Source organism: Buteo buteo, chromosome 18, assembly GCF_964188355.1.
Source record: "Buteo buteo chromosome 18, bButBut1.hap1.1, whole genome shotgun sequence".
Taxonomy (NCBI): Eukaryota; Metazoa; Chordata; class Aves; order Accipitriformes; family Accipitridae; genus Buteo; species Buteo buteo.
Window position 1 is genome coordinate 17143855 of NC_134188.1, and position 72089 is coordinate 17215943.

The following is a 72089-nucleotide window of genomic DNA, read 5'->3' on the forward strand; positions in this document are numbered from 1 at the left end:
TCTACTTCTTACTAACCTTTCCAGTTTGTCAAATTTGGTATCCTAAGGTCAAACTTTTACCACATGAAAAGTTCAGGGGATCAACGGTTGCATTCTCATATCTGCCATGGTCATTGGGTAGCACAGTGGGTTAATGATATCACAGTTTACTGCTGGAAAGATATTTTCCTTCTTTTCATAACATGATGTGAAATCTTTTTTGTAGTTAATGACTTGCATAATATCACTGTATGGCTCTGTGTATGATACAGATGGGAATTATTGTCATGACATCTCAACTGCAGCTAAAGATCTTCAGTTTAAGAGAAAAAAAAGAGTAGCGTGATGCTGTGGGGTTTATCCAGAGCAATAAGAGGACTACTGACTCTCTTAAAATGCAGGAAAAATGTTGGTCTGCAGCTGCCAGAGAATTCTCTAGCTGAACTTGGCATTAGGCAGCACTCGCTCCTGCTCAAGCTCCTGGCTGTTGGCAGGAAGCACTCTCTACTCCATGGGTTCCTTAAAGATGTTTTGGGGTATTTATTCCCTCAAAGGTGTGTGCACCACTATAATATTTATACTTACTTTACCGGGGAGACTGTCTACTTTAATATCTCAGTTCCATCCTCAGTTCACCTCCTCCTCTCAAGATTAGGCAGTCTTCAAAATGAAAAGTAGATTTATTAAGCATCACCTAAAGTCAGGGCTCCGCACAAAAGTCTGTAAAGAGTGGGTAACCTGCAAATCAATACATAAGACTATCTTGGCCTCATTGAATAACTCGATACTCCTCTAGCTGTATAGCCTAGAAACAAGCCCCATTTTTTTGTGTAAGCAGCAGCATAGTTCTGCAGGCAGCCCTAAGACCTAAAACCTAAACTAGCCTAGAGTCCCACAGCATTTTTCTGCAAGCTCTCCTTTAGCAGTTTCCCCAGATTTCTGCCTGGTTTTTGTAATTTAAAGATCTCACCCTCTGGGGATAGTCTATCTTTTCAGTGTGGTCATTTTAGTTCTTTTTTTCCTCTATTTTTTCTCAGGTTTGCCTTCTGTTTTCAAAACAGGCACGGCTTTGCTGATTCATCTCCCTCCACTTCCCCTGTCTTTCAAAGCTGATTTTAAGAGATCTGTGCAGTTATCCTTACTGGCCTTCCCTCAGGCTGAATGCCTTGGGTACTTACAGGTTATTATATTTGGGTCACTCCTACTCAGCCCAATAGTCAGCTACCTTTGTCAAACATGGACTGTTTAATTAATTCCCTAATCCCAGCTGGAACCTCACTACCTTATACTGAATACTAAATAAGCTGAGACTGACTTGGTGTCTAGTATACTACCAGCTCTTTGAAGAGACCATACATGATTCATTTTCTGTAAAAATGAGAGCTGTCGTAGAAAAGCACTTCAGATACATTTATGAGACTGCATATCCCTCCCTTGTCATCCTGCTAACTTTCTATTTACCAGCATTCCTTTATCACAGTTACATATAATATACATTAAGCAGAAATTACCTGCTGAAAAGAATAGCTAAAAGTTATGAAAATGCCTGAGAGGAAGTGGGCAGAAGCATATATAGCAGTAGGTAATAAGTAAATCAAGGTGATTGTCAATACAGCAGTAAAAAACTCTGATCCTGCCACAGGGAGAAAAGAAGGGAACAATCTTAAGAAATGAACACAAAAGAAATTTGAATGCTATTGGAATGTAAATATTAGAAGGAGATTTCAAGGGCTAGGAGCTAAAAACGCAACAAACTCCCTCTACTACTCCAGATTTGAAACGCTGAGAGTAAACTGGGCATATTCCTAAAGTGTTCTCTTTAAAATGGTCTACACAATGAAAAAGTCTTGCCTGATAATTTTTACAGTCAGAATGAGCAGTGATGGCATAATTTTTAATGAACACCCTGGGAGTAAAACAGTGAAAAAACACAGCTTCTAACCAATACAGGTTGTGCGATGAATAGCAACATATTTCCAGAGAACCTCAAGATTTTATGGGGAAATACAGCCAGAATATATTCAGCTCATGAAACAAAACAACCTTGCATTGTTTGATAAAGTAGCAATAGAAATACAAATTGTATCCAAGGAAAAGGAGTCTAATTTCTTCAGTGGCAGCCTTATCAACACAATCTCACCAACCTACCCTTCCCACTGAAGGTAATTCCAATCATATCTTTGGGTATGGTTAGTACCATTTTCAATCCTGTAATAAGTGCAGTGTGCACGCAGTAATTATAGGTGCAACATATAGCTTTATACTATCTGAGATGGTATGTAGCATATAGCTTTTTACTGTCTGAGACGGTATGTAAGTTAAAATTTCTTATTTACAAAGGTATTTTCCCTTTGTGCCTTTTGAACCCAAGAGAAGGGATTGCTAATTTTTAATTTTTTTCTCATTTTATTAGCAATCACTATTTTATTTTTCTTATTTATTTTTTGCTCATTTATTTTATTACTAAACACTGTTCCAAAGCAACCCAAAGCGAGGTGATTGGAATATGTCATATTTAACTTTGTCTGCTGTGTAATTACATCTTGTTGTCCCCTGTTGGACCCCTACTGGAGGTCCAAATTAAAGCTTTGGAAGCACTGGAAGAATTTCTTTTACTGCCAGTGTTTTTTCTGGCTCAAGCATGCAGTGTTTTGACGACATTTTCTAGCACTAAAAGTGTAGCCAGAGGTTTTCTCTATCAGAAAGGATCATTTAAATGTTTTAGAGAGGGAGAGAACATCAGTTACTAATAAAAGTATTCATTTTCCCCTGTTTTTTGGTCTGCCCATACCTCTGAGCAGTAAATTAAAAGGAACAGATGTATAATTTGGGAAGTTTTCCAGATTCTGGTTTTTTTCTCCTAAGTGAAACATTAAACAATGACTGCTGTATACAATGTTCTTCTGTCTATATCAGTTTCACTAAGAATCCTAATTCTGTGTTGCATGCACTGTGAATATACCAAAAAGAAGGGAGATTTTTTGAGTATATTTTATTTCTGGACACTTGGGCATCTGATTTTTAATCAGAAATTTGTAACTATTTACAATGTAGACACCTATATCTGAGCTTGTCATTGAGTTTCACTTTACAGTTTGTGGTGAGAAACAGATAGTTTAATGTGTGATTCACTTCAGGCTAAAGTAAGCATTTGGAATATGTTAGATCAGGTCTTAAAACATCTATTTCTCTCGTAACAACAACAAGTAAATGGTTTTACTAGTCTCTCATTTCAAACATCACTTTCATACTTAAGGTTCCAATATAATCGTGAACATAATATTCTGAATACAATATAATATAATATCCTGTATATAATATAATATCCTGTATATAGTATAATATAGAATAGAATCATACAATCAGAATGGTTTAGGTTCGAAGGGACCTTAAAGATCATCCAGTTCCACCCCCCCTGCCATGGGCAGGGACACCTTCCACTAGACCAGGTTGCTCACAGCCCCATCCAACCTGGCCTTGAACACTGCCAGGGATGGGGCAGCCACAACTTCTCTGGGCAACCTGTGCCAGTGCCTCACCACCCTCACAGTGAAGAACTTCCTCCTTACATCTAATCTAAATCTACCCTCTTTCAGTTTAAAGCCATTACCCCTGGTCCTATCACTATATGCCCTTGTAAAAAGTCCCTCTCCAGCTTTCTTGTAGGCCCCCTTTGGGTACTGGAAGGCTGCTGCAAGGTCTCCCTGGAGCCTTCGCCTCTCTAGCCTAAACAACCCCAACTCTCTCAGCATGTCCTCATACGAGAGTTGCTCCAGCTCCCTCATCCTGTTATAATGTAATGTCTGTGGTATTTTTATAATAACGATAGTATTATCAGGATGTTCAGTAAAATGGGGCTAGATCCAAAGTTCTGTTACACTGACAAGACTCTTTTCTCTTTACTCTTGAGGGATGTGTCTCAATCTCTGATTTTAGCTACTGTTAGGTGCCTAAGGGATCTAAGTCCAAGGGATCTAAGTCCCTAAGTGCCAAAGCACCCTAGTTCAGATTCTGTTCTTCTTAATCTCCCTTAGTTAGGAAAATTAAGCTATTCATTCAAATGGTGGAGAACTTTTAGAAAACTACAATAAAACTGAACTAGAATTGAAGTGATCTGGAACTTGGTTTTGATGCAAATGGTCCCAAAAGACTAGACACTCTCTCTACACATGACCAGAAATCCCCTAAAATCTGATCATGTCAGCACTTGCCTCAAAAAGAAACACAAGTGAGGTCCAGAAACTATGTCAGAAGGACAACGTAAAATACTTGAGATAAAGTTAACAGAGTGCAACTAACAGAGGAGTGTCTGAAGGGCTGGAAAAGTTAGGCTCTTCCAACAGAGAAGTTGTGCAGGCTTGTAATCATAGCCAAGCAATTTCCCCTTCCTGGCAGTACAAGGTATGTCACAAAATCAGCTTCAAAGGTCATCCTCCTTCTGAATACAGTCAAAATATTTTATTTGCCTAAGCAAAGAATTAAGCTAAGGTGTGTTTGGACAAACAACAGAATCACACAATCACAGGACTGACTAGTTCATTCCCCTTGTTCAAAGCAGGGTCACCTAGAACAGGTTGCTCAGGACACTGTCCTGTTTTTATTTTAGTATCTCCAAGGGTGGAGACTCCATAGTCTCTCTAGATAACCTGTTCCAGTGTTTTTCTGCACTTCATTTTGTGCCCATTGCCTCCTGTCCCATTCACTGGGCACCGCTAAGGAGAGTCTGGCTTCATATTTTTTACTATATATCTATCAGGTTTTACACACACTAGTGGGATCCCCCTGAGCCTTCTCTTCTCCAGGCTGAACAATAGCAGCTCTCAGCCTCTATTCATAGGAGAGATGATCCAAGCTTTTCATCATTTTTGTGCTTCAGCCCTGGGCACACCACTCCAGATGTGTCTCACCAGGGCTGAGGAGAGGGCAAGGATCACATCCCTTGGCCCACTTCCAACACCTTTCTTAAAGGAGTCCAAGAGGCTTCTTTGCCATTAGAACACATTGCTGGTTCACGGTCAGTTTGATGTCCACCAGGACCGCCGGGTCCTTTTCTGTAGAGCTGCTTCCCCCAGCCCTTCCTGGTGCATGGACCTTATTCCTCCCTAGGTGCAAAACTTGACATTTTCCTTTTGTTGAACTTCAGGAGATTCTGCTCTGTGAAATTTTCCATCTTGTTGAAGTCCCACTGAATGGCAACACAAGCAGCTGGTGATTCAGACACTCCTCCTAGTTTTGTGCTGTCTGCAAACAACTGCTCACATAGGTGCAGATACCAGTCCAATTCTTTATGCTTTTTGACATTTTTATTTAAATTGTTGGTACCATGAGGTTCTGGAGTAGCTATGGAGGATGAGCACCTCCAAGTGATACCTCATGCATGCAGAAGGGATTTTTGTGTTAACTTCATGACAACACAGTAAGCTAGGATTTCAAACTATGATTGTAATTAACTTATTTATGAAAGTAAAATAATGAAAACAATAAATGCTTTTATTTCTAAGGCAAGATGGGAACAGAAAGAAGCTCACTGAAGTCTAAAAACTTTCAAATTGCTGAAGCACATCATGGCAACTGCAGAGAAAAGCTCCTAGGAGAATGCAAGGGTCTTAAATACTACAGTGATCAGCACTTGATGGTAATTAAATTAAAGATCACAGTTGCAGTGCAGAAAATCATTATTACTGTAGTATAAGAAATGTAATATCAGGAACTCAGATGGAAATCTGGAAATATAAGTATTAAAATTATATAATTGGAACTTCTTTTTTATTTATTTTCCATGAAAAACATTTCCAATTTCAAAGCCAAGTGCATTCGCAATTCAGAGTATTAGAGTTTAAGGACTTTTTTTTGAAAACTCCAAGGACTTAGAGCTGAAGAGAAATATTCAAGATAACAGTTGCTACAAATGCAATAAAACTAATGAAAGAGCTTAACTGGAATGGATCCTGACTGTAGCTCATGTTACATTTCAAAGACTGCATTTATATTTCCTCTGTAACATTAGAAACAATTGCAAGTAATACTCCAGTAAATCCCAAAGGGAGTTGCTATTTGTGGCAGTTATCTGCGGATAGAAGAATGAAAGCAGGAAGAGAGAGTTTGGAGAATCGTCATAATGTGATAAAATGTTGTATGCAGGAGAAAATCATAAACATTGTGATTAATAGTGTGATTCATTCTTGAGTCAATGATGATGATAGGATGGGATGATGATGATGAAGGGAATACGGAGCAAAAGAAGTTAGGAGTTAGAAAGCAAGCCTTGTTTCCAGGATACCACTTGATGTAGTATAAAATATCTTTCCTGCCTGGTTTTCAGACATGCTTTTCTGCCTATCACCCCTGCTTCCTGGCAGAGATTGCATCTCTTCTCCTGTACAGTTTCAGATATTGGTGTGGTCACTGCCTGTTCTCAATCTAAGAAGTAACTGGATCTTTGTGGACACAGCAGCCATTTCTTGTATCAGATTAGTTACAGAGGATCTGTCATTTAACCCACAATACATGGCTGACAGAGAAATGAATAATTAAAAAAAAGAGTCCTCTTTGAACTGAAATATTTGAGAAACTCTTTAAAAAAAATCATTTCATGTCAGATTAAATAGTCTATTTTTTTCTCTCACACAAATACATGCAAAATTACCACTCTTACATGTTCCTACAAGAAAGAAAAAGAAAAGGAAAAAAAAGGAAATGAGATCCTACATTTAAAAACAAGAAGCAAGATGGGGAAAATTTTTTATGATTGATCTGTGGAGAGAATAATTACAGTGGCAGTGGAGATGGTGAGATCTTATGCTAGGTTAGGAAAACTGAAAGAGGAAATATGCTCATGAAATCAGGAGAAGAGGACTCTGGATACATTTTTTAAAAGATGTAGTTTCCATCCAAGATACATATGTTGTTAGTACTAGTACTAGTATTATTATAGGCTTAGATTACAGTGGTGAGTACAATGTAACAGTGATAAGCAGTTTGTATCCTTTAGTGAGGACTCAGTGACTGAATATGATTTCCATATTTTTGAATATTGCATAGTTTCCAAAATCTTTCCTGCAGTAATAGAAGAGAGAGATTGTACAAGTGTTGGGGTTTTTTTTCCCCTGTTAGTTTCAGAACAGGGTTTTGCAGGCAGCCTGGAGATGATTGCCTATTTACAACAAAATTGTGTTCACAGGTTAGTGTTAGGATAAGTCTTCTTCTGGTTGTTGGCTTAATCATTGATCAGTGTTTCACCTTATCAAGGTTATAAGCAAGGGAAAAATATTTGTTAGAAAGTTGTTTTTTATTGAGTAATTCGTCTTAGATTAGAAATCAGGTAGTATACTGATGAAAGGTGGGTTTCTTTCACTACAGATATTTTGTTCAGTGAATGTTATTATTCTCAAGGTTGCCACAGGGAAGAGCATGTTGAGGAATGGCTTTTTTTGGCTGATGGAAAACTATTGTAGGCATACACCAGAAATACTCCTGTAATCCCATTTTTACTAGTATGAAATTGGACTACTTTTCTGGCTGAAATGCAGGCCTTCGATAAAGACAAACGATTCCAGCTGTCTGAGCAGTTGTTTGGGTGGGTTGTTCAGTAATGTTCATGAATTTCCTGTGTGCTGTCTCCTGTAAAATTTCTGCTTGCTGTGATCTGTGAATACTTTGCAGTGTATCAGAGGGAGCCTACACATTTATGTCAGGGCCATAGATTTCAAACGAGAAAGGCTAAAAAGAGAGCCTTATGAGATTCAGTGAAGTGCTTCGGTCCTTCCTTGGATTTAGCTCCATACCTAAAAGAACAGAAAGCACCATTGGCCTCTACTTTACTTCATTTACCACTGTGACAGGCGAGGATTTATTACAGTACACCTTACCAGTTATTCTACCTGATTTGAACACTGGACATTGTTTGTAATGGAAGAGATGTCAAAGGCTGCCATCATCCCTCTTTCTGCACATAAGTTTGGACCAAGTTGTTCCTGCTCGTAGAAAGCTGGCTCTAATCTAGCCTTTCAAAAGCAAGATTCTCATTGCAGAATTTTAATTCATTTAATATGACCCTCTGCTAAATGGTATGATTCTGTGCATTTCTTCTTTGATGATTGCTTTTATATTTACTGCTTACACTGAATACTGTGGTTTTAACAGCTACAGTGTTTTGAAGTTGATTATCACACCAGTGAGTGGTACACAATAACATCATGTGGTGATGTGCTATCTAGAATAAAAGGAAACAAATGTTCAATTGCCTGTAAAGAAACAGATTCACTCAGCATGGTGACCAGAGTCACCAAGGTAAAGAAGTGGTACTCTGCAAATGCAAGAGAAGGCATATATGCAAAATGTGATTTTTCTGTTAATATACATGGTGTACCCTGGAAAATATTTTCTGTTGAGCTGCTTATGAAATATATTACCGATGCTAACACCCTTTCACACATACACACAATCTTCTTTCAAAAACTGACACTAAATTATATGTTCTGACTCAGAGAGAACTCTGGTAGCCTTTAGTAGCCTTTCACTATTTCTCACAGAAAAAAAAAAAAAAGCAAACTAAGTCTAAATGACATCACTAGTTGAGATAGTTGTAGGTGCATTTTAGATCTGTTGGGACACTGTGTGCATGCAGTGCTCTGTAGGCTAACAAAACAAGGCAAAGTGATGCAGTAAGAAGTCTCTTCTTCTGTATTTCTGGGAACCAAATTCTTAAGACAGGTGTGTATTTCTGGTCCCAAGTAATCAGCTAACCAACCAGAAACATCTTGTTCATCAGTATCCCCTGGGGTTCTTTGGGGAGGCTTTGGGGGGTTTTGGTGTTTTTTTTTCTTTTCTTTCCAGCTGTATTTCCAGATTGAAATCTGTCTCCCCATCACTCTGTTACTGTCACATCATTTTCTTCCCTTTTTTACTTCTGAGTGTTAGAAGGGTTGTTAAAATAGCACTCTATTGGCAATTTTGTTTTCTCTTTACCACACCAGGAGCCATCTGCTATGCTTGTTTCCCCAAGGACTGCTCAGAATTGAAACTCTCAGACATCCTCCACTCTGCATAATATTAAGATCTTTAGGATAAATGGCATAACCCACCCACCATAAAAATTGAAACATTTGAGGTCCTCTAGTTGTAACTGATCATTATCATCTAAAAGAAAAGCAGTCTTAAATAAATTCATAACATACCTTGATTTGCAACATGTTGCCTCAATACTCCATGTCCTAGACAGGCACACAGTGACCACTGGTTGTAGACTTCTATGGTTTTTAGCAAGAGGAGGTGCTGGGTGTAGATAGTACTAAAAGTTGGAGCTACACATTGGAATAAGTGGTGAAAATATCATCTCAGAGCTCCAGCACTGCTTGCAACCTTTCAGAGGGTAATAAACTATCATTTTTGCCTGACGATTAGCAGATAGGACTCTGTCTGTGGTTCTGGATATAATCCTCATTACGATAGCATTTAGGCACCTGTGTGACTATCCTAGACTATTTCTACCTGGAAGCTTCCCTGGATATCTGTCACCTGCTAAGTAATACTGCTTTTGCATTACGTTGATAATGAGAGCTTTAATAAACAGAATTAGATAAAATTAGAACAGACGTACAAAATTCAAAGCATAAGAACAGACTTGAAGTGTTTCAAACAGTAAAAGAAGTCTTATCACTCAACAGAAATTATTTGTACACATGTAAATGTGTATGTCTGCTTATATATTTATATGCAGATATAAATGCTATCTATATCAGTATGCAGATTTTTATCCATTGAGCATTTTTTTCTAATACATGCTGCAAACATCAGTTTGCTAAGAAGTCTTAAAGGAATTCTTTTATCAATCTTTTGGTCTTGCTGACAAACCTAACCCTCTTCCACCCTGTTGACTTTGATAAATGTCTGGCTTGCAATTTGGGCCAGTGCCAACAAGGAATGAAATTCCTTCTGGAGTGTGAGTTGATGGTCTGATCTAAAATAATCAGGAGTTATTTAGGCTGTAAGGAACCCCTTGAGTTCAACTAATCCAACCTCTGCTCAAGCAGGGTTGGACAGAACAGGTTGCCCAGGACCCTCTTCAGTGAAGTCTTGATTATCTCCAATGACGGAGATTTCATAACCTCTCTGGCCAACTTGTGCCAGTGTTTTACAATCCTCACAGTAAAAAAGGGTTTTCTTGTGTTCAAATGGAATTTCATGTGTTTCAATTTGCGCCCATTACATCTATTCCATTCATTGGTCACCACAGAGGAGACTCTGGCTCCCTCTTCTTCATTCCCTCCCGTCAGATAGTTATACAGATTAATGAGATTCCCCAGAGCTTTTTCTTCTGTAGGCTAAACAGTCCCAGCTCTCTCAGCCTTACCTTGCATGATAGATGTTCCAGTTCTTTAAGCATCTTCATGGCCCTACACTGCACTTAGTCCACTAAGTTGGTATCTTTCTTGTGTTGGGTAGACCAACTCTGGACAGAGCACTCCAGATGTGTCTCACCAGTGCTGAGCAGAGGGGAAGGGTCACCTCCTTCGACCTGCTGACAACACTCTTACTAATGTGACCCAGGAAGCTGTTGGCCTTCTTTGTTGCAAGGCAGCATTGCTGGCTCATTGTCAGTTTGATGTCCATCAGGGCCCCTAGGTCCTTCTCTGCAGAATTGCTTTCCAGCGGGAAGGCCCCCAGCATATACTGGTGCATAGGGCTATTCCTCCCCAGGGGAAGAACATGGCATTTCCCCTTGTTGAACTTAGGGGTTCCTCTCTGCCCAATTTTCCAGTCTGTTGAGGTCCCTCTGAATGGCAGCATATCCAGCATGTGAAACAGCCACTCCTCCCAGTGTTGTGCCAGCTGCACACGTATGGAGGGTACATTCTGCCCTGTCATCCAGGTGACTGATGAAGGTGTTAAATAGTATTGGCCCCAGTGTCATGCCCTGGGGCACACCACTAGTGACGGGCCTCCAGGTGGACTTTGTGCTGGTGATCCCAAGGCCTGGCAATTCAGTTTTCAATCCACCTCACTGCCCACTTACCTAACCTTTGTCAGCTTGTCTGTGAGGATATTAACTATTGCCACAGCACACCATAAATTAATGGTGAAAAGGAAAGTGCAGGTTAATAATGTAATGTAAAGTCAATATGAAAACTTCCAATGCAAATTAGAAGCTGTTTGTCTATCTGGCTGTACTGAAAAATGAAACCAGATAGGAAATTCAAATACAGTCATCATAAGTGAGGTTTGCTTTCAGGAAGCTGGAAGCAACCTTCAGAGTTTATAATGGAATAGACAAGCTGCTAGCTAATAAAATTTATACATATGTCGTGGTTTAACCCCAGCCAGCAACTAAGCACCACACAGCCGCTCACTCACTCCCCCCCCATCCAGTGGGATGGGGGAGAAAAACAGGAAAAGAAGTGAAACTCCTGGGTTGAGATAAGAACGGTTTAATAGAACAGAAAAGAAGAAACTAATAATGATAATGATAACACTAATAAAATAACAGCAGTAGTAATAAAAGGATTGAAATGTACAAATGATGCGCAGGGCAATTGCTCACCACCTGCAGACCGACACCCAGCCAGTCCCCGAGCGGCGATTCCCCGCCCCCTCTTCCCAGTTCCTAAACTAGATGGGACGTCCCATGGTATGGAATACACCGTTGGCCAGTTTGGGTCAGGTGTCCTGGCTGGGCACGAGAAGCTGAAAAATCCTTGACTATAGTCTAAACACTACTGAGCAACAACTGAAAACATCAGTGTTATCAGCATTCTTCACATACTGAACTCAAAACATAGCACTGTACCAGCTACTAGGAAGACAGTTAACTCTATCCCAGCTGAAACCAGGACAATATATTTAAAAAAAAAAGGGCTCGATGGCTTGATACTTTTTATAATCAATTTGTAGTAGAGAAAAATCTCAGGCATTAAACTATAAAAGGTAGTAGCACAGTTCAATGGGAAAATGTTAACGAATATCCAGAACTAGCATACAAACTGATAACGCATAACACAACATTCTTATCTTAAGTAGATTCATGGCAGTCTGCAATGAAGTTGGAAAACAATGCAAGACATACTGTATAAGGCTTTGCCTTTATATAGGATCAGGCTGATGATCTGTGGTTGTTGTTTAAAACCTGCCTATAGATGGTTTCCAATTCCATTTGATTGATAGTGAAGAAATTTTATCACCTCTCACTGTAGACTGTGTTTGGATAATTGAATTATCATAGGACACTGATTTAATGTGTATTTCCATAAGTTTTGTTCTACATGTCCTGGGATATCAATTGCTACTACAATAAAACTAAGCATCTGTGTATTTTTGGACCATTTGCTACTGCAAAGCTGTAGAGTAATAGGGTCCATTTTTAGCACATTATTAAACTGGTTTTGTTCAAACTCTCCTAAAGTATAAATTCCTGTGAAGATTGTCTTATTTTGTCTTGCTTCATCTCTTCTTGTCTCGCCTCACCTCTATTGGTGATATGTTCTCTCAGAACTTTATTTGGACTCTTCTACATGTTTAGAATTGCAGTCAACAGCTCAATGTCCAAGTGGAGATCAGTGACGAGTGGTGTTCCTCAGGGGTCGGTATTGGGACCAGCATTGTTTAACATCTGTGTCGGCAACATGGACAGTGGGACTGAGTGCACCTCGGCAAGTTTGCCGATGACACCAAACTGTGTTGAGTGGTTGAAGGCTCTGGGAAGACCTTACAGCAGCCTTCCAGTACTTAAGGGGGCCTACAAGAAAGCTGGAGAGGGACTTTTTACAAGGGCATGTAGTGATAGGACAGGGGTAATGGCTTTAAACTGAAAGAGGGTAGATTTAGATTAGGTGTGAGGAAGAAGTTCTTCACTGTGAGAGTGGTGAGGCACTGGAACAGGTTGCCCAGTGAAGCTGTGGCTGCCCCATCCCTGGCAGTGTTCAAGGCCAGGTTGGATGGGGCTTGGAGCAACCTGGTCTAGTGGAAGGTGTCCCTGCCCATGGCAGGGGGTTGGAACTGGATGATCTTTAAGGTCCTTTCCATGCCAAACCATTCTATGATTCTATGATCAGGCAACTGACTTGTGAATTCATATCCTAGTTTATTTACAGAGTTATTAATCTCATTGCTTTGCTCCCCCTGCCCCACTACCAGACACACACACCCTTTTAAACAGGAATATTAACATCTTGTGATTCAGAAGTATACCATGAGACTAAATGCATTGTGCATTTTTCAGATACTAAGTAAACAGGCACCATGTAAGTAGTCTGGATACAAATTTTGCATAATGGTTGCATGTCACAACAAACCTGGATGTTATAAACACAGGGAGTTCAAACAATCCCATTTCCTATCAAAAGTGTATTTTTTAAAGAATGGGAAATCTAGGACTGGTTTTCCCTTCATATTCACCTACGGATAATTGTTATTTTCGTATTGACATAGATCTTAGACATAATATTTTTCCATCCAGTGACTTATTTCCCATATTATACCATCTTTAACTTGAAACCTGACATTAGGCTTTCTTTGGTGAAAATTCTCTCTAAAAGTCTTAAGTGGGCAGAACTCCACAGAATAATAAAATATAAAAAAGTACTGACAATTTATATATGCTGTTAATTCTACTGATGGTGTCCAAATTCCAAAAGCAGCCCCTGGGTATTACATTTAAGCATTATCCTCTTTGCAATACTCTGCTTTGAGAAAAGAATATGTCAGGAGTTGCTCAGAATGGTGACTACAAGGTTACAAATAGCTGTCAGCGAGGTCTAAAATTATTATCTTTCCTTGGTGAAACTGGAGACACAGAACAAGTTGGGCAGCAAAGTAAAATGTGGACATAACCAGCTACAGCAGTAAGGAAAGCAAAATGCATGCTGCTACATTTCTACCATGTGAGAGAACACTAGCATAAATGATACTGTTTAAACAAGTGAACAAATTTGAAGCAGAAATCCTACACTGAGAAAACCAGTACACTGGTCTAGGTTTTCAGCTAGCTTAATTCATTTACTTTGGGTAAGGTTAAATTTAGAGTGTGTGAGTGTGTATTAAATATAAATAAAATATGATTCCTTATAACAATACCCATTAGTTCTATATTAAAAATTTTGTTAAACTATGCATGCAACTTGTGGCACATCTCTTGGTATGTACTAGTTCTATTCCTTTTGGCTGGTTATTCACCGCTTATGAATGCCAGTAGACCATTTGGACTACTAGAGGGCAAAGAATGGCAAATTTCATTATCTTCCACATGGTCAGATTTCCATCCTATGAGTATATTGAAGTTTGTAATAGAGATTATGTAGTTTTCTGCAATGAGGGAAAGGAGAGGGGAGGAGAGGAGAGGAGAGGAGAGGAGAGGAGAGGAGAGGAGAGGAGAGGAGAGGAGAGAGGAGAAAGGAGAGAAGGGAAGGATGGTTACAGTAAGGATGGATGAGATGGAGATGGCCAATAGTACTGGAGTGTGAAAATGAGAAGTGAGATCTTGAGGACAGAGGAATCTAGCAAAGAGGGGGGATCACTGAGTGTATGGACAGCAGCCTACAAGGAGAAGGATAATGGAAGAATAACTACGGTAGTTTAAAGTATCTAGAGTTGTGTTAGTTTTGATTCCAAAGAGCAGTTATTGTACAGTTTGACCACAAAGAAAACACAGGCATATGAAAAGCAGGTCATAAATATACTCTTTAAATGAAAACATCAGAAAAGTACATAATGATGACTTCTGTTGATTAAATGGCATACTAAATGATGGAAATTCAGATTTCTTATCATGTTCAATAAGATTGAATTCAGTGTGACTGACTATGACTGAGTAAATATGTGGTTTTCTTTGCAAAACCTACATGATTTCTGCCCTATGGAAGTTGTATTAGTAACTTTACCACTTAAAAACATTCTCTTCCCTTCTTTACCATATAACCAAATAACAGATATGTAATCATCTAGAAAATTTTTAATGAACCTAAATATGAATTCCTATAGCAGACAAATACAGTACCACCAATAACTGATGATTTAGTTAAGGAAAATACAACATCTTTTCAGAATAACATTGCAAAACAGATCACTAAGCAACATATTCAAAAATAATGATTAGGCCTCCAATGAGGACAAATAACTATTCCTCAGCAGATCACCTTTAACCACATGTGTTTATAATCTTAGCTTAATACAAACACAGACACAAAAAATCCCTTAAAATGTAACCTGCAAAAACAGAGGCTAAAATTGATCCAAACTATAATATATTTGCTTTAGGCAAAGAGTTTACACATGAGTAGTTGCTTTAGCTCAACTGTCTTGTAATTTAAGTCATGATAACCTGATGTGTAACCGACCAGTTTCTCCTAAATTTGTTTACCTACTTTTGAAAATTAGTGAAAATTTTATTTAGAACATATAGAAACATAGTTTCTTGTGAAAATTCATGTCTATTAAATAGAGGTGTAAATATGAATTTAGGAAATGAATAATAGTCACCCTGATGTGGTTACTACCACAGACAAAATGGGAACTGTTATTTGACCCTGAGGCTACCTGGCACAGCACAGCCTGTGTCCATAGAGCTAAACTGATTGCCTTCAGACTGTCTGTTGCAGCCCCCAAATCATCTCCAGCCATTTCATCTAAGAGTAGGTCAAAACAACACCAGGGACTGTGCTAATAGTTCAGCTCTCTAGGAGATCCTGACCTGTCTAGCTGTATTGGATTTTTGTGGCAAGGTTTTGGTAGCAGGGGGGCTACAGGGGTGACATCTGTAAGAAGCTGCTAGAAGCCTCCCCTATGTCCAATACAGCCAATGCCAGCCGGCTCTAAGATGGACCTGCCACTGGCCAAAGCCAAACCCATCAGCGACAGTAGTAGTACCTCTGGGAGAACAGATTTAAGAAGGGAAAAAAACCCTGCATAACAGAAACTGCAGCCTGAGAGAGGAGTGAGAAGATGTGAGAGCACCAGCCCTGCAGCCCCCCAGGTCAGTGCAGAAGGAGGGGAGGAGATGCTCCAGGCGCCGGAGCAGAGATTCCCCTGCAGCCCGTGGGGAAGACCATGGTGAGGCAGGCTGTCCCCCTGCAGCCCAGGGAGCTCCACGGGGGAGCAGATCTCCACCTGCAGCCCGGGGAGGACCCCACGCCGGAGCAGGGGGATGCCCGAAGGAGGCTGTGACCCCATAGGAAGCCAGCGCTGGAGCAGGGTCCTGGCAGGACCTGTGGACCCATGGAAAGACGAGCCCACGCTGGAGCAGGTTTTCTGGCAGGACTTGTGACCCCACAGGGGACCCACACTGGAGCAGTCTGTGCCTGAAGGACTGCAGCCCGTGGAAGGGACCCATGTTGGAGCAGCTTGTGAAGGACTGCAGCCCGTTAGAAGGATTCACGTTGGAGAAGTTCATGGAGAACTGTCTCCCATGGGAGGGACCCCACGCTGGAGCAGGGGAAGAGTGTGAGGAGTCCTGGCCCTGAGGAGGAAGGAGCAGCAAAAACAACATGTGAGGAACCGACCCCAACCCCCATTCCCCGTTCCCCCGTGCCCCTGGCAGGGTGTAGGTAGAGAAAATCAGGAGTGAAGTTAAGCCCGGGGAGAAGGGAGGAGTAGGGGGAAGGTGTTTTAAGATTTGAGTTTAGTTCTCATTACCCTACTCTGATTCGACTGCTAATAAATTAAATTAATTTCCTCAAGTCGAGTCTGTTTTGCCTGTGACGGTAATTAGTGAGTGATCTCTCCGTGTCCTTATCTCAAGCCATGAGCCTTTTGTTATATTGTCTCTCCCTTGTTCAATTATGGAGGGGGAGAGATAAGGCAGCTTTGGTGGGCACCTGGTGTCCAGCCAAGGTCAGCCCACCACACTATTTTAGGATAGCATGTTTGTACAGCTTAGAAAATTACTCAGTTCACTAGTATAGATACTGCCACTTTGTCTAAAATCTGGCCCTAGGTATGACACTAAGTCATGAGGAAACCAAATGTTCAGATGATGTTTTATCTGAGAACAGTCTAAGTTTATAGACTCATTTTTCCCTGAGGTTCTACCCTTGTGAATAGAATAGCAAGGCTACTCTAATGAGCCCAGCTGTAACATTAACATGGATTCAGGATAGCTGGATTCTGTTAATCAGCTAGCCTAGCATATGATGCTGTGGTAACCACCTACACTATATCTAAACCATGATAGCTTCCCAAGCCATTCCCTGGTAAATCAAGACCCAATAGTTAGCAATAAGAGGAAATCTGGTAAACAAGCAGGGATGAGCTACAGCCATATTCAGCCATGTCCTCAGCATGCATAATTAGATGGTCAAAAAAACAGAGGACACACCTGCTTAGTGGTGTAGATAACCTGATTTCAGCTTGTGCCAACTTTTCACAGGGTACTTTTCACATAAATACTGATCATGAGTGTAGGGTTTTCCATGAAACACATATTTAATCTGTTGCATTTTTTTTTCATTGAAAAATGAGAAAAAAAGTATTAAATTGGTTTGGTATTCGATTACTTTAGCCACAACCTTAATACCTTATGAATATAGTTTGGTGGTAAGTAATCACAAATTTTAGGATATCTGACGTGTGGTTCATTGGAATTCCAACACAAACTTTAAGGAAGGACTTTTTTTTATGACTATAATTGAAGGAATTAAACAAAACACAACTCACAGTAAAAAAAATGATTTCCCAAACACCTTTCAAATACAATCCCTCCAGAATAGGAAAAGAATATATAAAACGCATCTCATGCTTGTTTATTTTACTTGAATTATTGCATCCTTTACCTAACTGTCCAGCTGACTTGTGCTATATTGTCAACCACTGACAAGTCATCTTCAGGTATTGCCCAAAGATTTGATGTTAAATAATCTCTGGGCATTACTCCAGGCAATTCCTAGTTGAAGTATCACAGAAAGTCAGGATGTTATTAGCCACTTTCTTACCTTTAGTTTTTCTCTGCTGACTGTCTGACTCAGTTTCATGGACAAAAAAATAATTACTTGTTTTATTTTATATGTCATACACATTTCTACTTCCATGTGCATCTTCTAGTTGGTGAAGAATCACCAGTACTGTAAATTAAGGAGCCAGAGTACAGCTTAGATCTTCAATAGGACCATGTGTGGATGAAATGGCCTATCTACTCAGATGAGTAATAGGAACCATTTTGAATTTCAGCTGTTAAAGGAAAAGCAGTGAGCAAGATTGAGCAATATCACTACTTGGATAATAGTAATAATAAATTCTTGTGGACATAAGGGTATTCTTTTAACTATCTGGTATATCTTCAGTTTGAAAATCACAAAACTTTGCTGAAAGGAAAGAAAATTTTCAGTTTTCTTTGATGTATTGGGGAAGGGCTGACACCACCACCACAGTTTTTCTCTGAACTCAGGATTCCATATGAAAGCAAGTCTGGATAAATTGCACTTATGAGTTACAGAATGTGTTTAATCTTAATTCACATTACAGTGAAACTCATGGAGTTTTCATCAAGGTTAAAAGGTTCATAAATCTACCTGTGGGTATATTTTTTGGTGGTATGGTTAGCTGGCTGTCTGCATACCAAAGGAAAACCTTTAGCCAATGAAATTGTCAAAGGCTGTTCTCATTAAACATTTTGTAAAATCTTCATTAGAAGCCTGCATTTTATTTTAAAATATCATTGTATGGCATTATCCTTGCTATACAGGGCATGTTCAGCATTTTTAGGGGAAAAAAAAAAAAAAGTCTTAGGTATATGAAAAAAGTAGAAACTGCATTTAAAATATAAATACAAAATAATAAGTAACATCAATTCAGAATAGCTATTGCTACCTTTTTGTATCATCATGAGGTCAAACTCATTCCTTGTTAGATTGTGTTCTTCAACTTCCATCTTATTATTTTGATTCCCCAGAGGTGGCGGATAAGTAGACAACATAAGACACGCTTGCTTTATTTCCTATAGTCAAGCTTTACCATGTGGTTTGTCAAATTATTATGTATCGAGAACTAATCTTTAGATGCAAAGCTACAAGCCTGCAAGGATTTAAAGTACAAACTGGAAACTACGTGCATTACTGTTACTACTTATCTGGGGTGTGACTACACAAAGATAAATAAAGTTGCATGTCCTTGGATAGGCTCAGACTACTTCTCTCAGTTACTGGGTCCTTTTCAAAATATCTATTTAACTCAGATCAATTAAAGAATAAATGAATAACTTGGTGATCTGTCTGCACAGCTAATTGCTTGTCTGGTGTCTGAAGTTTTATCTTTAATATCTCTTCATTGCAAGAAAGCTAGTATCCCTTTGAGAGGGATGACTAATGCCTATTAGAAATATTTTAATGAATTTCTGAATTGCTGGGGAAGGTGTCATAGTTAATGGTAGATTTTTGCTCACACAGCTGTCTGTGGAACATTTTAGGTGCACTGTTATCTATTAAGCTCACAGTGGGGTAACAGCATAGTGCTAAGTATATTTGCTGGCTTTGCAGGAGATTGAAGCTCAACTTTCCATTCTGTTCGACTCTTATTACAAACTTAAACATTGCTCTTCTAGAAATGACCCATATGTACCAAACTGGTTTGGAATCTGCTCTGTCTTCTGGAAGGTTTCCTTTCAGAATTTGCTACCTGAAAACTCAGAAAGTTTAGCAAAAGGAGAATAATATTTCCCTTATTTTCCATCATACCGACTTTTAACATAAACTAGGACTACAATTAAGATTTGATTCACAAGCCAGTTTATATTTACACTATTTCCTGCACCCAGGTCCAAGCAGAAGTGCCCTGGACTTCAAACCTGCAACATGCATTAAGGTCACAGTTAGATTAGATGACAAGAACAAGTGTGTGCTCTTTACTGAGTCTGAATAACCCAGACTTCAGGTTAATTGCTGTAAAGTTTCCCATCTGAAATTAACTTATTCCTCTTTCTTACAGCATGCTGTTTTTCAAAAGAATTGCTAAGGCAGTGTTACTGAATGCAATGATTTAACAACAAAACACACAGTTAACTGGTTATTTGTCTATAACATGTCAGCAACAGTTGCTTAAAGTTCAGTCTCTTGGGTAACTAGCAGAACTGATATCTGCATGACATGACATCATCAAAATCTAGCGAGATTGCTGTATTATATCAAGAGAGAAGCATTATCTTGTGACATTTGTGTCTTTTCTGTGAAGATTCAGATGGGGATAACAATGGAACCATTGAAAGAAAGAAAAAGGAAAAGTAGGATTATTATGTGATAATGTGTTGTCAGTAACTCAAGGTCAATAATCGTGGTACTATGTTACTTCCTATATTTGATTCCAGAGAAAAGGGATCCTGATCTTGATTAGAGGTGAATGTTATCCTAATATAAAGAATACCTGGACATAAACTGGTTGAGCCTGAGGCTGTGTTAAGTCAGAGCCTGTGCTGGAAAAACAGGATGAGTTAACGCAAACCAGTACTATGTGGAACTGTGATTCTCAGTAAGGATGCACTGCCATAGTGTGTAGAGGAAACTGAAATTCAAGCCATTCGTTCATCTGATTCATCAATATCCTGAAAAGTAAACTGTAACTCAAAAAGCATGTAGATCCAATATCTTAAATGAAAAAGAGAACAACAGAGGAAAAATATTGTATGAATTTTAGAAACTAGTCATTACAGCAGAAATTTGTTAATGTAATTTTTGTGATATAGTCCACAAGAACAACCACTTACAAATATAGCATGGATACCACAAATATAACATAGGTACCACAGAAAGTGAGTAAGACTATAAAGCCTTATTCATTAAATCTTTTCTTCTCCTATTTCAAAGGATCTGAAAGGAAAAAGCTGGTCAGTATTTTTCATTTCTGACTCAAAATTAAAATTCTTCTTTTTCTTCTGCTGTATCCAGTAGTTTATTGCAATGTAGAAATGTTCCAGCCCTGTTTCTCAGATTTCTGCCTTTTCTCAGCTCTATGAAGAGGTTTTAAAAGATGAAGCAAAGACTCTTTAATTGTCTATAAAGGAAAGAGGGTTTTTTTAGAATAAGGGACAACAAGGGTTTCTGATTCAAAGACTGAATGGCATCAACCTGAAGAAAAGTGTGCTTGAAAGAGTATGATAATTAAAGATATAACTTCTTTCAGAAACCAGGAATGGACAGAAAGGAGCAGTAAGTCAAAGCTACATGCTGAGGAAATAATTGTGGGAAGGAACGGGACACACAGGAAGGAATTGAGAAGAATGGAAGTGGTGTTGCTGAATAGCTTTGAATTACTGCAAATACTGTTAAGAATTTGTGCAGGACTTGATGAGGAAGAAGTAGGAGAGAGTGCCCTGGAAGAGACTATTAAAAGCATTTTATCCTTGCAAGAATAGATGTTTAGTTGCAGGTAAACATGGACTGATATCCTATAGAATTTGCCAATCATGAAGTCTTTCTCCATCCACTGTTTAAAACCAGCATGTTCCTTCAATCTTTCTTCTCTACAGCAGTTAGAACAAGGCTAATAAAATGTTCCGAATAATCTCCAGTGCATTAGCACAAGGTGAAAGCCAGACTAGCATAAAGAATCCTCCCACTTCCATTCCACTAAGAAAACTTGTTTTTAAAAGGTTTGCTCTTTCTCTTTCTTTGTATGTGTTTGTTTGTTAGAGTTTTATTTATTTTGGTGAAGTTAATGGCCCCTAGGATCCCTCTGTTCTGCATGAAGCAGACAGCATCAGCAATGGAGACACATGTATTTTCTACCCACGTGAGTTCAGCACTCCTAAATCTAATCACTGGTAATACCAGGAGGCTGGTTTGAAACCACTGAGTAATTTGGAATTGACCTTAAGCACAAGATCTCTGCAGGCTTTTCATTAACACTTCGTAGTACAGGAGGTAGCAAGGCATTGCTCTTTCCACTCTGTGTTATAAGTTTAAGTTCTAGGGATGGAAGATTTGTCACAGGTGTTACTTAAGAGATAGTGCTATATTCCTTTTGGAACAAGTCCAGACATAAATTCTAGCTCCCAGAAGAGAAAATGCTTTCTTTGTCATGGCAATATCAATAACAAAAAGCAGAACATCTCTGCAGTTTACCTACAGTGTGCTGGTGGAGACGTTCTGGAAACCATCTGCCTGGGCTGAGTAAATCAGGGTATCTCAAAATACTTCATTGTAGCTTCATATGCAGTATTTCCTCCATGTTTTGGGTACAAATCTTTTCTTATGTTGCTAAACTTATTCTGGGACAGTTTTTTTTCTGAAACTGTATTTTGGGGAAAATTTCCTTCTCTTATCTTCCTTTTCTGTTTTACCTCTTTCCTCCCCTCTGGTTATGAATTCTTTGGGGGATTTAGTCTCAGCAAGGTAAATAATCCCTTAATGATCTTCATGCTTTTATTCCACGGCCTCAGTTGAGACTTATAACAAGGTTTGTTTTCATTGGGCTGATTTTCTTTATATGGACATTTTTCTGTAGGAAGCTGTGTCAAATAGATTGCTTCAGTTGAACTGCCAAAGAGCCTTCAAATGGTAACAAGTTTGAGGCACTGTTAAACTAGGTTAAAAATCAGTGATCTACAGCTGAAAGCTTAAAAAACTAGAGCTCATTAATCCTTAAAGCTTAAAATGCTTTCTAAGCTTCTACGAACTGTACTTTTAGTTACTTTTTAATACTTATTTTTGCTTTTAGAACTTATAAATTTAATGGAATCAGGCCATGTTATGTTTCAGTTCTGGATATCATGAGAAGATGGATCGTATGCAGGCATAAATTATTGGGAATTAAGTACAAAAATTACTTTAAAAATCTGTACTTATGTGTATACTTAGGTCCTACTGTGACTGAGCTTGTGTTACGGAATCTTTGTAAGTCAGAAGGAAATTCTTATTTCAAATTCTGAAGAATTTCATTGATAAATATGGGAATACAAATCAAGTATAATTTCTTGTTGAAGAATAACAAACAGTTAAATCTTCTGTGTGCATCTATAGCTCTGTTTTGTCTCTGTGGTTACAATCACTAAGGAAAAAAAAAGTAGTTGTATGTTATTTCTTACTCATTCTGTAACATTAATTGTGTTTTCTGTACAGTAACTGCATTAAAACTCCTGCCTTCTGGACAACTTCAGAGAAGAAAAGGAAAGAATATTCCTCAACAATAAAAATATTATAAACATTTTGCTGAAGTATGACAATTTTAGGAAATAGACTTGAGATCCTTATGATGTCACCAAGTATATCACTTTTTATTCTGAGTGGATGTATTATCCATGAAAGATACCAGACTGATGATATTAAAGATGAATTTACTTTATTCATTGACATATATGCTTCAACACTGACCTGCAAAAGCTTTCTCAAGGGGAAGAAAATAGTCAGATATTCACTTTTGGCTAGACACTATCATCTTTGATGAATGATATCTTACTGTAGAAGGACTCCATTGGGACTAAATGCCACTGTAATCCCAAACTGCATTTATTGAGACAGTTATTGTTGCATCAGTCCTTCTCAACTGTATCTGCAATCAGAATAACTGGCAGTAAAATGCTTGTGTATTTACATTAATCCTCCCAAAACCAGTGACTGGATAGGGGCAGCCATTATCAGTTCACTTTCATAAAGGCTTCATCTTTCCGTAGCTCATTTTTAGTAAAAGCTGGTATGATCCTCTTTTTATGCAGAACACCATCCGTATGGCTGATGGGAAAATCAGTGCTGAATGAAGTGAGACTTTTGTGAATGTGAAGAAGAATCTAAGAAAACAGTCATATCAGGGCATTTTGTTTTGAAATAAGAGTCTTAAAAGGGATGACAAAATGGGGTCAGTTTATATCAAGCTGAAATACACTCATTTTTCTGGAGAAAAATACTCTGCTTTTGAAATTATTCTGCCTTTTATTCAAGTTAAAAAAAGGCAAATTTCAAAGCAAAAATGCAGTGGTATGTCTAGTATTTTAAATAATAAAATTTAATCATTACATAGATATTGAAGGTTGCAGGACGACAATGCAAGAAGCAAGGAGATAGATGATTCAAACTTGTCAATAAACTGCAAGGGAAAGGAAATTTATCTCTTGATTTTAGACTGCTGTGTGAATCTGAATTTATTTCACTATTCTCCCCAATAAATATTTCTGCTTTAGTATTTACCTATATTCTAGGCCCATACAGTAGTGAAAACTTCTGGTTAGCTCAAATGTCAGATGCACACAAATCTATTTACTCCCAGTTTTGGCATTTTTTTGCTAGAACCAGGAAAGAGTTCCTTTTTGACTCTCAGATGGGAGACAAAGGTTCTTCACAATGTTCTGTACAAACACTCCTGCAGGTGAAGGTTTGCAGAAGCCTCTCTATAGAAGTCAAATGTATCAGTACATCTCTCTGTATGATAATCTATTTATCTCCTACTGAGCATATATAAGGATTTCACCAAAAAAGGGGAAAAATAGAGTCGACTCTCACATCACACCTATCTACTTCTTTGTAAAATCACTGTTTCCAGAATTATCTAGCCAAAGCAAAAAAAACCACCTCCATAACCAAGTCTGATGGTTTTTGGCAAAAATTTTTGCTTTTCTTGTGAGTGCCAGCATTGATTTTCAGTAATTCTTCACAACTGAACAAAACCCTAAAATGCTTTTTTTCCTGTATTTCAGCCTATTTCTGTCTTACCACACACACTTTCATGTACTGTGCCTGACTATGTCTTCAATTTAGGCAAATTAATATTAGGGTTCTGGGTATGGTCATGTCTTGTTCACAGACCAGTTTTATTATTTCCCTCAGCCTGTCTTATTTATCTGGAGTAGCATAAGGCCAGAAAAGGCTCAAAACATCATACAAGGACAAGCAAAAATGAATTTTGCATCTGAAGAGGAGCAGCTCGCCTGAGGATGTGGAAGCTGCATCCGACAGTAGCAAAAACTGCACAGCAGCAAGGAGCAACCCAGCTGGAGAGAGAGGAGAGTGGCTGCCACATAGCCATACACGATGCTCGATGACACTTGTTTAATTTTTTTTTTTTTTTGTGATAAACTCAGTATAGGTCAGGCACATTCTGCCTTTAGGGCTTGAGGAGGAAAATTGTGGTCAGGGGCCCTGCAGTCACAGGATTTACAACTGGTTTTGGTGTCTGCTTCATTCTGTTTCCAAGTGCTTACGAGTAGGATGAGGCCAAACCGTATGGGGTGATGCAAGAATGAGAAGAATAAGAACTTTATCTAAAAGTCCAGTAAGATCCAGCTAAATCACAACATAAAAAACTGGCCAAGTACAGCTTACTGACCTTCTATAATGACTCTCTCCAGCCACCTTCCTCTTTTCACCATACACCCACCACAACAGACCCAGCTGGCCTCTGGGATCTATAATTATATGTATGTGCATCTTTAATGGTCTGCAGTGTTTAATAATGAACTCTTTCCTGCATGTACTCCACACTATAACTAACTAAAACAGAAAAAATCATAAATGTCTTACTCTTCTACAATGTGGTCTGTCTTATCCTTTTTTCCTAGTATGTTTGTCTCATACCAGCTCTTTGCTATTGAAATATAGCAGTAACATGGTCATATTCATATGATTTCAACTGGCAATTGTATTTTCTTATGAAGGTTCAGCAATCTTGACTCATGTTACTTTTCCTTTCAGCTTCCCTACCATAATGATGAAGGGATGGTGCATTCTTGCAAGACTACGGGTTAAACTTGTAATGTAACAGTCAACAGCCTGTATATATCTCAAACTGTTGACAATTTGTGTAATTGTTTTTCTTTTACATTTAATGAAATATTCAACAAATAACACTGCAGTTTCAAATTTGTCTTGTCCTCTGTGGTTTTGCTGTGTTTTCAGGTATCACTGTGACTGTTTCACGAGTTTCTCATTTTTATTCTGCTTACAACAGCCTGACTAGATGTTAGTTTGTAATTTTCTCTGTCAAATCTCACTGTTCAGAGCAGAGTATCACGTCAAGGAAGCATGTTCATAACAAACTGGAAGTTCTTAAGTTGATGTGTATGACTTTTGAAGCAAGTAGCAGTTTTGACTACTATGTGGAAAAGCACAAGGACTACCAGAAACTTTCTTAACTTAAAAGTTGTTTTATTTCATTATCAAATTATGCTTTTTTAATGATTTTTATGGTTTTTTGTCTCTACTGAATCTCATGCAGAGATATAGGGATTAGCCCATGGATGTGTGGTTGTCTTGCACACTTCAGTTTGGTTTTGCCACATCCTTTTTGAGCACTGAAGGAGTTTTAAGGATTCAACCAGTTTATTTTGCAACTGTAGTCACGTGTTGGAAATTTCAGAGAAAGACAGAAGTTTCCCTATGATTTGCATATAAGAATTTCTTCTATAAATTAATTTCAAAATAAAAGATGTTTCTTTCTAACCTCAGAAAAACTCTGATTGTATATGCAGAAGCATCAGGATTTTGCACATCTAATACACTTAAACTTCCACATGTTCATAATCTTCTGTGTCACCTACTAATTCACTGGGAACAGTAAAAGGAGGTAGCAATGAATTCCACAGGCTAATTAGAGATTTCTTATTTTTGTCAATTGCCTTTGCATATCTTTTGCCTAGCTGTCATCTGATAAGCTAAATAGGAGCAGTTGTATGACCTTCAGTATATCATTATCTAATACAGGTACAGGTAACGCATTGCCTATTATTACTTGTTTCCAAAAACTAAACAGTACACGTACATAAATATTATTGTGTAAAAATCTTTCTGTCCTGCTGACATCTATCTAATTTCTTTCCCTAGATTATTTCTCTTTTCTTTGTATCTTGAACATGGAATGATCAGAAATATAAGCAGCATTTTACATGAGAAAAAATATCTTGTCATTTTCTTTCTTGTTGAATTAAATGTTGTACAGGTGTGGGTAACTTAATATGGAACTTATACATCTTGAACCATCCTACTTGCCATCTACTAAAATGAAGAAATGCACTGTCAATGGGTCCAGGTACACAAATATCTTGCTGCAACAAAAGTTTTTAATCACTTTACATATGTAGAGACTGCCCTCAACAGGAGATAATCACTAAGAAACCCAATTTTAGCATGTAATATTCTAGATCTCAGGGAATGTTAGACATGAAAATTTCAGTTAATGAAACAGTCTGTTCACTTTCTTAGGTGAGTTTTTTTTTAATATATGTACATGCTAATTAGTAAAATACCAACTGTTTTGTACATGATGTTTTTACTTCATCATCCTTTAGTAATGCTAGACTTTCCATGACATAAGGGGTAAATTTACACATTGAAGAGAAAGACATATAACTACTTTTAGACCTCTAAATCTTTCAAATCAACACACAGAAAATAAACGTAACTGTGTTTGGTTTTCCTCTTATCAACACAACACTGTGGAGATAATGCTTAGAAAGGCCAACAGGAGGTCATGGGCAATGATTTTATTGCTCTGTTCATTTCTCTCTTCTATGCCATCCTTCAGAGGATTGGCTGGAAAGAAATGTTATGATAAACTCAACTTCCCTAGCAAATTTTCTCAAGGTATTTATTACTACTTCCTTTTGGTAAATTTTATATTTTTTCACGTCTTTGCTTTCCTGTATGATGTATTTTATGACAAGTTGACAGCCATTTCTGTTTTTCTCTTTCTATAGGGTCCAGCAAAATTATGCTTTTACTGTTGTTGTCAGATGGGAAAGAAATAAAGACAGACATACAACTTTAAGGAATAGTCTGTAATGCACTAGTGCTGAAGAGCCCAAAACACTGACTGGCTCCCTACTATGCAAGATGCTGCACAAACATACAAAAAAGACAACTCTTCCCTAGAAATCTGATGGTCAGATCTGTGTGCTTGGAAGGAAATAGGTAATATTATTCTATGAAAAAGAGTAGGTAAGTGAGTGAGTTGAAATATTACCCCTGTGTTAAGTCCTTGTTTTCTCCTGTTACAAAGCACTTGAGGTTGGCAGTTCAGGGAAAAATGTGGTATTAAAAGGAAATATTTTGGGATTTCTTGATTTCGAGGAAAGAACACAGTTACCTCAACCTTGCCAAGTACTCAAAGAAAATGCATATGCTCTGCATGGGTGCACTGCTGTTCCTGCTCAGCTCACCTGATATGATCAGAGCCCACAGCAATCTCACTGTCTTTCCACACTATCTTGTCATGTTTGATTTTAATACAATATCATGAATACAATTTGTGATAAAGGTTCTCCTTCTGAACACAAATCACATAAGGAAAATATTCTTTTTTTTGCTGCCTAAAGTTAAGGCAGTGCAATGCAACAAATAATACCAGCCTGAAGCAGAGTAATGTGTTTCTCTTCATTGAAGAGATAGAGCAGGCATGCAGTCTTCCCTCAGCTGTAATTAAAAACCACATCTTCTTTGTCCAGAAATCCTGAGCTCTCTTTGGGCTATGTCCCAGAATATTCCTGTTATCAAAGTGATTAAGAGGGCTATTAAATACAAAATACCTGCATTCTTCCAGAAGCAAATACTAAAAGCTGGGAGACCCTTTTCTTTGCTGAGTGACTAAACTAGGTTAAGTTCACACTCCATCATTTTACCTTCTTTTCTTCCATGAAACTTGTATTCTTTGCTTCACAGCAGGGAGTGGTACAGATGGAGTAGGTTTTCTTCCCTACCTAAACCTATGACAGTTTTTAGTTCACCCTTTTGTAAAGTAAAGGTTTGAGTCTGAACCTGCTCAGGTGGAAGAGAAACCTGAAACTGGATTTTCATCTTCATCAGTGGGTTATCTAACACCTATGCCACTATATAAAAGTCAATTAGTTGATTGCTTAGCTGCTTATTAAAGCAAAATTATGTGTGTGTTAGGTGTACTCAAACAGTACCTTCAAGTGACTTGGGAACTCTTCTGTATAGAATATGGATCATCAAAAAAACACAGTCTCCAGATATGTTCTGGATATGTTCTTAAACCAAACTGTTGATGTCTTTATTTGGAAAATTTATATTCAAGTAAGAACACACAATGGAAAATATAGACATCAGCTGACCAGAGTTATTTTGATATTTTGGATTTAGGTATATCAAGACAATTCTTTTTATAGCTGTTAAAGTGCTTCAAAAATGGACTGGAAGTGATTTTTGTGGCATTATTCTGAGCAAAATTTGCAGTCTGAACTCAGGGTTCAAGCCCTGTGGTCTTTCATACAGCACCACTTCTCACTTTGGGATGGTTGATATGCTGTACACCAATCCAAGTTTTTTGTGTTATGTATTTCATTGTCCTTCAGAAATACAACAGAACATATAGACTATTTAGAAAGGGATTTTTTTTTTTCTAGAGCTTTAAATAGCTGAGAAAAGGGGCAGAAGAGCAAAAGTAATGAAGTTATTCTACTGACAGCTAAATTAGCTATTAAGGTATTTTATATTAACAGAAATCTGAGGGAGAAAGTGAAATCTTAAAGTTATTTTTGGAGAAAAAGTGTAGAGGGATTAAGCATAAACTCTTAAGAAGCCTTGATTCTCCTTTAATGCAAATATATTAATAATGAGAACAAAGGAAAGGAAATTGAAATTGCTTTTCTAGGTTGACCACATAATATCAGTTTTATAGCTCTCTGATGTTTCCACGTTTCCCAGCAATGTGGGATGAAGGAGGGTTCTTATTTCCTTTGCCATTTCTGCCAAGGAGAGCTGGTTTGCTTCTGTCTTCTTACAGCTAAGTGGTAGTGGTAGTGTGAATTACTTTTGTATTCCTCTGCTTAAATTCTGGCCTAGGAGACAGAGAGGAGACCGGTGGCACTTTGCTCGGTATCCTACACTCTTGCACCTTTTCCTCTGTCAGCCTAACTACCTGAAGATATATATGCACCTCTGAAAGGAAAATGATCTAATCCCACAGTGCACCATGAAGAAAGCTGGCAGGTAAATAAACAACTGACAGATTTCTAATGTTCTTTTATGTGCTACATTCTTTGCCCTACAATCTTCAAGCTCTGGAATTGGACCATTTTCAACTACTGCTTCATTTCAGAACTCCTTTGTTTAAATTTGTTATGTTTAATCAGACAAAGTGATACGCTATGCTGAGCAAACAATGCTGAGTTATCCACTAGTAATCCATTTTCTCCAACAGAGGAGTGTTTAAAGATCTCTCCTACAGCACTATGTTCATGGAGTTCCTTGGGTTTGAATCAACACAGCTGAAATAAGAGAGAAAAAGATAGAGGTTTCTGGTCAGAAGAACTCTAATACAGGAATATTTTCCTGTATCATTCATTGAGGTTTTGGGAGGGTTATATTATTTTTCCTTTTATGTGTTTTGTGCACTGTATTTCAAATACTTCATAGGTGCAGAAGAACTGAAAAAGTCTAGTGTATTTTTTCCCAAACTGCCATTTTTTTCTGGGCCAATGAGATACTCTAAACTAAAAAAAAACACCTGATTCTTATTGGGGACTAGTTTTTATAGATTTAGACTTTTAAAGCAGAACAGTCCATTTTTAACACATGGTTTGATAGCACAGTTCAGAGACTTTCATGCAGTTAAGCATAGCAGAGTGCCTTTTCACAGTTAAATAATTGTATGACTTGGTAGTAAAAATTTACACCAGTGTAACCTGATTGAAATCTCTAATCAATGGTGAAAAACTACTGACAACCACCTTGCAATCTCTTGGTTCTTGTTCATGGAAAAAGGCTAAGGATAAAAGGCTTTAAGGATAACAATGTCCTGATGTATAGTTTTATAACTGTCCATGCTGAAACACACTACTAGCTGGGCTTTTCTGAGCAATCCATACTGCTTCAGATCAGTGTCCAGTTCTTCTTTGGGGTATTTCCTTTACCTTTTTGATATCAGTAAACTTTCTCAACTGTAGTTTTTTCTCCTATAGATCATTGTTAAAAATACTACTGAACATAGTTAGAAGATATTTCCTTTTTTGTCCCCCCAATATTTCTGAAAAAAACATTCATAGCACATCTTCCATAGTATTGCCATTATGTTTTGCATCTGTAGTCAAATAACATTTAATAACAGCCATAAACTTCAGCTATTTATCTCTTACTTCTCCCCCATTTTCTTTACATACTTTTTTTTTGAAGCCATTAATAGAAATGTTGCTGCATGGTTTGTCTCCTTTCCCATGCTTTTCTGTTTTGGAGCATATTCTATCTAACAAATAAATAAAACAGTAACTATTATCTAGTGTCTTACAGACATCCAATAGTCCACAGGCCACAAGTTGCAAGACACTGCACTAAAGTACTTAAGAAATGTGTCAATCAATTTCTAACCCATTAGTAATTATCTTTAAGAACTCCCACAGGACCAGAGAAGATGGACGAGTGTATGGCTCCTTACAAAGGAAACCTTTGTGAACAGAACAGTATACATATTAATTCTGAAGCGCATAAATATACCAGGGAAAGTACTGAATAATCCGTAAGCACTTAACAAGTAACAAGGTGATAACAGAAAAAACATATTGCCAGACATTTGTATCAAAGCATATTGTCCGACCTAATCACCCTCTATGAGGTGGTAACTGACATGGTAAATCAGGAATTTAGAATCTTTTTAAAACCTTCTCTTATGCATTTTTACACTGATTTGTATGACTTTGATAGGAAATTGTAGTATAGATGACCATATTACAACAAGTGGTTATAGACCAATTGAAAAAACATATTTAAAAAGGTGTAGTACTTATTTACAAATTTCTGAAGGAAGAATCAAGTGTCCTAAGTCCCATACCATTCAATATTTTATTAATAATTAATTTTCATTGTAAGTGGAATCTTGGAATAAATCAATGAATGTGGGAATAGGAGAGGCAGTGCAGTGCTGTTCTCCATCTTGGAAGGGATCAATAAGCAGCACTGAGAGACATCAGAGGTGATTTCTTAGTTCTGCTTCCTCCTGCAGCAGACTTCAGGAAGCAGTGTCAAGTTTTAAGCACAACATGTTACAAAATGTACAGAAGATTGGAGACCAAGAGAGAACAGCAAATAAAACTATGAGCTTTAGAAAAATAGGAGAAAGAAAAAGCTGGTGTCGTTGACAGACAAGTTTTGTTCAGCTGAGGAAAGACATGCTGAGAATTAACCATTTATGGACTCAAATTTTCCATTTATGGACTTATGAAGGTTTCTTGTTCTACATGTCTTTTGAAGACAGAATGAGAAGTACTCACATTAATTTTTAGCAGAAGAGATCCTTTTTGGAGGGACTTTCAGTCCAAGAGTACAGCTGAACACTAAGTGGCGGAGGCTGTAAAATTCTCATCATTAAAATGAACACAGATTAGACAGACACCTGATTAGGACAATCTAGATGTACTGTCTTCTGCCACAGGATAGGAGAAGGGACCACAGGACTTCTATAAGTCATTTAGTCAATTTGTGATTTACGTGTTTCACCCATCAGAAAGACAATTTACTAAGGATTTTTGTTAACTCCCTCTGAATATTCAAGGTGGCTAGCTAAAATGGGTGTTGTCTGCTTGTCCCATATGTTAGGAGAAAACCACTTACATTGTCTGATGGATTGTAAGTAGCGGAGTTGAGAAAACTCTGCCTTTTACAAACTGTATTTAATTTAACTGTGTTGCTGAGATGTTGCCATAACTCATCACTTTTCAATGGAATACCATTTATAAGAATGACTACGTTTTATTGTGGAGTTGAAGCGGTGTCTACTGCAAATACATTTTCCTTCAGCAAGTGTATAAGTTACTATATTACACTTTAGTACACGGAGCACTTCTTCTGAAAAAAAGTTACCATTATTAGTGCTCAACTGAGTAAACATCAGCAAGGTTTCTTAGTATGGATAATATTTTTTTGAAACAAATTTACAACACTGATTTCTTTTGGAGATTTTTCAACCATTCAACATGCTGGAATTTGTGTCCAGTTTTGTAAAGCACAAAAGCTGCTAGGTCATCTGGCTTTAGAGCTGCATGCCATGTTTGAGAATTAAATGAGTAATTAGACAAAATTAAATTGTATTCATTTAAAGATTAGAAGTGTAGTCTGTTTATTTTACCTGATTATGATATAACAGCCTGATATTTTAGCTGCAAACATGATCTAACTTCTTATACTTACTTACTTAAGACTGCAGTTTTCCACTTATATTTCACAAAGATTTATTGTGCTTATTCTAAAATGTTTTTGGTTTTTTTTTTTTCACATTGCATTCATAGAATCATAGAATGGTTTGGGTTGGAAGGGACCTTAAAGATCATCCAGTTCCAACCCCCCTGCCATGGGCAGGGACACCTTCCACTAGACCAGGTTGCTCACAGCCCCATCCAACCTGGCCTTGAACACTGCCAGGGATGGGGCAGCCACAGCCTCTCTGGGCAACCTGTTCCAGTGCCTCACCACCCTCACAGTGAAGAACTTCTTCCCTATGTCTAATCTGAATTAAAAATGTATGTCTATGCATTAAAGGTGTAAGTTTATTATCTAATGTATATATTTATTTTGATCTAAGAGGAATATCCCTAGGTACTTCTACTGACTATTTAACTCATTATTTGGATGTAAATTGAAGTGGAGACAATGTTTTTCAGTTCTAAATCCATAATTGACTTGTCATTCAGATCTTTTCTGAAGATTTGTCTGTACTATGATAGCTACAATTTGTTATACGATATGCAGTCAAATCAAATGCTAATTAAAAAAACACTTTGCATTTTCCTCTGGTTCCTTTAATGTATCTTGTTTGTTCTCCCCTTTCTGGCTATTTTTTCAGCTCTTCTGGGCAGGAACTATCTTATATTTTATAATTTATAGAATGCATTATAGACAGTAAGGCTATGATATATCAAATTCCAGTGATCCTGCTCCAGTAGGAACAATCTCTGAAATGTATTTCATTTGCATTGTGACGGTCTCTGAATAAGCACACTGTTTTCAAATAAAGGGCTTTAATCACAGAATGATAAAATCATGTAATAGTTCAGACTGGAAGGAACTTCAGTAGTTCTTTAGCCCAGCCTCCTGGTTAAATCCATGTGGACTGTTCCCATTTACCTTCTTCACCTTTACGTGTACAAGCAGTGTTGTGAAGAGGACTAGCTTCTTGATTTTCCCAGGGACCAAACTGGGGCTGAGCAGCCTGTAGCTCTACAGATTGTCCCTCCTGCCTTTTTTGGAGATCGGTGCAGTAATGGCTTTTCTCCAGCCACCAGGGACCTTGCATGGTCTTCAGAACCTTTTAAAAATTACAAAAGTGGCTGAAGAATTACATTAGCCAAAGAAATTAGATTTCAACAGCTGAAAGGGTGAGGTTCAGCTCCAGATGAAGTCCACAAAATTTAGGTCTCAACAGTAGGTGTCTATATATAAACTAGATATTTAAGCTCCTCTTCTAGAAGCACTTTAAATCTTGCTTATTGGCAGGCAGCTGACTTCTTACTTCTTGGATGCCGTTGACTGTTTTGACTACTTCTTCAGTTACTACAATGGAAGCTTAGATATTCAGTTCACAAGTAGAAACTTGCATATAAAAATAAACCTTCAGGTGTCTTCATTGCAAACAGCATTATACTGCTGGCATCAATGAAAGCCAACAGAGGAATTAGAGTGTCAGAGTGAATCTTTCTTAGAGTAATTAAAATAAATAAGCTTGTTTGAGTAAACCAATTGTTTAGAAAAAAATGATTGCTTTGTTATTGATTAGAAAATATCTATCTTAAATTGCTTTGCTTAAAAAATCATTTTCAAGTGTTCAAGATTTTTCCATAAAGCACAAAAGCACGTGTAAAAGCATAATTTCAATTCTACTGACAGGCATGAAAAATTCTGCTATCTCCACTCAAATACAGGGTCCTTACATCTCAAAGATTATTATTAATAAAGATGTGTCATTCATTGTGTCAAATACATCTTTAGTAATTATCCTCTGCCTCCTATTCGCTTGCATAACAGTTTAGTATGGGGCTCTCCTTTCCCATCTGCAAACCAGGAGCAGTTTCATTACTATTATTTCCCACATCCAGTCATAACCTGTCAATGCAATACTAATTTTACATCACCTTTGCTATACCTTCTACTCTTAAAGTCATATTCAATTGAAAAAAAAAAAAAAAATTCTTGTATAGCTGGGAGAACCTCAGCACCTGTACCTCTGTGGGCTTAGTGATGTATAAACAGAATAGAAGCTGGTCTGTCACTCTCTCAAAGCTTATAATCTAAATCATTGAGAGGGATAGGGAATCGCGGCAACATAACATATATAATCAGAGTAAATATTTTTGCCAAGGGCATAAAAACTAGTAATAAATATTTTCTTCCACAGAGCTGGAAATCCACAAGGAAGAGCATAAGGTCAAAAACTCAGCAAGTAATAAAATGAGCACTCAGGTAAGATAAGCAATGGTAAAATGATTTAGCTTTCTCATTAGTGTTCACAGTTTACAAACAGAAGCTTACAAAGACTCTCATTTGAACCTTTCTCTACAGGGGTTGTGTTTCAAGTTGAACTGCAAGCAGAACTTACCAGACAAAAAATGAACAATATCAAGTTGCCACTGATATTCACTTAGGATTTAAAAAAAAACACACAAAAAAAACCCCAAACAAATAACCCCAACAAATAAAATCCTGTTTAAAACCATATTGGTATTATGGGACTGGAAGATAGCAAAGGTTATGCCAGTTTTACCAATGGTGTCCATGAGGAATCCTGAGAGCTATGAACAATTAAGTCTTATGTCTGTAGCTACCCTACTGGTAAAAAAAGTGTAAGAAAAGGCAGGATTTGTGGATAAATATGAAAATCAAGGAAACAGTCTTCCCCTTCTTTGTAAAGGGATATCATACTTGACAAACTTGTTAGTTTCTTTGCGGGAGTCAGCATACAGACAAAAGAGACATAGTTTACTCATATTTCCAAAAGATAGTTGACAAGGTTCCTCACCAGTTGTTCTTCAAAAAAGTAAACTACTGTGGGATAAAAGAGAAGGCCTTTGTATGGAAACATGCCTCTTCAAAAGGAGAGAAACAAAAGTAGGAGATAATGGTCTATTTTCCCAGTGGAGAGTGGTTACTAATGGAGAAAGGTCCCACAGGGACCTGTGCTGGTGCCTGTGCTATTCATAAACACCCCTGGAAAAGGAAAGACAGTGAGGTGATAAAGTCTACTAATAACAATGAATGTTCACGCAGAACAATTCAATGCATATATATCTAAAGTAATACTCTTAGGGGAAAAAAATAAAAATCCAAATTTCCCATACACATTCATGGCTCTAAGTGAGCAATTAGAACTCAGGAAAGAGATCTTGACTTGTAATAAGTAGCTGTGTGAAAACATCAGCTCAGTGATCAGTAGCAAAGCAAAACCAAACACGTTAGGAATGATTAGGAAAAGAATAGGGTTGTTTTTTTTTTTAAAAGAGAAGACATCATGTCCCACTATCCAAATCCATCCACCCTGTTGTGGTTTAACCCCAGCTGGCAACTAAGCACCACAGAGCTGCTTGCCCGCTCCCCGCCCCCACTGGGATGAGAGAGAATTGGAAGAGTAAAAATGAGAAAACTTGTGGGTTGAGTTAAAGACAATTTAATAAGTAAAGCAAAAGCTGTGTGTGCAAGCAAAGGGAAATAAGCAATTCATTCACTACTTCCCACAGGCAGGCAGGTGTTCAGCCATCTCCAGGAAAGCAGGGCTCTATCATGCATAACCATTACTTGGGAAGACAAACGGCATCACTCCAAATATCCCCCCCTTCCTTCTTCTTCCCCCAGCTTTATATGCTGAGCATTGCACCATATGGTCTGGAATATCCCTTTGGTCAGTTGGGGTCAGCTGTCCCAGCTGTGTCCCCTCCCAACTCCTTGTGCACCCCCAGCCTCCTCGTTGGTAGGGCAAAAGCAGAAAAAGCCTTGGCTCTGTGTGAACACTGCTCAGCAGGAACGAAAACATCTCTGTGTTATCAACACTTTATTCAGTGCAAATCCAAAACACAGCACTATACAAGCTACTATGAAGAAAATTAATTCTACTCCAGCCAAAACCAGCACAGCTCTTGTCTTTAATACATAGATATTTGAGTCCCCTATTAAGGAAAGGATACAGTAGTTTTAGAAGGAAAAGGCACAGAGAAAAGTGACAGGAGTGATTTACTTCCAGACAGTAAGGAACAATTCCACATGCAAGGAACGACTAAAGAGAAAGACGTTCTTCAGTCTGCTAAATTGATTCAGGGGGAAATGGACAAGGAGATGCAACAGAGATCTACAAAGTCATAAATGACATGGAGAGTATGAATGGGAAAAGATTTGTCACTGTCTCTTCAAATATAAACATTAGGGAGCATAAGATTAAATTGACAGCGGAGCTCTCTGGCACAAGTTACTTTGAATGTCAATATGCATCAAAGGCTTCTGAAAGCAACTTTAAACTCACAGAGAAATCACAGAATTTCTGCAAATTTCTGGGCATGTATTGGAGACCATGCCAGCAAAAACATTCCTATTTTCACTAGTTTTTTCATCATACTTTCATCTATGCATCTCTTATTAGCCATAGTCACAGATCAGATACCAGATTTGACAAGCTTTTGATTTGATGACTCTTCCAATACTTCTAACAGTTTGTGTATTTTCAAACATGATTTCCAACTGTTTGTGAAATAACAGATTCTTCTTACATTTGTCTATCTGTTCCTAAGCCTTTTCTGGTTTTATCAACCCCCTAAAAGAAAACATAAAATCATTACTACTGAAATTTTTAGGTCATACTACAGAATGTTTTGATAAAAATAGGAAGTCATTATTTACATATACTGACTAGATTTAGGAGCAGAAAAAATATAAGGAACTCCTAAATTATGAAGATCTGTATTTTACAATAAAGTTTCAATAAATTCTTTGTCATTACTAGTCCTTTCGTAGCGCAATCAAGTTACAGGATTGTTAATAATGTACTTGATGGTCTCTATATGCAGCTGGTCAGTCAACATCAGAGCTTTAAAATGCTTGGATCAATGAGTAATTGGCTCAGTTCTACACCCTCTGACTTTGGGGTCATGGTTCTGAGACTCATCACAAAGTCTAGACACAAGTAGAGTCTACTGAATCATTCTAATAGTTTTCTCTGGGTTTTATGTCATGCCTGTTGCCGTGAGACTGAACACACAGATAATGAAAAAATACTGCTGCCTTCAGCCCGGGCACTTTATACAGAATTCTTACATTTCAGCATCCTCATTGATTCCCAGACCCTTTGCTTTTTCACTTATCAGGGGGTTCATCAAAAATGCTCTTTGACCTAAAGATTTGGGAATCATACTGACTTTGGTGTTGCAGTGTGTATCTCTGACTAAATAAATCTCAGAGTGCACCTCATCATAACTGCCTGTCAGTCTCCAGACCTGAAATCACATTATTGTACTATGATTATGCTTTGGATTTTATTATTTACTACACTTATTGCTTTCTTTCTATCTGTATTCTTAAGTGATGGATTCAACTGTGCTCCTGATGTGCTTTTCTTTTTTGAGTTTACTAAAAGGACATGAGATGTCAGATAATTTCTGCTTCTACTTTGCTACTTTAGCTGAATCCTTTATTAAGAAATTATTTGCAAGTCTTCCACATTTGTATTAGAATGCTTTTGTTGTTGCTCTGCATTGAAAACTGCTTTGATCTTTCCAGTGTGTTTACCATGCCACCTTTCTCTTCTCTCCCACAAAATACACCTGGTCTCTTTAGCAGTCACTTAATAACACAAAAGACTCTAAAAAGTTCCGAGGACAGTCACTATGAAAATCAGCCTGTGACTGAGCTTTCATGCAAAGAGAAGACACAGGTAGACCAATTCAAGGATGTGTTACATCCTTGGCATAAGACTATACCTCTGGGAGACTGCATGCAAGCTGGAGCTAAATTGTTTGTTGTGACTACAATGTACTGTTGCTACATAGTTTAAAAAGGCCAAAAGATGTTAGTACTCCAAATACTTTTGCCATGTAAATGTAGCTTATGATGAAGATATAAATCAGTATAAAGGTAAGTCTTGTTTTGAAAGGAATGGTGCTGTATGCTACTGATTTTTTTGTCAACATTCATTCTAGTAAGTGTCTTCTACTTTTCATCTCTATGCAAACTGCTTTTCAATTATATATGTCTGTATAATAAGCTGAAAGTTGGAGTACACTCTGCTGTTACACATATCATACCAAAATTAAGGGTGCTATCAAACCTCATATACAAGAATACAGTCACCAGCTAAAGTAAAAATGAAATTTCTGTTCCTGATATTATATTTGTATTATACAATCAAGAATGGTAGTGAATTAACTCCTTTTTAGAAAACATTCATCTTTCAGCTTTACTGGGTACAAAAAAGTATAGAGGATAGTAAGAGAGCTCTTATACTAAAAATATATCTTTTAGATCAGGTTCAAGACCATCTAAGGAACGTGAAGGTGCACAAGTCCATGGGACCCAATGAGATGCATCCTTGGGTCCTGAGGGAATTAGCAGATGAAGTGGCTAAACCACTATCCATCATAGTTGAGAAGCTGTGGCAGTCTGGGGAAGTTCCCACTGACTGGAAAAGGGGAAACATAATCCCCATTTTTAAAAATGGAAAAAAGAAACACCCAGGGAACTCCTGACAAATCTGGTGGCCTTCCGCAATGGGGTTACAGTGTTGATGGATTAGGGAAGAGCAAATGACGTTATCTACCTGGAATTTTACAAAGCATTTGACACTGTCCAGCACAACATCCTTGTCTCTAACTTGGAGAGACATGGATTTGATGGATGGACCACTGGGTGGATAAGGAATTCACTGGACGGTCACACCCAAAGAGTTGTGGTCAATGACTCAATGTCTGAGTAGAGAGAAGTGACCAGTGGCATTCCTCAGGGATCAATCAGTATTGGAATCAGTGTTTCACATCTTTGTCAGTGACATGGACAATGGGATTGAGTGCACCCTCAGCAAGTTTGCTGATGACACCAAGCTGTGCAGTAAGGTCAACACACTGGAGGGAAGGGATGCCACCCAGAGGGACCTTGACAGGCTTGAGAGGTGGGTCTGTGCAAACCTCCTGAAGTTCAACAAGGCCAAGTGCAAGGTCCTGCACATGGCTCAGGGAAATTCCAAGCACAAATACAGCCTGGGCGATGAGTGGATTGAGAGCAGCCCTGAGTAGAAGGACTTGGAGTTGTTGGTTGGCAAGAAGCTTAACATGAGCCAGCAATGTGTGCTTGCAGCCCAGAAAGCCAATCATATCCTGGGCTGCATGAAAAGAAGCATGACCAACAGGTTGAGGGAGATGATTCTGCCCCTCTGCTCTGCTCCTGTGAGACCCCACCTGGAGTACTGCGTTCAGCTTTGGGGCCCCAAACATAAGAAGGACATGGAGCTGTTGGAGCAAGTCCAGAGGAGGGCCATGAACATGATCAGAGGGCTGGAGCAACTCTCCTATGAAGACAGGCTGAGAGGGTTGAGGTTGTTCAGCCTGGATAAGAGAAGGCTCCAGGGAGACCTTATAGCAGCCTTCCAGTACTTAAAGGGGGGCTACGGGAAATATGGGGAGGGACACTTTATCAGGTAGTGTGGTGATAGAGCAAGGGGTAATGGTTTTAAACTGAAAGAGGGTGGGTTTAGATTAGATGTAAGCAAGAAGTTCTTCACTGTGAGGGTGGTGAGGCACTGGAACAGAGAAGCTGTGAATGCCCCATCCCTGGAAGTGTTCAAGGCCAGGTTGGATGGGGTTTTGAGGAACCTGGTCTAGTGGGAGTTGTCCCTGCACATGGCAGAGGGGTTGGAACTACATGATCTTTAAGGTCCCTTCCAACCCAAACCATTCTATGATCCTATGATCATCAAGTATAAATAGCTGCAGAACTACTTTTCTTTAAATTCAGTTTAGATTCCTTTGCTTAGTGTAAAACAAAAATATAATAAATCGATGCTTACTAAAATGAAAATTAACTGGCCAAAATTTAGTGGTTTGCTACTTCTTTTGTGTATAGACAATATAAAGTCCTACAATACCGTTAGCTTTCCCTATGCAAGTGTGGAAATGGATTCAAAAGGTGCAAGACAGTGAAGGAGCGAACACATTATTTTCAAGTAACATAGCACGTCATCTTCTGGAAAATATTCTGAAAACCATAATTCATGTATGACCACTTGCTCTCTGATTTACAATGCCACCATAACTCCTAGTAAAGTGCCTGCCAGCTTTCTCAAGGAAAAAAAATATCTAAAATGAAAAGTTTTAAAACAGTACATTATTTCCCTTCCTTATTTCTAGGGGACAAGAAAAGTTAGAGCAACAGTATTTCAGCTGGAAAGGTGCTTTCAATTTGGCAGCATATTTGTGTGAGTAAACATCTAGTTTATGTGGGAGAAATTCTCCTTGAATCAAATATAAAACAGAATGTATAATTGTGAGTCCACTTTTGTAGAAATGGAAAATCTGTAATACTGACAAGCTGATGGCATCTCAGTGTCTGTGGCATGAAAATATTTCTGTTGTCTTCAGGAAGCATATGACTCAACTTTTATTCTGTAGTGTGCCATATAGAACCATAAACAATTTTCTTCATGCTCATGTATGCGTAAAAATACAGCTATGTAACATTCTTGAGTTTGATTGTTAAAATGGCTATATGCATAAATGCTTTCTGCAAACAAATGTAAAAAAAAAAAAAAATTCAGGACAAAACCTGCACAACACTGTGAGCTCAAAGGATCCCATGCTTAGTCGTAGAAGCCCCATGAATCTGTTTCTTGGAATGGTTTATTGGGCGTTTGCTATGAGAGATTTGGATAAACCCCATCTTCTGACATAGAATCATAGAATCATTTAGGTTGGAAAAGACCTTCAAGATCATCGAGTCCAACCATCATCCATGCCCACTAAACCACGTTCTGGAGTACCTTGTCTACGCTCTTTTTGAGTACCTCTGGGGATGGTGACTCAACCACTTCCTGGGCAGCCTATTCCAATGTTTCACAACCCTTTCAGTAAAGAAGTTTTTCCTAATATCCAACCTAAATCTCCCTTGCTGCAACTTGAGGCCATTTCCTCTCATCCTATCTTCAGCCACCTGACAGAAGAGACCAGCACCCACCTCACTACAACCCCCTTCAGGTAGTTGTAGAGAGTGATAAGGTCTCCCCTCAGCCTCCTTTTCTCCAGACTAAACAGCCCCAGCTCCCTCAGCTGCTCCTCATAAGACTTGTGCTCCAGGCCCCTCACCAACTTGGTTGCCCTTCTCTGGACACACTCCAGCAACTCAATGTCTTTCCTGTAGTGAGGGGCCCAAAACTGAACACAGCACTCGAGGTGTGGCCTCACCAGTGCAGTAACATATGCAGGTCTGAGTTTGCTACTTATCAAGCTGCAATTATTTCTTTGATTTCAATGGAAGTCTTCTAACTTGCCACTTCCTTAATTCAAGTTCTTCCTTAGGCGAGAACTTAAGCAAATGTTCTGCTACAAATGGGCTTCACAGAAAAAAAAAGTCTGTCTCAATCAGAAAAGCTGCATGAATTGCAATAGGAGTTCAAAATCTGTGGGCATGTCCCTAATAAAAAAGTAGAAGTGGTAAATAGGCAGCAGTGGAACATGGGCATAGCAGTTGATTCCTTCATGTTTGATCCTGTTCTCCTTATTCATAGGCTATTCAAATCAACTGAATTTTGTCATGCTTTTAGTAGGTCCTTTTAATTCACCATAACAAACTGAATGAAGCACTGGGTCTCTTAAGTTCAATTAGCATGAACTGGATTTTTATATTATATTTTACGTATGTTAAAATAAAATTATAGGGGCAATTTCTGGCTGAAATGCCTGCAGATCATCACATATACAAACATTTGATGCTGAAGTGAGCTTCAGAAATTTCTGAACTGTTTTACGTGATTGCATAAAGCAGTCATTTTCCACTTACCTGGACTGATTTGGAGTCACACACTAAAACACTAAACACCTGCCCTCAAGGCTGTAATGGCACAGGCCTAATGGGTATTTTTAGAAATACTGGAATATTTGAAGGATTGACATAAATTTGATGTGAACTCTTTTCTGTTCAGAAAAATAAGTAATAACAAAAATTGGAGGGAAAACTAAGTAAAGCAATTATGAAACTATGCGCTTTGGGGAAGGTCCATCTTCATGGGCCCACACTCCATCTTAATAATTTCACCACCATAATACTGTGGGTTGCATCCTAGTGGGATGCTGTTTCTTTTAGGCTGTTTTCTTCTGTAGAATATACTCTTGAAGATATTTTGCCAGCATCTATAACTTAAAGTAGAAGACACCAATACCTGTTATCTACTATCTGTATCAGTGATCAGTGAGAGAGCTGGCTCATCGTCTTGAAATTTTGCTCTTGCTTTTTCTCCCTTTCCTCACAAAACAGTATAATTTCTGTCCTTAAAAAAAATCCAAGAAACCACCCTCTCAACTGGAAAGCAGAGTGAGTTAAGTCTGTGTGAGTTGGAGCCTATTAATGCATGACTTTAATCTCATTGCAGATTTGAAATATTGTTTTTATAAAATAATTTTTAATTAAGTAAAACAGAGTGACATTGAGGGATGGATTCTGTTCTGCAGTCTGTTCACAGAATGGCCTTGGCACAGAGAACAGATTTATCTTTGGTATGAACCACCTGATCTTCATCTTGCTTTCTGAAACCTGGAGCATCCACCTCTTCCAAACTAAGCAAATAAGAAGATTAAAAAAACCAAAAAGTACAATAAACGCCTTCAAAGATGATTTTGTAGAATAGCACGCACAAAAAGGCCTTAAAAACAATTAGTTATTTTATTGAATTAAGCCTTTATTTACTTGCCATGCCCACGTATTTATTATTTAATTTATCTGCAGGGATCTGTGGAAATGAAGCCAGGGAACAGGACTGAGGAAAGAAGAGGAGCTGCAGATGAGGAAATGTTTTGGATGATTCTCCAGTCATCATAACAGAAAGTAATATCGGCTGCTCTACACACAGCAACTCTGGAACCAAGGGGCCACGGAGTCATTTTACACTCTCCTTCCCTTAACTGTGTTGAATACCAAACTGTCTGTTTTGAGTATCTGGTTGACTATATATAGGCAAATTCCAATTAAACTCCTTAATGCTTTTAAACCTCATCATCAAACCACCTTTTCCTTCTGCTATTCAGTGGTGGTATCAGCTGTACAGTGGCCATGGGAGTACAATGCCATGAGCTGCACCCAACGTCTGTCTCATATTCTGTGAAAATTTAGTCCTATAAAGTGATACCAATACATATACATTTGTAGTCTCATGTGGCAAAACAGCTAGCAGTCTGTGGAGCTGATGCACACCTGAGGAGGAGATAGTGCCAGCATGTGTCACTATTTTCAATTCTGTTGTTTTCCTTATGTGTCTATGATTATAAATTTGGAGATGAAGCTTATCTTTAAGTGTTTTGCTAGTAAACATCACTCACCGAGGTGATCAGCTCCAGTGCAGGCACATTCCGCAGTGGAGCGAGGGATCGTGTTGTACAGGGGGGTTTCCTGAGCCGGGGAGACCCCGGGGGAGAGTGAAGACCCGCCAGGAGCCGGCAGCTCTGGGGATGGAGAGCGGCTGACGAGGTGTGGGCAGGGCCAGGAGTAATGGCGGCCGCCCCCCCGCTCCCACAAAGGGCAGCCCACAGGAACGCGGCGGCCAGAGCGGACAAACAGGGCCTGGCGCTGCGGTTGCGCGGGATGGCGTCTCTTGGAAGGAGGGACGTTCTACTGGTGAGCGGAGAGGCTTGAAGTCTGCATAACCCCGCAACGGGGCACCGTTCTGTGACCGTCTGCGCAGGCCAAGGGCGCTCATCCTACCCGAGGCTCGAGGCAGAACGGCGGGCACTCGCCTCAGAGCGGAGGCCGCGGCTCCGGCTGAGGGATCTGCACCACCTACGGCGGCGGTGGGCGATGCCTCCCCCCGGAGGGAGCTGCTGAGGGGAGAGGCTGCAGGGCAGGCCTCGGGCTGCAGGAAGGGCCGAGACCTTTCTACTGGGGCAGGGACGGGCAGAGGAGCTGCCTGCGGAAGGCGGGCCGGCGGGAGGACGTCCCGCCACAGGTGGCGGAGCTGTAGGAGGTGGTGAGAAGGCTGCGTCGCATCGGGGAGGCTGAGAAGGAGTTAGATAGCCGGTTCCAAGCGCAGTCTGCAGTGGACCCACAGCCCAACAGCCAAAAACTCCCCCACTGACACACAGGGAAGGGAGCGAGGCCAATAATGCGGAAGAATGGAAGCTTGCAATGGCACGGACCAGCAGGAGGAAGAGGCTTCCCCCAAAGCCTCAGGTGCCCTTGCAGAACCGCTTCACCACTCTGCAGACTGAAGAGGAAAGACCCGTCACATCAGGAGAGACGCTGGAGCTGAGTGAGGCAGCCTGATCTGCTCCCGTATAACAACCAGCACAAATAAAAAAAGGCAAGGGGTGGGAGTAGTAGGTGAGTCCCTTCTGAGAGGTACGGAGGCACCCGTTTGCTGACCCGACACACTCTCTAAAGAGGTGTGTTGCTTACCAGGGACTCGTGTCAGGGATGTCACAGAGAGACTACCAAGCCTGGTACAGTCCACTGACTATTATCCACTGCTGTTGTTTCACATGGGCACCAGTGATACAGTTGGGAGCAGTCTGAGGAGTATCAAGAAGGATTATAGAGCTCTGGGAGGAGTGGTAAGAGACTCTGGAGCACAGCTGTTTTTTTCATCAGTCCTCCTGGTCAAAGGGAAGGGGTTTGAAAGGGTCAGTCGAATCTGGTGAATCAACAAATGATTACAGGACTGGTGCCACTGCCAGGGGTTTGGCTACTTAGACCATGGGACTTGCTTTGAGAAACCTGGTCTACTGGGAGCTGATGGGGTCCATGTGTCACAAGAGGAAGAGCATCTTTGGTCATAGGCTTGCCAAGCTGGCGAAGAGGGCTTTAAACTAAAGTTGCTAGGGTAAAGGAACCTCAATCCATCCCACTCCTACCAGTTTGATGCTAATGCCAGTGGTAGATGCCCAGAACCTGGAGGGGGATCACAGGTTGGCAGGAGAGCACCTGAAGAATAGCGCAAAGGAATTCCAGCCACTCCAGCCAGTAAGTCAGCTTCATCGGGGGCCCAACTTAAATACCTCTATGCAAACGCACATAACATGGGGAATAAAGAGCATTAGAGATGTGTGCACACCTGCAGGGCTATGATCTTGTTGGTATTATGAAGATGTGGTGGGAGGGCCTCTATGGCTGGAGTGTTGGAATGGAAGGATACAGGCTCTTTAGGAAGGACAGGCAGGGGTGATGGGGAGAGGGTGTCACCCTCTATGTCACTGACCAGCTGGAGTGCATGGAGCTTCGCCTGGGGATGGATGAGGAGCCGACTGAGATCCTATGGGTCAGGATTAAATAGAGGGCAGGCACAGGGGACATTGTAGTGGGGGTCTGCTACTGCTTTAGAAATACGCTTTTTGGATGGCATGGGCAAGCACACAATAAACACGGTAATGGTTTTCAGAGTGCCAAGGGACCAGTCCAGGGAAGCCTTTGAACACTTAAACAACTGTATACCCTAGCTTTGAGATATTCAGGCGCATGCTTCCCTGGATACCTACAGCATGTGGATGTATTTGGAAATGTCCCTATTTTTATTGAGTTGATTAACTATTGTCTTCTACATAAGACCAAATGGAATAAGGAAAAAGGACATTCTATTGGTTAATGCTGTGGCAGTACATTCCCCTCTCCACCCCACCCCCCCCCCCGCCCCATCCTGCCAGCAGGAAACAAAACTTCTCCAGGAAGGAAGAAGGGGAAGGAAACCCTGGAGGCTGCAGGTTGAAATTTGAACTGGCCAATCAAGATGTGCCAGGTACACTGAGGTGACCCTCCTGGCCAATAGAATTAAATGACCACAGGTCAGATTTGACAGGGGTATAAACGGGGTTCCGCTGGAGGACGTGTTGGCAGTCCTCCTCAGAGCAGCGAGTCTGCAGCTGGGGACTCCCCCTTGGGTCGGGGCACCACCTGAGGTAACTCCTTGAGGGAGACAGCCCTCCGCTTTTAGGTGAGTGATACACGCGTTTTGGAGCCATCATTTTAAATCTTGGGGATTCTTAAGTCGGCCGTGTAGTATTAATTCTCTTTACTTCATTGAGCCTGTGGTTTTATAAAATGTTACCGGACTTCTAACTCACTTTTGCTGAAGAATAAATCTGAGTTTTAACACCTGTTGGATTTGGTTGTTGTGCACTCGTAACAAACGCTCAAAAAAATCCTACATTGACCAAAAATCTCATTAACATGGGGAACTTGTGAAGTGGGACGTGTGATCTCTCTGGACTTCTTAACACAGTGATATTGAACTGGATGCATGTCAAACCCAGGAAAGCATCCTAACCACAAAGTAATGGAATATTCCAGGGGAGAGTATTTTCCATCCTGTAAAGGGAGTCTAAGGCCTTTCAGCTTTTCTCTCCCAACCTAAAACCTATGCCAAGCCACAGAACAGGGAACTCATTTTGGTATGTGCTTATCCATGGTGCAACGATCTGGATAGAAATTCACACACTTGACCCCACACCACAGGGAGGGACAGGCTAGGCTTCATTTTGGGGATCATATATTTAGGAGGAATCTAGATCTGCACATTGCCACAGCTGCTTTCATACACCAAGATCCCACTACCAGCTGTTACTGTCTGTTAAGTACTAGGTCAGTGAGACTGACAGCATACACAATGGAAGACAGCAAGCTGACCTTTAGTGGAAGATCATGAACACAGGAAAGGTGCAACTCATATGGAAGAATAAAATCTCAATACAGGAGACAGCTTCATCTCAATGCTCAACTAGGAGAGCAGGTTCACCTACACAGTTCTAACTGCCATTAAACTGTCAGTCTGCTACTCTAAGTATTTTCCCCCTCACCACTTTCTAAGGCAATGTGGTTCTTATTAGCTCCCAGTGTATCAAGTCCAAATTTGAATTTTAACTGTGAAACAAGTAAGACTAGTGATTTGCATAGAGAGGTCTGAGAAAAGAAAGAAACAGATGCATCAAGAAGTACAGGAGAGTACTCAGTTTACACTGGAAATGGTGTGATTTCCAGCTAGTATCCAAAACATTGCACATTACAATACAAGGTCATGAAGATCTAGGGACATGCCTGACAGCTAGAGAAATACAAACGTTGTTTCCAATTTCAAAGAAAGCCAAAAGAACAATCCACGGAACTATGGGCTGCTCAGCCTCACTTTGGTCCTGGAAGGACCATGAAATGAGTGCCCTTGAAGCACACCACTAGGCAAATGAAGGAGAAAAAGGTGACCAAGCTTTGCATATTAGTGGGTTGTTATTCATCTCAGTTTTAACAAGGCTTTCATCCCTGTCTCCCACATTATTGTTGTGAAGTTGGGCTGTAGTAGTCTGGATTGGTGGACAACTGGATAGATAAAAAAGAGTTTACATGATAGTGCTCAGTGGATGATGGTTAGTCGGTCATTCTCTGCCTGGGGACAAGTGTGTAACCACAGGGGTTGGTACTGAGACTGTCCTGTTTAATTTTGTCAAAGACTTGAAGGAGGAGCTGGAGTGGACTTTTATCAAATTTGCAGACACCAACAGATTGGGGGGTACCACTCAAGGACATTCTAGACAAACTGGAGGAGTGGCCCAGCAGGAACCTCATGAAACTTAATAAGAATAAATGAAAATTTCCTCACCATAGAAAGGTGAGCCCCTGCAACAGCATGGGCTGGGCACTTCTTGCCTGGAGAGTACCTCTACAGAAAAGGCCCTGAGGGACCTGCTGGAAGGCAAAGCTAAGCATGGATCCACAGGCACAGTGGCAGCAAAAAGGCCAACAGCAACCTGAACTACATGAACAGGGGCAGAGCCAGGAGATCCATGTAAAATATTATACTCGTCTACTTGGCTCTATTTAGAACATACCTAGATACTGTGCCCAGTTTTGCTATCCCAGTACAAAAAAGAAAATGGCAAAGTGGAGGGAGTTCAGGAGACACCACTGAGACAGTGGGGACTGGAGCACTTGCCCTGCAAGGAGAGGCTGGGGGAATTGGGCTTGTTCAGCCTGGAGCAGACATGACTTCAGAGGGACCTAACATCAGCTCCCAGTGACCGCGGGGAGGTTGAAGTTTTTCCAGTACCTTGGAGGTGTTCAAAACTCAGCTGCATAAAGCTCTGAGAAGTCCAGTCTGACCTTATAGATGAGCCTGCTGTGAGCAGGAGGTTGGTTGGACTGGAGAGATCCTGATAGCCCTTCTTGCCTGAGTTACTCATTCTGATACTGCGGTTCCTTTTTCTGAAAGACCTGAATGTACTAGAAGTTTGATTGAACAGTGTTTGAGGAATGCAAAATGAATTGGCTTTTGCAGCTAAGGATGCAGATGCTTGGCATCACAAAGTGCTATATATCACACAATTGTATTTTTATTTATTCAGCCTGCAAATGCCTTCAGTAAGTATAACAAAACCAAACAACAGTCACAGATCTTAGATAATGAATCATGAATAAGTGAAGCAAACAGATCACAGTAATTCACATAAATAAACTTCCATGAATGTTGTGGAAACTATCTAATAACAACAACATTTACAGAAATTGGAGTCAATTTGAAAATAATTTCCTACAAGCCTGAAGTCTAGATTAATTTGATGATTTATTAATGAGAATATTTGATTAGTCCTACTATATACAACCTGTGTATGGTAAACAGTGTGAGATCACATGTGCAAGTGAAATGTCATATTTCTGCTGTGAATTATTTGTATTCACCTGAAACTGCTTTAGAAGAGGAGTTACTATGAAAACAGATTGCTATGTACATATTGGATTAAAGGGAGGGCAGGGACAGGTGACACTTTAGTGGGGGTCTGCTACAGGCCACCCGACCAGGAAGACTGAGCAGATGAGGCCCTCTATAGACTGATAGGAGCAGCCTCATGTTCTGAAGCCCTCGTCCTCATGGGGGATTTCAACCACCCCAATAACTGTTGGAGGGACAACATGGCAGGGCATAAGTAATGGAAAAGCCAACGAGGAGAGGTGTTATGCTGGACCTTGTTCCCACCAACAAGGAGGGGCTACTGGGGAATGTGAAGCTCAAGGGCAGCCTTGGCTGCAGTGACCATGAAATGCTGGAGTTCAAGGTCCTTCAGGCAGCGAGGAGGGCGCACAGCAAGCTTGTTACCCTGGACTTGAGAAGAGCAGACTTTGGCCTCTTCAGGGATCTGCTTGGGAGAGTGCCATGGCATACAGCCCTGGAGGGAAGAGGGGCCCGAGAGAGCTGGTTCATATTCAAGGATCACCTCCTCCAAGCTCAGGAGTGATGCATCCCAACAAAGAGGAAATCAGGCAAAAGCACCAGGAGGCCTGCATGGATGAAAAGGAGCTCCTGGACAACTCAAACGCAGAAAGGAAGCCTACAGAGGGTGGAAGCAAGGACAGGAAGCCTGGGAGGAATACAGAGAAATTGTCTGAGCAGCCAGGGATCAGGTTAGGAGAGCTAAAGCCCTGACAGAAATAAATCTGGCCAGGGACATCAAGGGCAATAAGAAAAGCTTCTGTAGGTACGTTGGTGATAAAAGGAAGACTAGGAAAAATGTTGGCCCTCTCCTGAAGGAAACGGGAGACCTGGTTACCCAGGACATGGAGAAGGCTGAGGTAGTCAACAACTTTATTGCCTCAGTCTTCACTGGCAAGTGCTCCAGTCACACTGCCCAAAGCGTAGAAGGCAAAGGTGGGACTGGGAGAATGAAGAACCACCCACTGTAGGAGAAGATCAGGTTCAAGACCACCTAAGGAACGTGAAGGTGCACAAGTCCATGGGACCCAATGAGATGCATCCTTGGGTCCTGAGGGAATTAGCAAATGAAGTGGCTAAGCAAGTTTGCTGATGACACCAAGCTGTGTGGTGTGGTCAATACACTAGAGGCAAGGGATGCCACCCAGAGGGATGTTGACAGGCTTGAGAGGTGGGCCTGTGCGAACCTCATGATGATCTAGATGATCTTTAAGTTTCCTTCCAACCCAAATTATTCTATGATTCTATGATTGTTGCAAGCAACAAGCATTTTTCCACATGAGGGATTAAGATCATAAGTTCTTTAAATCATTTAAAGTTGATTCCCTTCGGGCTTCAAAATTTCTATATTCTTTGTACTTACCTTTGCTAAACCAAGTGCTCAGCAGGTACAATTACTGTCTCTGCAGGCTTTGTATATTTAGAGAAACATTTTAGCTATTGAAGAAAGCATCAGTTTTAGGGTTCATTTTATCATCTTTGTTATTGCATGACATTCTTCAGTCCCATTCTGGACACCCCAAGAAATTAAAATACAAAATTCCACAAGTTTTCCATTAAAAATACAAAAATTGTGAAAAAGATACTTTTTTTTCCTTATTTGGAATATTTCATAGTGAATATCAGTTCTGAGGAAGAATTCCAAGAAGTTTCTGGAGGAGTAGGATGGAAGTTCTGCTAGAAACAACACCCCTGCATCAGAACACCCTGTAGTTCAATGGCTGTGGTACAGATGTGGTAATCCAGACTTTAAAATTCCACCCTGTTTTAATGGAACAAGGATGTGAACTCATTTCAGGTGAGTGACCCACCAAGTCAAATTGGTAGTTCCTGCATATGATGTCCACTGTACCCCAATGAAGAGCTGTTTCCTTATTGCTGCAGGTGACACTGATTAAAATGCTGTAAATGACTGATAACTACTATAGTCTCACACATATCTGTAAAAGGATTAAAAAAGAATTAAAGTCATCACATGTTAAGCCTGACCTTATGAACAACTCTCTCTGTGGTTTGGTTTAGATGAGGATTTACTGTAGGAAAACATGCAATTATCATAGTGCTTTTATAAATGTCAGCAGAGGAATAATTTGTATAATAATTCCTGGGAATAATTCTTTGGAAGTATGGAGACAGATTCAGGCTAAGTATCAAAACAAGTAGTAAAGGTAGAAAAGGCTTAAAAGTCAACAGGCTTTAAAAGCTTATAATGATAATTAAAAAAGGGTAGTAATTACCAATTAAAAGCTTAAGTGTCTGACTTAGACATTCATATAACTTTTCCCTCTGGCATCAATCTTTCTGGAATGCTCATTGCAAAGAGTTAATATATTTTGTGTAAGTACTACAACAGGAAAATCAAACCTTAAACAGAAAGCATAACTGCTACAGTTCCATCTGAATCAAAAGTTTAACAATTTAAAAACTTAAATGCCCCTTCCCTTTGAAATACACAGATCTAAGACTTTGGCAGAAATTTTTATGTGTCCTATTGAAACTTGATTCCCTGTTTTTGACTGGGTTTGTAAAACCCTAAGAGGAGAGAAAACAGTTTTGCCCAAGTAGAGTTTTATGCTAAGGAGCCAATGGAATTGTACAGCAGTGTTTAATCAAAATCTACTTATTAACATAGGAAGATAGAACTTGACAGGACCTGCTGAGGAAGATACTGGTCTTGTTGCCTACTATTGCAGGCAGTGGGTCACCCATCACTTTCATGTATTATTCAAACTTCCATCAGGTTCAGATTTTGTTTTCTTATAGCTCAGTAAATACCATACTGCCATTGTTATTAAAAGGCTGCAGGCATCACACTAATTTTCCTTATACTAATTTTTCAAGGCATCAGGGATAGAGCCTATTTTACTTGTTATGAACTTGGTATGAGAATTTGCTGTGGGAATCACAGAACAGGAACTTGGTACCTGATGTGTCTTGTTACAATGTGGAGTTGAAGGGAAAAACTGCCTTAAGTATAAGAAAGAAAAGGAAGGAAGGAAGGAAGGAAGGAAGGAAGGAAGGAAGGAAGGAAGGAAGGAAGGAAGGAAGGAAAGAAGGAAGGAAGGAGGAAGTAATCAAGCCAAATAGCAGCTGAGCAAATGGAATAAGGCAACTGGTGCAGCATGGGCATGTAGCACCTTCCATCATCATGCACAGTGTAGTCCAGTAGCTAAACTACATTTTACCCAAAGGTAAAGAACTCAAACAATTTTATAAGAAAGTAAGAACTCAGCACTTAGAGGCAAAGGTTAATGTCACTGAATTATGGGGTGGTAGAAGCTGCAAGTTTGCTGCCAGCACAAGAATCTCGGTTCCTTCCAGCTGTACCATGAACCCTGACTCTCCAACAGCCTTTTGACCTGCCAGCAGGTTGTCCAGGACTGCATATGGCAACCTGAATCTGTTATGTGTCTCAGGGTATGTTTTCTCAACAAAATCTATGCATTTTTCCTCTCTAACAAACCCTCTAACTGCTCCATAAATAAAGCCTTATGTATGTGACAAATAAGCCTTAGTGCATGTAAATTCAATTTGACTAGCTACTACTTCAGGTAACAGCTTGAAGGCTTGCAGAATACCACTGACGGCATTTCTGTTTGAAGGAAAGGGAGAAAATAAATGCACAAAACCCTTTAAATCTGCACAAACTACTCCTGAACATTTTAAGTCTCAGTGAAGCAGAAAAAAGGTCATCTTCCTGTTAATGAAACTTAGATAGGCCACTCAGCAACAGCACTACTGCATGATTTAGATGGTCAGTAATATGAATCATTATGAGAGTTTATGTAATCAATTATACAAAACATCCATAGAATAAGAGATGTGTATGCAGACTAAGCAGTGAGCAACCATTGTTACTGATCAAATATGTGATAATAGTGATGTGGTTTAGACAATTATTTAAGAGTAAAAAAATTTATAAATTTAATAATAAATTCCTATTCCACTAGTTTTAGATGTGCTCCTCAAAGGTAAGTCTGGGAAGACATGGAAGTAAAAAGATATACCCAATTTTAACTGGAGATTCTGAAGCATGCGTTTAATATTAGAAAAAGAGTATATTTTAGGGAAGGAGCTTCCCTTGGTGTAAGTAAGTGTTGACTCAGATGAAACAAAGAGAAATTTTTGCAACTGAGTTGTTTGAAGAGTGCAAAAAGAGGAATCTCATCCAAACTGTATGAAAATAAACAAAAGACACTATGCAAACTTACCAAAATAAGAGGAAGCGCATCTTACAGTACATCTTGAAAAACTGGAAATCTCACAGAAAATAATTTGGGATCTTTCTGAGAGTTTATTTTGTTTGGGTTTTTTTGTTTGTTTGGGGTGTGATTTTTTTGTTTGGTTGGTTTTGTAGCAAACTTTCCCAAACAATAGCTGAACAGAGGCCTTGCCAACAAAATAATTTTGCTTAGGATGCTGCTCTTCCAAAGCTGGGCAGAATAAATGATTCAAAAGACTCAGTAACAAATTTAAGGGACAGTTTGAACTGAAAAATTATGCAGAATGTCTGAATGATGTTAATGAGTGTTATAACAATAAATGCAATTGAGGTTAGGTTTTGAGGGAATTCACAGGAAGGAATCATGAAAGTGAATAGTAAAGGAATAATAAGTTGACACTGATCAAACAGGAAAAAATGATGGAATTTATAGAGAAAATCCCTGTTAATGGATTGAATTTTATCCTAATTTCTATTTTACAGTAGAATGAAATATTTTAAACCAGTCCTATATGATTTATTAAATCATGAAACTGTCTCTGTGACTTGTTTGTGGAAGACATATTGTATAAGTCACTGTAAAGTGGACTAGACAATGTACTGTTAAAAATAATCTGGATTTGGTTGAGAGGTGATTTAGATACACACATAAATCTCATTTATCTGTATTTACTATGATCCAGTGACAGGCAAGGCAAAGTTGCAAAATTTCCTGATGCATTTGGAACTAAGACCAAGACTTTTCATATAGTGTTAGCACAATGCAGTTCTTGATGCATATTTTAATAACCTATTCTAGTCTACTTAGGAAATACTTGTTGACATTTCCCATTTTAGTTGAAATGTTGCCATCTTCTTCTTTTAGGCATGAAATTCCTGTAGATCCAATAACAGCATGCTAATTTTTCAAGCTTTGTTAGGTAATCTTTAGTTGTGAATATCTCCTTGTATCCCATTACTTCTTTAAGAAAGGCTAAGTTTTTTGTGTGCCCAGGAAACTGAACAAAAATGCGTTTATTATCTGCTAAGATGTTTCTCTAGCTGTTTTTGTATTTTGCATGACATGCTTTCTGAAGAATCCAAAATTAAAATTAAATAAATAAATGTGGACTAAATTAACCTTCACTATAAATAAAAGATCTATGCTTTTTGTTCCCTCTCTACATTCTTACATTAATGAAAGTATCTGGTAATATCTTTATGTTGTTCTGACACCTTGATTTTCTTTTCTATATTTTGATGTGCCATTCACAAAAAACATAAAGCCTAAATCCAATGCACAGCACAAAGTCTCTACCGTGAGGTATCAAATAATTCAGGATGATAATGCAACTACTGAGGAAGCAAAACCTGTTTGTTTCAGAGTGTAGTTCAGGGATGGTTATGAATGGGTTTGAAAATGTCAGCCTCTGCTCCATTAAATGAGGATGCTGGGGCTGGAACTGTCAGAAATGGTAGCACTCCTTTCCTTGTTCTTTTATTAACTTATATCCTAAACCAGACATCCTGACACTATTTATTTCAATATTGCAGGCTCCAGTTTTGGTGTGTCTTAGATCTCCTGAAACTGCACTTGGTATACAAGAGCTGAAATTTGTGGTACTGACGTTGACTTAAAAGCAACCTATTTGAACGCTTCTCCTGATAGCTGATGTTTCAACAGCCACAAGGAGTAAGCAAATAAAACGAAAATATGAATGGAACACTAAACCACCTATCTATAGATAGACTAGTAAAGGTCTGAATGGTTCATCTAGGAGTCATCAGGATTTCATTAGTATGGAAATAATCCCATGACTTTACCACTGCAATAACTTGTCTATGGTGAGAGTGAATTTGTGAAAGTCCTAAATGTCTTGGCTTTCTATGTTACAAGCAGTGACTGATGGTCCCCACTGATTGTGTTGAAAACCGGTCTGGCAGCCCCAAACATCAAATGTTTTAAATTGTTCACTCTTCTATTGACTTCAGATGCAATACCAGCTGCAACAAGTTATGCGAATTTAATATGTATCTGAACAATAGATAAGAATAGAAATATTGTTGGGTGAGTATCTTCTTTCTTCTTTAAGGAATAAAAAAGACTAAATCTCAATATCACCTGTCAAACAATGTCAGTGTAAGAACAGCCTTCATCATAAGACACCACAAGATTTTTTTTTCTCAGTAGGCAGAGTTTATTGTCATTCTTCTCAACCAAGCACTATTCTCATACTGAGAAAAACTCCTCTTTTGTGATAGTATCATGACAAAGCTCAGCACCTCTCTGTATCCCTCCAACTGCTATTGCCTTTGTCAAAATTCATTGTCATTTGTGCAGTTGAGTCTCCAGTTAAACCAGGGACCTATATATATATATTGGATAAAAATACACTAGAGGACTCTCTGCTCTAAAGACATTGTTTTCTGACTAGTTCTTAAGTGAGACTTCCAGGATCAGACCTGATGAGTGTTGATGATAATTTTGTTACAAGGACTGTCATTCTCTTGAAATCTGAAAATGTTTTTTTACAATGCCAGAAAGTGGTCAGATGATAACAGTTTCCACTAGTTAGAGACTTGAGCTATTATTTCCACTTGAAAGGGTCTCAACCACTCATCTTAACTTGAGGGTAGAACTGCAGGTTCCAGCAAGAAGTCCATTTACTCGAAATGCACAAGGAAGTCCATATAACTGGTATTCCTATCAGGATCTTGAAACAGCAAATCACACACAAAAAAAAGAAAAAAAAGCCAAAAACATTAGAAGTGTATCATATTTGTTTTCTTTCATCAAATTGAAAGAAGCTTTTCAATAACTAATCAGAGCTCCAGACTTTAATTTCTTAGCAGATTTAGTATATCAGTGGATTGTTGCTTAAAGGAACTGAAATCCTAAACAATTATTTTGCCTTTCTTCATTCATTTTAAATCTGAAAATAACTTTTCTGGGGCAGAGGTAAAAAATGATGATGAAGGCATTAGTCAGGTGTGAAGATTTCAAAATAGCATAAAAGACACTTTAAAAGATAGTTGCTTTTTTTTTTTTTTAACATGACCTACTATCCATTAACTTAGTTTGCTTATTGTCAGACTTGCCTTTTGACAATTGTGACTTCCTTCATTTTAATTGTTGGTATTGATCATATTTCATTTTCACATGATACTGAAAGTATTCTTCCCTGCTAACCAGCATTGAGTGTTCACTGTTACAGAATTATTCTTTCCTCCATGCCCTGTCCACCTTCAGCTTACTGGTAACTGATAAACTGATGGCAAACTTTTGCCCTCTGAAACTGAAACAAGGAAATTGTAACAACTCAGAGTAAGGAAAAAAAAGTGAAAAAAATTCCCTTAATTCACTTGTCCTTTACAACACTTTATCTACCCTTCTGAATCTTTATAATCCATGGTCACCAGGTTTATACAAAATCATTAACACTGTAATTTTGATACAAATCCATCATGGAGTCTCAGTCTGAGAAAGTAGGAAGTGCAGCTGGTGGAAGATTTTGGCTAGTGTACTATTCTGAACTACCTAAACAGCCCAGGGGAGATGAAGATGAATAAACACCAGCTAGGCACGCCTGAGGGGTCAATTCTTTGAAAGCCACCAACTGTCCAGGCTGTTTGTGCAAGAAGCTACATGCACAGATGAGCGTATCATAGAATCATAGAATGGTTTCAGTTGGAAGGGACCTTAAAGATCATCTAGTTCCACCTCCCCTGCCATAGGCAGGGACACCTTCCACTAGACCAGGTTGCTCACAGCCCCATCCAACCTGGCCTTGAACACTGCCAGGGATGGGGCAGCCACAGCCTCTCTGGGCAACCTGTTCCAGTGCCTCACCACCCTCACACTGAAGACCTTCTTCCTAATATCTAATCTAAATCTACCCTCTTTCAGTTTAAAACTGTTACCCTTTGTCCTATCACTACATGCCCTTGTAAAAAGTCCCTCCCCATCTTTCCTGTAGGCCCCCTTTGCGTACTGGAAGGCTGCTATAAGGTGTCCTCAGAGCTTTCTCTTCTCCAGGCTGAACAACCCCAACTCTGTCAGCCTGTCTTCACAGGAGAGGTGCTCCAGCCTCTGATCACTTTTGTGACCCTCGTCTGGACCCGCTCCACCAGGTCCATGTCCTCCTTATGCTGGGGGCCCCAGAGCTGAACGCAGTACTCCAGGTGGAGTCTCACAAGAACAGAATAGAGGGGGAGAATCACTGCCCTCGACCTGCTGGCTACGCTTCTTTTGATGCAGCCCAGGGTACAGTTGACTTTCTGAACTGTGAGCGCGCATTGCTGGCTCATACTCAGTTTTTCATCCACTAATAACCCTAAGTCCTTCTGCTCAGGGCTGCTCTCAATCCACTCATTGCCCAGCCTGTATTTGTGCTTGGGATTACCCTGACCCATGTGCAGGACCCATTTAGCATCCTGCTAAAGAGTTTAGGAGAATTTCTGATACAAACTTTGGAATTTGAAAACTCAGTGCATTGTAATAAGTGAAAAATAAGTGAACAAAACCATTGGACGACAAAGCATGTTGATACAGAATCATCTTTTATTGATGTTTCTCTCTTCTGACTAAAAAGGAAGTGATTTAAGGACAACAGGGCTGGCAGAGGGGGTGTTTTGAAACATTTTCTATGTGGTTCTTCAAAGTGGCAGACAACAAGAAAAGCTTTTCTCATTTGGCTGGCATTTTTTTCTGAAATCAGTAAAGATAAAGCTTGCACCTGCTTAACACCTTGAAAAATCCAGCAACACATATCTTAATCTGGCTATACATCCCATCATGACTGCTGTAACTAAACTCCATAAAGAGACAGAAGAGGTTATGTAAGGTTTAAATAATTTCCTTTTTTTTTTTTTTTTAGATTCTGTAGAGGAGGTTTTAGTGCTAATAGAATCTGAGCTTTTGTTTAAGAAGCTTGCCAGTGAGAAATGTTCAGATCAGCCCATTTCACATTATTTTTATTAATAGCTTCTGCTTACTTCAGCAGGGCGTCATTATTTATCTTTGTCAATGACCGTGACATACAGCTAGTCTCATAGGCACCAAATGGCTAAGCTAAAGGCTAAGGTTCAGCTCTGGAGGGAGTAGAAAATCAACATGAGTGATGCAGATGGCTCATTCATGTAGCTAATTATCTTTTGTAAAAGATATCACTGAAGGCAAAATGGAAACTAAAGCAAGGAGAATTTAAATAGAATCTTACATTTGTCTTCTTTTGAGAAGACAAGTGACTTTTTGTGTGCATCAGGGCAGTAACAAGCTGGCTGGTTATAGCACATTCTGATTCTAGGTATGCTTTTGTTCAGATGAGTCTGTGTCTAGGTCATTTTGGACATGGTCTTTGATTGTGGCAGAGAACAGGAGTGAAACACAAGACTCTCTGTGTCTGCTGAACTGCCATGGGAGGTTAATTACAGCTTAGGGCTGTGCTATATTACTTCTGGGTTCTCTTTGGCAGCTGCTATTAAACGCATACAAATAGGTCAGGATCTAACAGAACAAGTCACCAACACATTTCAGAATAAACTATAGAATTTGATAATAGATCTGGTCCCTGAGGTAGAGTTCCACAGATGGCTCCTAACTCCTATATGTTAAAAAGTATCTTAAAATAGTATTGGTGAAATTATTGTTTGTTTTATGAATGGTAAATTTTATAGGGATTTTGGGCAAGAGACAGCTGTTTGGTCTGTATTGGGTAAACATTTCCTAGTGACAGTATTATCATATAATCATTGGATGTGTACTGTGTTGCAAAGATACTGATCATGGTGTTCTATAATTGGAACTGAGCTGAGGTTTATATCTCCACAGGATGCAAAGTATGCTCTCATTTCTGTGAAATTTTGTACTAATTGGGGCTTAAAACGGTGCTTTCTTTGATGCCCATTTGCAAAATGATTTACTTCACATAGAAAATCTCCATTTTTTGTTTTAGAGTTACTATAACCTACTGAGAAGAGGTCCCCACATATAATATATTTTACTAAAATATTATCAGCAATGGAACCTGAATGGAATAATTTGAACAAAGTATCACTATTAGAAGAAGTATAACTGAATTACTGGATTCGTTTGCCTAAGCAGGGCTAATTAGAATGGACAAATCACTGTTCTAAAATGACTATACTCCTCAAGCTAATATCTCTTCAGAGACCTGGTATCTCAATCAGAGCTTGCTTGGGAATCTCTCATATTGGTGGATTGCACTATGTCAAAAAAAAAAATCCCAACACCTCTAAAGACTATAATGAACCGTATTCTCATTCACAGTGCTGTTCCTTAAGTACCAATTGAGCTGCAAAAAGAGGTCATAAAATCTACATCTATGACTAAAAGAGCTTCAAGGAGTAAAATCAAGACCTGATTGTCCATTATGCTTAATCATCATCTTGTTCCCTCACACTATTTTGGACTGCTTCAGCTCTCTGAGACAAATCTGTTCTAAAGGAGGCTAATCCCAAATGATGAAGATGCTAGCCAATGCATATCCCTTGGTCTGAGAACTAGGATTGAACCCTAGCTGTCTTGTCAGAAATATCATATAGCCTCTAATGACTTCTGCTGGTATTTGGGTCCCTAATCACTCAAACTCTGGGAAATTGTCAACAGAAGTGAAGGTAGGATAGTGAGTTTTATTGGTGCTTGTCTTTTGGAAGGATGTGGTGAGTTCCTGGCAACTCATGTACCTCTGTGTGTTGCATATAACCTGATGAAGGTGAAGATCTTTCCCTTTATGTTATATTCTGTTATTATTTTCTTTCATTTAAAGCAGAAAGTAATTTAGACAGAAACATATGGTTTCTTGTAATACATGGAGAAATACACCATCTGGGAATCTCTCAGAACAGGTTCTTAGAAACTACCTTACATTCATAATTTTGGTAATAAACCAAATTCATTGGCTCTAGTGAATAACTAGCAGTAACATGACTTAATGCTGTCTTCTAGTTAAAATTCCAGTTAAGTCTTATTATGGATTTGCCACTTAAGCAGTTAAGTAAATTACATTGCTAAGTTACCATTGCTAATATGGTCTCCTGTGCACTGTGCCATATTTTTGTTTACCTACTTGTTTGATTTTCTCAAGCTGTTTAAGTTTCATCCCCTTAAGGTTTACAGATCTTAACTTACACATACATGAAACAGCATTCAGTTCAAGATTAGACACTTGCATTTAAGTATTCATATGTAGGTGTCTTCATGTACACCAAATATCTAAGCTCTCGTTTCAGTCAGTGAAGAGCTGGTCAATACAATCAATAGAACCTAGACAATGATTTGGACATAAATTGAAATTCTAGAACTAGAAATTCTACTTAAAGAAAAAAAAAAATTACTATGAGGGTGGTCAGACACTGGAGCAGGTAAGTTGTGGAGTCTCCACATCAGAGTTATTCAAAACACAACTGGACATAGTCGAGAGCATCCTGTACTAAGTGTCCCCCATCTGCACAGGGGGTTGGACTAGAAGATCTCCAGAGGTCCCTCCCCAACTCAACTGTTTTGTGTTTTGTGATTCTGCAAGTAACCTTGCCAGAAAGCATCAGTCTCCTCTCTCCCTGTTGTTGAATTCACAGGGACAGAGAGGAGGCAGTATTAGGAGAATGAAAACAGGAGCCTTGTGTTACAGGCATTTATATGGGAATATTGAGTTTTTGTTCTGCTCCTGACACATTTTATGGAACGATTCTTTAAAGAACCATATTTCCTGGAGTGGGCCTAATATGAAGCCATATAAGGACCTTACGCTCCAGTCCCATCCCATTATGTCACCATCTGTAGACTTGTCACGGCACCATCACACAACTCAAGGAGCAAGCGTTCACTCTGTTACATAGCTGAACATGACCATGTTTCAGACACTGACTGTCTCTATCCTATTCAATATGCATGCTTATATTTGAGGGACACCTGGAAAAACCAGGACTGGGGAGAAGGGTGCAAGTCATATGAATTATATAGTACATAGGCCATAGATAGTACAGTTCAGCTTTAAAGTAAATGCAGAAATACTCTTGGCAGCAGGCACCACAATGGCTTCAGCCATCTCTTTGCTAAAGATAGGAAGGACCAAATGGTAGAAAGACAGAAAAATTTTTTAGGAAGGAGGCTGAATTACTACAGCTGCATTTGGAAACAAGGCAACAACTGTAAAAGAAGAGATTCAAGTCTCTCCCAGGGATGTGTAAAAACTTCATCTCATAATCATGTAAGGAATTTCAACAGTCCTAATCTATCTATTGCTTGAAGTGTTTTTGGTTCATACTTCTTCTTTCTTCTTCTTTTTTTTTTTTTTTTTTTTTTTTAATTTTTGCCTTGTTATACATGGAATTGGTTTCGGGGTGTTAAAGTATTTAACCTGTGGCAATCTATAGCTTTGACCTGCATCAAAAGAGGCAGCTCTGCACTGAACACTCTCAGCTTTTAATACTGCTTATTACAATGCACTTTTAATATGAAATAAAAAATGGACATACTTTAGTAATCTCTGACTGACATTTCATAGGGAAATGCCTACCAGCTTCTGGAAGAACTGCAAAAGTGAAGGGAATGCAATTAATCACCCTGCCTCTTTCATTGTTTGATTCTGCAGCAGCAATTGAACAAAAGCCACTCACTTATTCGCATCTTGAACACTGCCAGTGTCAATATCTCAGAAGAGGAGAAAGGTGTGATCTTTTCAGGTCTAATTTTGGAAGCCTAACAGGCTGAGGTTGCTGCAGAGGATTACATGGCTTGCTTGTTTCTTAAAGGAAAGAAGTCTGAACTTGAGTCTGTAAAACAGATCTCTGATCTGAACTCCCAATCTGTTGCTAAAAAGGTAGAAGGAAAGAAAAAAAAAAAAAAAGACATGCTGCAGTGTGCATCTATGTCAGAATTTTAGGTCACACCAGTACAGTGCTTTTGAAGGAAATCTCCTGATGGTGCCCATTTATAATGTTTGGATTTGTATCTTCAAGTGAATTTGGAGCTAATAAATCAGATTTATTTCCAATAAGACTAACCTAGAAGATTCACTCTGGGATTACACCAACCTCCATCAACTACCAGGCATTTAGCGCACAGTACTAGAGAGGAGCTAGTCTGAAACAAAATGGAGTCAGTACAGAGTCTTCAGAAAAGTTTTTAACTGCTCTGACTGCATTACACTGCTTACTAGTGTGGATAATGCCCCTTCTAAAAAAGGGGACTTAATTGTATCACAGCCTCATTACCACCTACACAATAATCTGCCACATACAGTTACATTAGTGACAGCTGGAGTGCCACTTGACAGTTGTGGTGGGGTTTGGGGGACTTTTTTTTTCTTTTTTTTTTTTTTTCTCCCAAGAAAAAGGACATCTGCTAGTAAGATTCTGCAAAAGAGGAACAAAAATATATTTAGGAGGGAAAGTTGCAAAATGTGACTAGACAAGCTTTTAAGTTATGTGTCATAAAAACTTAAGTATGATTAATCGAACTGATTGTCATTAGTATAAAATTTCCATTACTTTCAGTATAAAAAAGACTGAGAAATTAAAGGTTTCATGAACACTGAAAATTAATTTTTGGCCACCTGGACTGGAATGGAGTTTGTGAGGCACTTTTTTTTCCTCTGTATTTTAAAGCAATTTCTTCACCAGGAAATAATAAGTCATTTGTCTACAAATACAAAATTTTGTTACTGAAGGATATTCTGATGTTTCATATTTATTTTTCATTTCAACTCAAAGTGGGAATTCAAGAAGCATTGTGAAATGAAAAACTCTGTGATACTGTAACAGAAGTTATAACCTAGAAAATTTAGTGCATTTTCTCTGGAACATGTTGCTATTTTAAAAATGGTTTAAAAGAACAGTGGTTCTTTTAAATTAATATTTTGAATTTATACAGGTTTTATTTTCATAACTGGCAAATGCAACATTATTCAAAAATTATTTCTCTCAAACAATATTTCTGTGAAACTGAAATTACTGATAGCAAAAACTTACACATTAAAAGTTTGATTTGGTTTGGTTTAGTGTAATATAGACTGCTTAGTTAAGTAGAGTCTGTAGTTCAAACTATCACAAAAGTATTTTTTCTTCTCTTTATTCTTTGAAAATAGACCAGTACAAACTTTTCATGAATTGTTTCTATTCTTTGGTTCAGGATACAGTATTAGAACATCAGTATCCAAAATCTAGCATGTGTTATTCAATTTTCAGGCTAAAAAGAACTAACTTTAAATGATCTGTTTCACTGTCTAGCTGCACAGTGCCACTGGTGAAACATTCTCAGCAACCAACCTCTGATTTTTTGAGAGATACACTATTTCAGTGTTTAATTGAGGAGAGGAGAAAAGGGGAGAGGAGAAAGAGGAAAGGGAAGGATTTTTCTGGCTTGAATTTACCTAGTTATATTTCCCATCTGCTGGATATCATTAGCCATTTTTGTTTCTAAATTACGTAATGGTCTGTTACTGGAGATGTTCTTGGATTTATGTCTGTGGATAAACCAGAATGAAATTTTTGAACAATAATTTGTTTATTGAGTAGTCTAATCTCCTTTCATTTGCAACCATTTGGAGTTTGGGGTTAACTTCAATAACGAACACAAAATGGAAAATGCAATTTTTACTATAAAATAAAGTTTATGTTTCAAAGGCTTAACAAGTCCAAAGCTTCTATTGAGAGTCTTGTAGTTAAACAAGGTAGGTACTCGTTGCTTGCTTTGCTGGAAAAAAAAAAAAAAGATACAGTTTCTCCACACTGTATTTCCTTCAATTTGGCCAAAATTAACTGAAGCACCAAGAGGTCACATCATTCTGTCCATAGGCTAAGTCCTCTCTTGTTCCCCTGTAAGACAAATAGGTTCTGCATCACTAGGTTGTTGCTACCCTATAGGTTCTGCAGACCACAGACCAAACAGGAATTTCTCTGGATCCATTGCAGCTTGTTTACATATATATTACACACCAGGGACACTGGAACCAGATACGGTTCATTACTGCCATTTATAGAAATCATACCATATTACTACTCCATCATATTTCCTATCTTACATAAAGAAAGGTCTCATTTTCCCTCTTTGCTATGGCATAACACAGCAGCTCAGACACAACTATTTACAAAAATTTCAATCCTGTTCAGATCCATTGCTTCTTAAAAACAGTTGGAAAAATTTGTTATTTATACTCTCTGTTCACACATTTGACTTTGCAGTTAGCTGTGTTAAAAAAAATGTTAATATAGCCGAAGTCCATTTTATCTTCATTTGTTTATTTACTTATCTACCTATAATTCTACCTTTTAAACACATTTTTCTCTCAATACAGAACTTGAATTTTGGGAGCTAATTTTTTACCTTTTCCCTCACTCAATTTTAAGGACTGTTTGCTTAGAAAATAAAATTAATAGATCAAAACAACAATGATGAAGTAGGGGAGGAAGGCAACAGGAAAGGACAAGGGGTTAAAAAAAAGTAAAAAAAGTTTAACATTATCATGATATTGGTATCAAAGAGAAGTGACAGGGAGGCTTGTTCTCCTGGTAAGTTGTCATCTGCTCAAAGGTGACAGTATGTAAAACAGAACTGCTACAAATGAAAACATAAATGAAAAAGATATTTAGAACACCTCACCAATGTCAATAAAGAAAAAAGTAATTACACGGAGAATAATTCTACAGGAAAAATGGAAAGAAAAACAATTTAAACAACTGCTTCCTTAAAGATAAGCAGACTAAATGACAGCAAGAGAAACATGTGGAACAACAATATGAGAGAAAAAGTCTATAAAAACACCGAAGTCTAAAAATAAAACAGCATGTAATAAAATAAAAACTGTAATAAAATAAGTATTTGCGGGAAGCAAAAAATGTACCACCCATCTTTCTGTTCTGTTAGCTGGAACTTCAGTTAAGCATGGCAGTATTGGAAAAGATGCAAAAGACCCCTCAACAGTAGACAATCAGTGTAATTGCTTCTGTGGTTTGCAAAAAGTTTTCTTAAATACATTTTGATATGTAGACAGATGATATCAGAAGAAGGGTCATTCTCATCTGGGACTTGGGACAGTTGTGGTCTCTTGGCCAGAGATGGTTCCAGTCACAAACCAGAGAGTTTGACATTTCTAGGTTCCTCATTTGTAAGACTTTTGTACTTGTCAGGGGATCAATTGCTGTGATGACAGAAGATCATATATCTTCCAGAATATCATATATAGCTTTATAAGATATGAACAGATATGTGTGAGACAGGCTTTTGGGAAAGGTGGACTTTTGGCCTGACTCAGGTAGAGCTAATTTTATATTATTCTTTGTGTTTGACATATCACTTAATAACGCTTGTGTTCTTGCAGACAGAAAGCTTTAAAAAGATAAGTCTAGATATGGTAATCAATCTACAGACTCAAGTGTTACATTTGGAGCTAAATTTGAATTTCATCTTTCTTTAATGGATAAGACTAAAACCTAGGATAAAAACTTCCATGACATATGACTTTGAAATACAAATTTTCCTGTTGTGATGCTTGGATTAGGCTTCCCTTGAAGATATGTTAAGAAGCCAAAAATATATCTGCAAAAAGAAATTCCTGTGTCTGAACTCTAGCACAGGGTTCCTCTGTTTTTTTTCTTACATGTAATGACACCGCTGTATTGTAAAAAATTGAAAGGGGATTAGACAAATATTTGATATAGAAAAGGCAAACATGAAGTCCAGTGAAGTTCCCCAAGTTTGTTAGACACCAGTACCTGAGTCATGCCTTCACAAGTGGAACTTTTTGTACTTTTATCTCCTCATAAAAAAACAACAGTCTATTAATTGTATCTACTTTGCCACACCTATATTAACATATATTAATCTGTGTAGAAAACAAAGCCTATGAGGCCTCATCTTCTCTGTTGTGAGCGTGATAAGAACTCTTAAAATAAACACATAGTTTCTCAGTCTTTCTTTATTCTGCCCACAACAGTAAGGTCTATAGCCACAACAGAGTAATCAGCGTTGAATTAAGGGTAACCACAGGAGCCTCTAAAAGACATAAATTCAAGAGTGGATCCTAAAGTTCTTTAGGACTGGATCCTAAACAAGCCATTGACTAGAGTGGAAGGATAGAAATACTAAGTTAAAGTATGAAATGGTAAATGAAAAATGTTCAAAGAATAGCTGTTCAAGGGGAAATAATGAATTTCAATTTGAAGTTTGCTCATTTTGGGTCTTTACCTACATATGTTAACAATGGCTATAAAACACTCCATCCACAATACACTGCATGTGTTGATAACCTTTGAATAAGGCTGCTGTCACAGGGAAGAGGAGGCCAGATATAGTGGGAAAGTGTTTACATCCAGTTTTTACTTGGACTGCTTCTGTTCATTTTCTGTAAATAATCAAGCAAAAAGAGAAAAATTATTCAGAGAGTTATTTTGAAGACAGTATCCAGAGAATTTTAAGTATGTTCTTCCAGGATAATAGTGCACAGAATATTTTTAATGTTCTGATGCAAATATTTGCCCCAGAAATCAACTGTAAGAATTGTCAATTTTAGACAGGGTGTAGAGAGATATCAATACGTCTAAATGTGTTAACAAAACAGATGAAATCTGAATTTCTGAATAAGCTAAAAACCAGTAAATGATACATGAATATTCATAAATATGAAAATCTGTACATTGAAATATTATTTGTTCAAGACATTCAGTGAATTATTTTGAATAATGAAAAAATCATGCAAACTATGAAGTGACTCCTAGTAATTCACGCTAGGAAAACAAGAAGTAAATTCCATCAGTGATTCACAATGAATAGCTCATTGTGCTATTTTATTAGCCTGTGGAACTCTGCAGATGCATAAAATGTCTGTGACTAAATATGGATGTGTTTGTGTGTGTAACTACTTATTCTTCATTCACTTTCTATTTAACTTTTACCAAATTAATCCTTCAGTCAGTGAACTTTTTCCTGTCCATGCAGGAAGTTTTGCTCCTGCCTGGGTTGTAGGCTTTTGCTCTAGCTATTGTTGGATAGCAACAGATATCCAACACTGTATGTCTTAGTGCTGTTTGATTTCATCAGCTTTGTGATTGTTCATATAACTTGAGTATATAGGAAAGTTGGGATGCCATTTATTCTAGAAATTGTTTGCTATTTGAGGAGACAATGATGCCTAGGGAGTATTAGATCCCATCAAGAAGGTTTACTAGGCACAGAGAGGGAATCCATTGTATAGGGTTTTTTTTACAGTTGGTCAGAAAAGCTGATTCATCTTGGTTTTGTTTTAACTTGAGCACAATGAAGGAACAATCCCTGGGTAGAGATGAGAGCAGGAAACACTACTAAGTAGAAGCAAAAGAAATTTCAGTTACTCTTCATATCTGATAAAAAATGGTTATAAATGTCAATGAAATACTTATAGCCTGCCAAAGAGAATCCTCATAAAACTGCTAATTCCTTCGTGCTGTTTGGGGTCTGAATGATCTCAGCAGCCTCCTATGGGAGCCTGGTATTTCTGTTATGCTTGTTCTGATGGAAAAGATAATGGCAGCTCTGCAACATTAAAGTGACCAACACCCTGTGAATTGCCTAACAGTCAAGCAGCAATAAGTTACAAACTAAAACCACCCACATTTAGCATTTTTTGGCAAGAATATTACACTGATTCTATTTTTGACTCTAACATCTTCCTTGTAGTCCCTAGTTGATTACTGGAAACCCAGAGTTTCTGTATCACTCGTGGAAGCACAACTGCAAAAAGCAGTTTTCCCCTTCTTGAAATCATGCTTTAAACCTCACCTTTTGTAGCAATGTCTTTTCCTTTTACAATAGCGTTGTTCTTATTACCACTAATTAATCCTTTATTTCTCTTGCTCTATCTGCTATTCTATGTTTTTCTTTGGTACTTGATCCATTTAAAGCACATTTTCATTTCACATGGAAATGCAGACAGTCATGGGCTTGCTATCCACCCTGTTACAAGACAGTCAGAAATGCATACCCACACACAGTATGGCACTGAGCATATTCCCACTGAGAGATGGGGTTCGTTGGCTTCGGCTTGGCAGTCACACAGATTTGAGTTTCAGACTGAATTTGGATCTTGTCCTGCCAGATTCAAGGATAAGCAGAATGCCCTCAATCTAGCTTCAGCTTTAACATGTCCCAAAATGACTTCCCATAATAGTCAGTGCTGTCTGCCTAAAATCAGGACTTCTGTGGGATTTTACATTGCTTAAAAAACATTACACTTTTATGCCAGAACAAATTATTAATATTCTGGTCTTGGTTCATCATAAACCTTGAGTGGGGTGCTTTATAAAGTAGGCAATTCTACATCTGAGAAGAAAATAATGAGGTATTAGACTGCTGCTTGCTTCTGAAGGATGGTGGCTTTTCACAGTTTTGTAATAGTAGAATAAGTCTGAGGGAGATGAATTACTAGAAAAGGGCACGTGACCTAAAAGTCAAAGGTGAACAATGGATGGATTTATTACAAGTCATGCATTTACAACCATATAGAGAGAGCAACATATTACATGGAACATCTATATCTTAATCTTAGCAATCCAATAAATCAGTCAAATAAAAAATCAGGACAGAAGGCGTGATTCATGGTATGCCACACCATATTCCAAGCCTGTCCACTCCAACTTCTATCCAGAACAATAACAAAGAACTCCCCATCAGAGAAGTGTCAGTTTTATTTATATTGACCCTAAAATCACCTTTTGAGCTATTTGCACTTCAAACTGAGTATGTGTGTCAGTCAAGAAAAGGAAAGCAAACTCTCACAGAACTGGCACATTTCTAATATTGCTAGAGAAAGGCAAGAGTGAGAAACAAAGAGAATAGTAGGCTAAATTTCACAGCAAGCAAAATACCCAATGGTATAAATCTTTCCACAAAGCCTCCATACAGTTGTTTATGACCCCAGTAGAATTCCTGCCCTGGTCTGTGACCTTTGCTGATATTATGACTAGGGTAGGTCTGTCTCCTCCAAAGGTACACCAGCAATGCAGGAAATAGTGTTCACAATTTAGTGAGTCGTATTCTTGCACCATGAATCAGAAATAACCATGTGTCCCATCCTGGTGCCATGGGACAGAGTGCTACAGGTGATTTTGTTGGGGTTTTTTTCCCCAGAGAAAATCTACAAAGCTGAGTCCCCCTGACATTTATAGCCATTAAAGATTCCATAGAACATTTCACAACACCAGTGAATAGGCTCCAGATTCTTTAAATGGGTACTTCCAGCCATAAATACATTTGTCTTGGATTCCAGCTGGGTATATTTGTCTTAATTTCTGGCCCAGAGTCTTGCAAGAAAGTATCTTCTGGGTAGTGATCCCAGGGTAGGTGCTGCTAAAGCAGTGGCATAATTTCATGTGAGCCAGAAGCAAATGCAACATATATGGTGTATGAAAGCAGTGATCCAGAAAATATTCACAGGGTGGGAAGGACCTGAAGGATCACTCTCCTCCATTTTCTGTCACTAAGTTTGTCCTTGTTTCCTTGGTGAGAAACAGTGTGGGAGAAAGTCCTGTAACAGAAAAATCAGGGAAACCCATTTACAAATTTTGATCATGCAGAAGTCAGAAAAACTCAGAAAGCTTGCAGATTAGTTCTGGATATTCCCTGTAATAAGATACAAATATTTCTGACTAAGTAAACACATAGGAAAGACTTGGTTCTGTTTAGGATTTTAAACAAGGTTTGATGGTCTTATGGATATGACACCAGCTAGGACTTTCAGGAGTTTTAAAGGTAGTACCTAAAGTTTTTGTATGGTCTGGTAAACTCACTGTCTGTTTCTATTCTGTCTGTAAAATAGTGCAATAATATTTCATTTCCTTCATTTTGTCTTAATCTGCAAATTTTGCTTGAATTTTGGGGTCATACTTGTACTAAAAGGGAGCTGATCTTTGCTTGGACCGCTAAAATCCTTGTGTATTATGAGTAGCATAAAAAAAAAAAGTAGGTTTGATTTGCATAAAACCATAGTTTGTATTATTCAAGTTCTTAAAAGAATAGCATCTTTTAGTTAATGTTAAGTTTATTTCAGTTTAGTTTATGTTAACGTTCTATATTAATTTTTCATATTTTCCATTAAAATATATTCATTTAACTATACATTAAAATTTGTATGCACTGAAATTCATATAGACTTTCCAGATTAAAAAACCTGAAATTATTGTTAATAATTCTCTGAAAGTGTGATTTTAATATATAGTTGTGGTGAAAAAGACAGTGTCAAGAACTGTTGAGTGAGGAACTGAGAGCAGAACTGAAATAGAACTGAAAACTGTGTAACTCTATGAGTATATGCAAATCACTGGTGCACTCACATTTTGAAAACCTCATGGGGTTCTGGTGACCTCATATGAAGAGGAACATTATGCCAGTAGAAGGCTGAAGGACATGTAAGGCATCTCTACAAAAATATTAAACTGATTGAGACACTTAAGCTCAGACAGGAGATGACTGAGATATAACAGAGATCTGTAAAAACATGAATAATATGGAATGGGTAATAGTATTGTGGTTTTGATGACACGGAAATGAGACAACATAAAAATGGAATTACGATGAAAATTTTCTGAAATACTCAAAGGAAATACCTTTGTCATTCGATACTTAAATGGGTTGTTGAACCTGTGGCTACAGGATGGTTTGGATGCCAAGAGTATAAATGGATTCAAAAGTTGATTAGGCAAGCTAATGGAGGAAAGCTCCACCAAGGACTACTAAACTTGGTGGTCTGATTACAGCCTCTGGCTTTAGTTCAGGAGATCTCTGAACCAGAGATAGCCAGAAGCTGCAAGAACATAAGCAAGGAAAGTACCAGTCTATGCATACCCTGTTCTTACACTCACTCCCTGAACATCTGCTGCTGGCCACCATCAAAGGTAAGCCTTTGGTCTGATTTAACACTGCTGCTCTTTTAGAGAGAGCGAGGTACTTTGGGGGCTTTTTTAGTGAAATTTACTGCCTGGAATTAAAAACTAAGTTAAAAAACAACCCTGATAAAATACAGCATGCTGATCCAAATGCTTTTTAGTTCAAACCATTTAAAAGAGCAGTTATATGCCAGTTCTGTTCCATTCTAAGCAGGAAACTTCAAAGAAAGGTGACAAAAAGGATATCAGCCTGGAGATTAACTCTAAGTCCTTCAGACAAAGGAAGGGT